The sequence below is a fragment of the Ailuropoda melanoleuca genome, chromosome 9, assembly GCF_002007445.2.
Source record: "Ailuropoda melanoleuca isolate Jingjing chromosome 9, ASM200744v2, whole genome shotgun sequence".
Lineage (NCBI taxonomy): Eukaryota > Metazoa > Chordata > Mammalia > Carnivora > Ursidae > Ailuropoda > Ailuropoda melanoleuca.
Genome location: NC_048226.1, coordinates 172,878 through 242,251, shown reverse-complemented (window position 1 = coordinate 242,251; position 69,374 = coordinate 172,878). Strand labels below are relative to the sequence as shown.

The following is a 69,374-nucleotide window of genomic DNA, read 5'->3' as shown; positions in this document are numbered from 1 at the left end:
TCTGTTCCACTGATCTATGTGTCTGTTTTTGTATCAGTACCATGCTGTCTTGATGATTACAGCTTTGTAATATAGCTTGAAATCAGGCAACGTGATGCCCCCAGCTTTGTTTTTCTTTTTCAACAGTCCTTTGGTTCCTCGGGGTTTTTTCTGGTTTCATATTTTAGGATTGTTTGTTCCAGCTCTGTGAAAAATGCCGATGGTATTTTGATAGGGATTGCAATGAAAGTGCAGATTGCTCTGGGCAGCATAGACATTTTAACAATTTTGTTCTTCTAATCCATGAGCATGGAATGTTTTCCCATTTCTTTGTGTTGTCTTCAGTGTCTTCCATCAGCGTTCTGTAGTTTTCAGGGTGCAGACCCTTTACCTCTCCGGTTAGGTTGGTTCAGACGTATCCTACTGGTTATGGTGCAGTGGTTAATGGGATTGTTTTCTTAACAGTTTGACAGTTTCTTAAGTGAAAACAAACTTACCCAATACCTTGCAATTGCACTCCTGGGTATCCACCCAGGAGAAATGAAAACGCACGTTCACACAAAGACTTGTGCACAGGTGTTCATAGCACTACGGTGTTTACAGAGGAGAAAACAGGAAAGAGTCCACGTGTCCGTCAAGTGCTGGGTGGCAGAACAAAACAGGAACTGCTGACGCTACATCATGGACGAGCCGTGGAAACATGACGCCAGAGAAAGAAGATACACAGTCCCACCGACACACACTATGGGGCTGGAGAGCAGACCGGTGGCTGCCTGGGGCTGAGGGCAGAGCACGGCCGGACTCTCCAACCACGGACACGAGGGGGCTTTCTGAGGCACGGAACTGCGGTGGTGACCGCACAACCCCAGAGACTGACTAAAACTCGTGGAACACTTACAACTGGCTGACTTTACGGTGCAATTACAGGAGTGAAAGCTCACCTCAATAAAGCTGCAAAGAAACGAAGATGTACTACCACAAATACTCCGCAGGGAAACCATAATATGAACAAGCATCTACCACAAATCAACAAGGACTGGAAGAGGGCTGTTGTTTTTAGAAAAATCACCTGGCTTCTAAGTTACACCATATTATTAGTTCAAGAGCTCCATTCCAGTGTGATGTGTGCATCGCAACACTTCCTCAGCCGGATGGTGGGGTCTCCAGAGCCCTGCGTGGCCGGGGCAAGCAATGTGCTCTAGATTCCTATCTGGGAACACACCACTGGTGGTACTGTAGCATTATCTTCTGGGCTACTCGGAACCTCTGCAGAGGCAATCCCTGAGCTCTGGGGGCCTCCGGAGTCATCCAGTTGCCCACTGCCTGCCTGTCCCTTTGCTCACGCGCTCTCTTGTATAGGAACAAGCCCCGAAGTCTTGCCACCCTGCCCCGACTGGCCAAAGCAAAGGGAAAGCAGAGAAAGGCTCCCTCCCAAGTCACTGTCCTCACTCCTAGGAATGGCTCACGGAGGACAGGCCCTTCCCAGCCCACAGGACTGAGGAGAGGCTGCTGCGAACTTGACACACTGCAGACGGCGGGTCCCAGCACAATCTCCCAAGGTGTTTTAAAACAACAATCTCTTGCAAAGAAGTAATAAATAGTTTAGCTCTATCACTTTTCTCATGAAATGTTTGTTTTAAAAAGGAAATTAACTTCAAGAATGCTCAGTTAACTGAGAAGATCTGAAAAAGCTCTTATAATCAATCTCTCACATAGCTACTTTTCAACCTCTCCCTACTAGTGATTAGCATTTACCCTAACGGAATCATGCTTTCTTACTCCTATGATAATTAACTGTTTACAGGAATAATGGGTATTAGAAAATCTGCTTTGAATTCCTTGCAGTTTAATAAAATACCATTCCTAAATTATGTTTACATTTCTCTATTAGCTGGTTTACAATATAGAATTTTTCATCTCAAGCACCCTTGGCTCAAAATCCAAGGAATCTCTGTCCCGCACTCTAAGACTTGAAATATCTGCACACTAGATACTTGTCGTAATCACTAAGCTCCACCTTGTCACCGAGAGCTGCCCTTTACTCGCGGGCGTCCTGCCCGTCTGGTGGCGCCAATGCCCATCCCGAGTGCCGGGGAGCATGGCTGCTGTGCCCACTGCCTTCCTCGTGCTCACTCTCTTCTTCAAGATTGGGGATGGTCTCTTCCCTTTCCTGTTGTTTGTGGCGGTGCACACCCTCCACGCACATTTTCAAGACAGGCCCAGTTTAAGTGTTGGTGTCCCCGCGCTCATGACGCGAGCAGAGTGGCCTTCGGATGGTTCAGCTGCTCTTTAGCTGTCAGCAGCATCACCTGCTGTTACTACCCAAGTAACTGCTGTGTAGCAACCAGATTCTTGTCCAAAGAGAGAGTAAATCCAACCCCTTGACGGCTCTCTGTACCTCGTTTCTTTCCACATGCACTCGACACACACGGAACCGATCCTGGCTATCTAGGGCGCTGTGTGTCAGGGAAGGCAAGCTGGGTGCAGACCGGTCCTCTTCCTTGGAACCAATCCAGTACTCATGTCTTCAACTGCAGCGCGCCCAGGGCCACATAGCCCCGCAGTGACCTCAGGGTCACGGGTCTGGGGAAGGCTTAGGTGCCCAAGGTAAAAAGGCAGCACAGATCTGCCTCTTTCTCCTCTCCCCGGCTCTGCGTCTTTGTAGACTTTGGGGGCTGGTCTAGGGCCCCAAGTCCTCCGTGAGCGATGTCAGCTGGTAGAGATATAGGTAAAGACAATCACCTGGGGAGTCAGTGTCTGGGCAGCTTTTTCCATACATAGCCCAGCCCACACACCCTGAAAACTGTGCTTCAGCGGCTGCAAAACAGGGTCTAGGCATGCATATTCTTTAAAAATCTTCAGCAGTAAGAATCGTAGACATGAAGTATTGCTTCCAAGGGGAAACACACTCAGCTTCTGGACGCGCTAGCTTCCCTACAAACCGTGGGACCATGACTCTTTCCAACATAAAGGCAGGCTTAGCGGCTACTGAGCATGACCAGTGGGAGGCAAATCCAGCTGGGGCTCCAATCAAGGGATTATGTTCAGGAAACACAGAAGCACCGTCTGTGTCCCCCACCACGAAGGGTGTCCCGGAGAGGCAGCTGGCTCTCTAGGGTCATCATGCGTTCCAGCAGAACAGCCTCTGCTGGCAAACGCTACACAGTCACTTACAGGTAGACTGAAGGCTGCAAGGAAGCCTGAGAGGTCGTGTTGCTCGTCCCACGTTAATCCAGCCTACTGAGATCATTCCTTCCTGTTACCCCAGATATTTATCAAGGCTGAGAGACAAGATTAGGCTGTCCTACAGTACTTAAAAAAACTGTTATTCCAGAAGTTGCGTATCTATCAAATGCTGGGACTCAGCCCCGTAACCATGATTAGCAGAGATTACCACGACACAGATCTCAGAGGGCACAGGACCTTACATTCAAGACTTCCATCAGGCACTGCACGCATCCAATCAGAATACGGCACACGGAGAAGCCCCGGACTGTCCGAATTCAGGTCCACAATCCCACATTGGCAATTCTAAGATCTAAAGCCTCCGAAAACTGTGAGTTTAACCCTTTAGTACCAAAATTTATGTGGCAGTAAAACCTGACCTGAACAGATGTATACCCCCTCCTGTTTAGTTGCTGAGATATTAACACTTGGAGGACTGCTCCCGCCCATTAATGGTATTACTTAACATATAGTCCACGTGCCCATATTACCCTCAAATGCAAACAATTCTGAACTGTAAAACTTCTATCCCTAGAGGTTTAGAAAGGGATTGTGAGCATTTATTATGGTCCCTAAAAGTAAAAATCTTACCAGGTCCCGCATCTATAGACTTTATCTGTTTGCCGTTTTCCAAGTCCCAGAGACGGATATGAGCATCGAGAGAACTGGACGCAGCGATGGGCAGGGTGTGGCTGATGTCCACGGACACCACGCCCAGTTGGTGTCCCTCCAGACTCCACTGTAGGTCCAGCCTCTCATCAGACCTTCAGGGGGGGACAGAGAAATGGGTTTCTTTACACACAGCACACTGTCCAGCACCTGAAATTCTGGGCCCCCGTGACCCACCCCCTGCTCCCATTACCAACGGTCTGTGAAATGCAGAATCGGAGGAACCCATGAGCAAAGAACACCAAAGGCAGCCAAGTCTTAACTGTGGGACTTTTTTTTTCCCCTTAAACTATAGGCCTTCACACTGAGTAAGAGGAAAACAAGTGAGGAAAACATCAGCTGCCTTTTTAAACCACCATACTGCTCCTGCTTTCTCACCCAGAAAACAGTTAACACTTACCTGACTGCAACTTGGGAGTCCAGAAGACAAACCCTAAACCCCAATTTCCAAGGCTGTTAGGGGAGAGGGCGCTCACCATTTCCAGACCTTCACCAGGTCATCCAGGGATCCTGTGACCACTGTCTCAGAGTTTTCTTTCTTGTTTGTCCCCCAGGCGACTGACCAAATGGCATCATCATGGGCTAGAATGGAAAGCACTTCACGTAAAAATCATCATGCAACGTCTACACTGCATGGGCTGAAATGAAGTGGAAATACTGCTCGGACAGTTCTGACGTCACACCGCTGGTAAATCAGCCACCTGGTTTACGTCTTGCCATGTGCTTTCCCTCCCGGTTTTAACAGAACTGCCAAGGCACACATAAACACTGAGGCACACACGAAACACTTGCCCCAAATCACAGGTGTACCAGGGAAGGAGGGGGTTCTGGAATGTCCTTCCCAGTTCAGCATGCTGCCTGTGTGCCTCAGTCTGGAATGTCTATTACCTGGTTAAAACTAGGGAAACCAGCGGGAAGTCCCCTGCCATGCCCCCACCCAAGACCTAAACTTGATAAGATTCATCTCTTAGGGATCCTTCGGGACCAGTAGGCAGTTCAACTGCAAACAGTACAGGCCTGAAAATAAATACCTCCGTATCTGAGTTGTCTCTTGTCACAAATGTCTATTATGCTTTTTTTTTTAAATTTTTTTTTTTAAAGATTTTATTTATTTATTCGACAGAGATAGAGACAGCCAACGAGAGAGGGAACACAAGCAGGGGGAGTGGGAGAGGAAGAAGCAGGCTCATAGCGGAAGAGCCTGATGTGGGGCTCGATCCCACAACACTGGGATCACACCCTGAGCTGAAGGCAGACGCTTAACCGCTGTGCCACCCAGGCACCCCAAATGTCTATTATGCTTAACGAGTCAGTTACTACATTAATTTTTTTGTAAGTATTATCTCAATCACAACAACCCTATGAAGTGGGTACTGTTCATATCCTCATACTACAGACAAGGAATCAGAGGCTTAGAGAAGCCAAGTAACTGACCCGAAGTCAAAGGCTAAGAAGCAGAACTGGGACTCAAAGCCAATCTGTCTGTGAACTAAAGTCCACCTTAAACCCGAAGTCTGCCAGCTGCACAGCTGGTGAGCCTCACTGTGGGGTCTGCAGACCTGGTGCAGGTCCACACACGTGGCAAGTGCACACGGAGGCTTTATTCACGCCGCGCAGCAATGGTCGAGGAACACCTTTCCAAGATGTGAGTACCAGGCGCTGAGCAGCTGTGACTCACATGCAGCACCGAGGCTTCAATGACGATGCCCACCTGAGCCAAGCCCGCCAGCGTGCCGCCTGGACAGCATCACCTACATGCCAGGTCGCTGACTGGCACACCCGACTAGATAGCTACCCATGTGAGCTAACTTAGAAGAAAGCTTTTGGCTTGAACTTCAGACTATCTAAACAGCAGCTACTTAGGGTGGGAGAGCATTTAGGAGGCATTCACACAAATTCTCCACGGCTTTGCCCCAGCTCTTCCAGGTGTCAAGAAATGAGGCCCATGTGGAGCCCCGTGTCCCCAGCAAGCTGCACCCCAGATGGGACTCTGACCTGCCCCCTGTGCCACCCCCCCAACTGCTGCGTCCTCTACTCTTGTACGGTCATGATCTCTGGGAGCCCCTGCACTTGTCTGAAGTCGGGGAGCCGCTGTAAAGACCCCAGGGCAAGTGCTGAGGCTCTACTGTTTCCCTCTTTCACCCCGGTTACTGGGAAGCTCAGAGCTGCATCTTTCTCAGGCGGGAAAGTTTCCCTCAGCCGGGAGTGTCCCAGTCTATTATGTGACTCCTGCTTTTTCTTCTCAGTTAGTTGTTTGGCGGCTTCTGTTGCAGTTTGCTTGTAAATATTTGTTTTCAGCTGCGTCTGCCGATTCTTCTGCCAGCTGAGTACAAGTGAGGGCTGCGTGTCGGGTCAGCACACCCAAAGCCCCAGGGATGACACAGCTCTCAGGTGAGTCTGCTGCAGTGGGCAGGCAGCTTACCTTGCTCTTGTTTGAAGAGAATACTGTACTAAAAAAGAACAGACGCCCCATTAAACCAGTGGTCAGGCTCCAGAGCTATCCCATCCCCTCCCTAAAACACCCCTGGCACCCACCTCGCCCCACCCCCCACTGTGTTAGTGACTCCCCTCCCGTCCCCCTGCCCATCCTGCAGGCTCCCTGTTTCCTGCTCATGTGAGACAGGCAGAGTCGACCGCACCAGGAAAAAATCAGTTCTTACACAAACTGTAGTCTCCTCTGCCCATCCCCAGGAGACTGATCAATTCCAGGCATTCCCTGCTCAGATCACAGGAGGCTGTGTATCCAGCTTACAAAACCACACAGCCTGCCTGACCTGGTACTGCTGTCCCTAATCTTACTACAAAGATTTCTCCTTTTCTGATTTTTGTTTCTTTCTTGTTTTTGAGTACAAATCCCCCCCCTTTTCCTTTTTAATTAAGTAAGCTCTACGTCCAACATGGGGCTTCACGACCCTGAGATCAAGAGTCTCGCACTCTAGCAACCGAGCCAGCCAGGCACCCCCGGCTACAAATTCTTTTCCTCAATCCCTGTGACAACCATGGAAAAGACTTACACAGCCAAAATAATCCTCCTCTTTGTGCTGTGGATCTCCCAGCGTCACCTAACCCTCTGGTGACTAGGTGCCCAGGGTCCCCCAGCACTTCAGGAGCAGAGCAGGAATCAGATGCTAGTCTCCTGACTACACACCCAGACCACATACTGGCCTTCAACCTGCCAAAGAGACCAACTGCTGTTCTTCCCGTCACCACAGGCCTTACCTGGTTGGTCATTTCCTTAACCGAGGATGAAGGCTACAGGCCAGATGGTTCTGTGGAAACATCAAGGCTTCTGTAAGGGGGTGTCAGCAAGACAGAGGGGGATACAGGAGGTTCCCCTTATCAAGAAAGTAAGGCAACCCTCTGCCGGAGCAGCGATCAGCCCCAGAGGCCCCCTTCACAAGCCCTACTGTGTGGTACAATCGTCTTTCTCCCTTGGAGCCCGGGGACTCAACTAACACCTATCCCGTGCCATGTCTTCCTTTCCCCAAGTCTCACTATAGAGAGGGACCAGTCTCCAACCCTTGCTGCTCTTCAGAGAGATAAAACCACAGGTCCTTGTAGATGCAAATATTATTTATTCAAAACTCAACAAGCAAGTATGTGGGAGCAAAGTGGTTCTAGTCTCCGAAGGGATCTCAGTCAAATATGCCCACGAGAGCCAACCAGGCATGCGAATGAGACACTCATCTCCCCAAAGTCTTCAAGGACTGAGCTCAGCTGAACACAAACTTCCTTTAAGAATAGATGTATTTTCTCAGGCTGTAAGGGTTCTTCATATTTCATGTGTGTGCTCTAACCCTCCAGCAGCCTTGTAAAGCTTGTAAACCCCTTCTTGGGACTTTGTAAACGCAAAGGACTAGAAAGGGAACCAAGTACAGTCAACGCTTCTTACTCGAGGCTCTTATATTCTATGAAGTCACCAGGAACACCAAATTAGTGAACACGGGCCCCACTGCTCCCAGGAGAAATACTGGGTTAGGGTCCCGATCAATACATCATTCTGTATGCCTAACGGAAGCTTACTGCACACACGTGTGTTCTCTGTAGGCACCTCACACCAGATGCACTGAGGAACAGACACTTTTGCACTGCACTTGGGGGACATTTTAACAGTGATACCGCCAACAAAAAGCACAAAAATGCAAAAATCATGACACTAAATAGACTGAAAAAAGGACCCTTGTTCACATGAGAGAGGTGACACGGAAGGTAGAGCGTCCCTTGTCCTGATGCAGCTGAGAATGTATCAGGGGACTCAAAGTTTTCACCACCGTGCACATGTCCGTGAAAGACCACAAAAGCGGTGAAAAAGTACTGATTTGGGGGCCACAAATAAAGTTTAGTGTGTAGGCAAACTTGCAAATACAGAATCTGAGAATAAGAAAGATCAACTGCACACCTAAATAAAACGTTATCAAAATACGAAAATTAAACGTGTGACAGCTGTTTAACTCCTTACATAACAAGGTCTAGCGGCAAGTCTGATCACGACTATTCTTTCAACGTTATCCTAAGATACGGACAGAGCTGTGATTTCGATTGCTGACAAACTCACACTGCGGATACTGTGGTTTGTTCCCTACAGCCATAACTGGAGGAGATGCTAAATTTCAGCTAAAGGTTAAAGAACCTAAAAATGAAGTTTTTCTTCTCATCCACATTCATGCCCCCTCAATTCTATCATACAGCAAGGGCCACCACAAGATTTAAATTTGTAAACCTCAAAAGGCCACCACGAAGATTTTCCAAGGATAACAGGAAAAACAAACAATTTCTAAGTAATCCTTGTCTGTGAAGATCTCAATCAAGCTGGTAGTGTTAACTCATTTGTGACCAGAGAACAGGGCAGGAAAGGCAGTGAGGAACTAGGCCAGGTTTGCTGCCCAGAGAAGCACAGGCCTGCCTCCCCTTCCTTTCGGGATCTCCTATTTAGCAGCAGAGGGTAGGAAGGCTTGCAGAAAGCCAACTCCCAGGGAGACAGCCCCCTCAAAACGAAGGCCTGCTTCTGTCAACGCGAACACACGCATCAGCTCACTGCACCCTCCCACCCCCGCTCTGCCGCAACCCTGTTACCACCTCCACCCTCCTGATAACCTCGGAGCTTAAGGAAGTCTCCCCGGGACCGCTGTGACGGTAAGCGGTGCGCCCAAGCTATAGCATCGGTCACCAAGCGAATTAGCTCTTAGAACAAGCAGTCTCAGAGCTAAGGGGCCCCCAGAGCCCTCCCCCACCTTCCCCAGCCGAAGTCATCCTCGCTCCTCACGGCTTCCAAACAGCACCGCACATGCTCTATTATTACTCGGGCAGGTCAGGAACCCACAGGACGACACGGTACGTGAAGTCAAGAGAACCCGGCCCGTGCTTGCACCTGTCCGGTGACGGGAAGCTCGCTACCCAGGGGGGCAGCACGGCCCGACCGCTGGAAAACTTCCATTTACGGTAACAGAGACCTCTCCCGCGGAGACAGCAGCCCCGACCGCGAGGCTGCACAGGACATTCTCTTCTCGGGAGACAAGACGAGCCCCTCCCGCCCTCCCTCAGGCCCCGCGCACCCACAGGCAGCCAGGGCGAAGGGACTCGCAGGAGCCCCCGTCGGACCCGCGGCCTGGAGCATCCCTGAGCAAACCTGCTAGCACGCCGCCCCCGGCGCCCCCAGAGGGCCATGCCCGCCGTCGGGGCGCGTCAACTCACCGCCGTCCTCCCGGCTGCACGGCCGCCGCACTTGTGACGCAGCCCGCAGCGCCGGCGTCGCGCGGCGATGAGCGACGACGGAGGGGGTGGGCGTCTCCACCGCCCCGGCCCCGCCCCAGGGCGCAGGCGCGCGCCGCAGCGCCCCCTGCGGCCGCGGCAGTTTCCCGCGCCTGCGCCTGGAGGCTCTCGGCTTCCGCTTCCTCCGGTGTGTGGTCTGAGCTTCAACGCCACCTGAGGGCTCCCGGGGTTCTGTTGCTAAGAAAACCTCGGTGAGATAGTTTTGTGTTCCAGACAGCGCGTCACAACCTGTGTGCGCGACAGGCTTCCATTCAGCGGGCGGTGACCAGCCTTTACTAGAACACGGCGAGCAGGACCCTTGCCGTCCTAGTCCTCGCGAAGCTACCCGGTCCTCCCGGCCGCCCTCCCCGCAGGAGTGTGCTCCCCGGGGTGGAGGGAGAGGAGGGGGCGCCGGTCCCCGGGGTGGAGGGAGAGGAGGGGGCGCCGGTCCCCGGGGTGGAGGGAGAGGAGGGGGCGCCGGTCCCTGCAGGAGTGTGCTCCCCGGGGTGGGGGGGGGCGCCGGTCCCCGCAGGAGTGTGCTCCCCGGGCTGGAGGGAGAGGAGGGGGCGCCGGTCCCCGTAGGAGTGTGATCCCCGGGCTGGAGGGAGAGGAGGGGGCCACTTTCACCGCAGGAGTGTGCTCCCCGGGGTGGAGGGAGAGGAGGGGGCACCGGTCCCCGCAGGAGTGTGCTCCCCGGGGTGGAGGGAGAGGAGGGGGCACCGGTCCCCTCAGGAGTGTGCTCCCCAGGGTGGAGGGAGAGGAGGGGGCCGCCCTCCCCGCAGGAGTGTGCTCCCCGGGGTGGAGGGAGACGGGGGGGCACTGGTCCCTGCAGGAGTGCCCCCCTCCCACAGTGGAGGGAGATGCAGGCCCTGGGGTGTCTGCGGCAGCCCCTGAATGGCCAGCTGTGTGTCAGCCAGCCCCCATACAGATTGCTGTCTCTCCTGATTAAAACTGGGGTGGGAGCCAGGAAGACTCCAGTAGAAGGGGATAATAGCAGGGGCGCCTGGGTGGCGCAGTCCTTAAGTCTGCCTTTGGCTCAGGGCGTGATCCCTGCCGGATCGAGTCCCACATTGGGCTCCTCCGCTGGGAGCCTGCTTCTTCCTCTCCCACTCCCCTGCTGTGTTCCCTCTCTCGCTGGCTGTCTCTCTGTCACATAAATAAATAAAATCTTCAAAAAAAAAAAAAGGTGATGATAGCAAAGTGGGGTCACCTTCAGTGCAAGGCGGGAAGTCTCCCACTTCTTTTCTCCGTGGCAACATGAAGTTCACCTTTGGGGGCTTTTTGAGGAGGCCGTGTTGCCCAGAAATTTGCTGAATACGCACATAAGTCTCCCAGGGCCCGTCGTCTGGTCCTTAGTAATTCCTTCAGTGACTCTTGGGCCATGGAAACTTCGTCCAGCCCCAGGGTGGGTACCCCCTGCATGCCACTAGTCTAAAAAGTTTGGGTCCAAGTGAGCAGGCTTCAAGACATCCTGAATTGCCAAAATTCTGATGTGGTTCCTCATAAAAATCAAGCTGTTCCTGTAACCGTTCTGGATTTATTTGACCACAGGACATTTGTTCCTAAGGCCAAGAAAGGATGTACAAAGTATACCTTCAGACTGGGAACAATTCCCATTACGTTGACCTACATGCTGAGTGGACCCTGTTCAGGCTCGTCCCACAGAAAATCGAACCTGCAGTCCTGGGACCTAGGTCCCTAAAGTGCAGGAAGGCCTTCACATCTGTCTGCAAGGCACTGGCTGTTAGCAGAGAAGTCATGAGTAATCTGCCTCTCTGTACAACCATTGCTTAGTTTTGGCCCATCTGCCCCTTCGTGTTTGTGGGCAAAATTTGTGGGTTTCTCTGGTTTTTGAAGATAGACTGATTATGGGGCGCCTGGGTGGCTCAGTGGTTTAGCATCTGCCTTCAGCCCAGGGCATGATCCCAGGGTCTGCTCATACTTCTGTGGTTTGTTGCTTACATTCATAATCACAGGAAGTGTTAAATTCTAGTTAGAGGATAAGGAAAAGAAAGGTGTAATCATCCACCAATTCTCACGGATCCCCTGAATACCTGCAACAGCAGAGCGGACTGGAGAGAGTTGCCGGGGTTACTGGCATTTAAATGTCTGCAGTGAGGTGTGGTCTCGCAGGTCAGGAGGGAACAAAAGGGTTTGAGAATAAAACCAAGTGAAAATCCAAGCTAATTTTGAAATAATTAGCTCAGGCACAGATCCCCGGAGGCCGAGGTTGGGAGGCCCATCCTGAAGGGCTGCAAGTGGGATGGAGCTGTTCCCAGAGTGGCCGGCTGCCTTTCTAACCAGCCTGGACCCAGAGGGAGTCCGCAGCAGGCACAGTGTCCGGAACCTTCCCGGAGACAGCTCTCCTCTCCCCTCAGAGTCACAGGTCTTAGCATCTCAGAAGGAGAAGGAGCTTTCCCGATCTATCCCACATCTATCTCCCTCTACACAGCCCCATTATGTGGTCATCCAGCCTCTGCTTGCACACCTCCAAAGACAGGGAGCTCACCACCTCATTGGGTGGAAGAGCAGCCTTCGCTGTAGTTCCAGGAAGCCTTAGTTGACTTCCTAGAAAACAGAGGGGTCCGTGGGTGTGGCGTAGGGTGCAGGGGAAGGTCCTACTTTCTGCTCAGAACAGGCAGAGGGCGGGGGAACTCCATGGGCTGTGTGTTTGCCCTGTGTGGGGCACTCCGTGGCCCTCCTCAGAACCAGATGTCAGGAACCCCGCCCTCGTTCCCGTGTTCCTCCCAGGTGCCCCCGCCCCGAGGCTGATCTCCCACCCCACCCCTCCCCAGGCTATGGTATCTCACTGGTGCCCCTGCTCTAGGGCCTCCGCCCTTCCCTCTCCCCCGAGGCTCCCACTCTTAGAGGGACCCGCACCTCCTTCCGTGCTCCTTGCCCCCGTGGACAGGCTCCCAGGCCCTACTTGTTTTGGGGTGGGCACACGGGTTAACGTGCGCTGTAGCGCCAGGGCTCCTGGGCCTGCTCTTGGCTGCTGCACTCCACAGCCTAACCTGGGCCTTGTTTCCTCACCCCTAAAATGGGGATAATGTGATGATAGTACCTTCCTTTTAGGGCTGATACGGGGAAATCAATGCTGTTGTTTTTCTGGGAAGTCCTAAACGCTCAGCCCACCTTTGGGGAAGGCCCTGAAAGCCCAGAGTCTCCTTCCTTCACTGGCTCCCTGAACACCTAAGGGCACGTGCATCTAAAGCCAGGGCAACCCTGGGCCTCACTGGGAAATGACCTACTCTGGGCGCTTCCTCTCAAGGAAGCTTCTAGAAAGTGATGGGAGATTCTCTCCTTTAAAGCAGTGACCCCACAGACCTATCATTGAAAATTTTTTATGATGCACCCTGATATGTGTACATTATTTATAGATTGTGTTCTATTCCGCTAATATATGTATTATATCATAAAAGAAATACAAAAAAAAGGATTTAAAAAGGATGAGATAAAAGTAAATATGATCTGAAGGTCTGATATTGTCTTCCTATACACCAGTGGACGGTCTTGCCCACGTTGGAGACCCCAGCGTCTCCACATTTTTGTTCTGGTTGTAAACATTCGGAGAGTTCCGGCGGACCGAGCCCCGCGCCGAGAGGCTCACGTGTGCAGAGTACCCGTGATGCTCAGCCTTCTGCCTTAATCCACAGGGACCCCCCCCCCCCCCCCGACTGAGGGGAGGAGCCCCACTCTGAGGGAGCAAAGTGACTTCTCCAGGGTCACCGGGCCAGCAGGTTGCACTGTGAGGTTGAAACCCAGGCTACTGGCTCTCCTGTTCCACTTCTAACCCCAGTGTGTTGGGAGAGGGGAAGGTGGGGAGCAGGAGGTCCCAGGAAGCAAAGGTGTGGCCGGGGTAGCACAGGACTGCTCTGGGGCTAGGGGTGGGGCCCCGTGGCTCCTTCTCCAGCTGGTCTGGGGAGGCTGAACTGGGAAGCTCCCCCCCCCCCCCCCCCCCCCCCGCCCCTGCTGACAGACCCCCTCTGGGGAACACGGGCTCAGGCACCCCACGCCTTTACTGCTGCTGACCAGGGGGTGGCAGTCACTGCCTGCCCTCAGCCACTTGGCCGTCCCTGCCCTCCGCAGATCCAGCAGAGTCCCGAGACTCCCTCCTCCGGAGTCATTACGGCACCCCAGGCAAGGGCCTCTCAGGCCTAACTCCCCTCACCTAGTGAACGGGGGGGTCAAAATACCAGCACCTGAACTGCTGGGCATTTCAGTGTGATTCCCAGCATCACCTGGAAGCTTGTTCAGAATGAAACATGCTCGGGCTCCACGGCAGAGCTGGGAGTGGGCCCCGCCCCATGATGGTGATGCGGCCTCGGGTGAGAGCCACTGCTCTCCTCCAAGCTAGGAGACGGAGGAGAGCCAGGCGCCAGCGAGGGTGGCGGCCCAGCCCCTGCGGTGGTGCAACAACCCCCACAAAGCTAGGAGCACGGAGGATGCCAACCCCACATGGTGTGAAGCCCTGGAGACCCAGCTGTGGGGCTCTACCCTGTGAGCCCTGCAGGTGCTAGCAGGGAGATCCCCCAAGGGAGTTAGGGGGCGGGGTGGGGGGGCAGCAGAGGCCCTCGCACTGTCCATGCACACCTGGCCGAAGGGCTGTAGCCTCTGGCGTGGCCTGGGCAATGCTCTTCTTGCACCTAACAGTGATTCAGGGTGGACCCCCCAGTGCCTCGTTGGATTCGATTCCCCAGCTCCCGGCCAGGGCGTGGCTGTCACCTCCCGCTGCCGGTGTCCCCCGGCCTGGTCTGTGGAGCCAGCTTGGGGGTTCACAAAGGGGTCCCACGGAACCCCTGCCTGCAAGGAGTTTGTAGTGGCTCTTGCCGGGACTCTGGACCCTCCTCCCCAGGGGTCAGCCTTCTGGTCAGAGAGGCCCGTCTGACTCCCCATATATCAGAAGCCGGGCAATTCCTTTATCCCACGTTGTGGGAGAGAAACATTGGCCCAGGGAGAGCACGAGGTGAATGCAGAGCGTGTAACAAGGCCGTGCAGAGTGGGGACCGGAGCCCAGGCCCTTAATGCCCGTGCAGCCGCCCCTCTGCCCGAGGGCAGAGCGCCCCTCCACCAGCCTGCAGTGCCTACACCCCTGGAAAGCAGGCAGGAGTGGACTCCCCTGCGCTGCAGACTGAGTCAAGGGCCCAGCTGAGCCGCAGTGCAGCTGGAGGAGACAGGCCGTTCCGGGGAAGTACAGGGCCTGCTAGACCCGCCCACACCATCGGGCATCGTTGGCATTTACCTGCTGACCTAGGAAGCAGCAAAGGCAGGCTACGAATAGCTGCTGAAGAAACCCTCTGTGGGAGGGTGAGAACAAGGAGGGAGGCTGGTCCCAACGGGGCAGGAACGGGGTGGGGAGGCCGTGAGCCAGCACAGGGGCAGGTCGAGGGGTCCACCTGGATGACGAGAGGCTCAAAGGAGGAGCAGGGTCCCCTCCCTGTGCTGGGAAGTGTTCAATAATAGGCTTTGAGGGAGAGAAGCCAAACCCGGCTGACAGCACTCCCTGATTTCTGGGGTGTCGACGCGGCTCCTGAGGGCAGGTTGGCGCACGGCACGGAGTCTGGTACAGTCAGTAGGCAGCGTCTGTGCCACTCCAGCACCCCCAGTGGTGCCGGCACATTCTGGGGCTGTCAGCCTCAGCCCAGCATGCATGGGGTGAGCACACCCTGCAGTGTCCATCTCGGAGGCTGCCCGGAAGCTGTGTCCTCTGGGGAGAGCTACAGATGGTGGCATCCAGGGTGTGTGTGTGTGTGTGTGTGTGTGTGTGTGTGTGTGTAAGGGACTGCGAAAGAGCTGGGAACACAGGGGCTCTGGTTTATAGAGTTGGGGGACCGGGACTGAGAACGGGTGAGGACAGATCCAGGGAACCCGCTCCCCTCCCCAGTGACCAGATCCTGTGGACGTCAGCTGCGCAGACCCCTAGGGTACAGGCAGAGTCGCCCCCCTTCCCAGCGTGTGTTCAGAGCCCACCATCCGGGTGTGGCCCCGCCGCTCTGGCCTCTGGGTTCTCCCTGCAGCCAGGCCTATCTCCCTGACACACTGCCCACAAATCCTGGTGTCACTGTGCCCTGCTGGGCCACGCAGGGATCCTGAGGCCCAGCTGCCTTGCGGCTCCTTCTGCACCTTCCCCGCGGGTCTGGACACAGGACTAGATGTGCCCAGCCACAAGCCTGACAAGGGCATCGGGCTCCATAACCTGGGCCCAGCGCCTGTCCCTGTGCTCGGAGACGTCTGTGATGACCAGGCTGACAGCAGGGTGGGGGCACCACTGCAGGAGGGGCTGAGGGTGCCTGTGGCGGGGAGGGACTGGCAGTGGGTTTCAGGGAGGCCTGCTGGCAGGTGGACCGGGCAGCCCCGGATGGGGACACACACTGACCCCTTGGCACCGTGCCTCTCTCCGGGGCCTGGGCCTGGGCCTGCTGGCTGGTGGGCCGCCCACTCTGGAGCCTCCCTGACCTGCCCTTCTGGCCAGAACTGGCCTCGGGAAGTCCGTCCCTACTTGTTCCTGGCCCCTCTCGCCTGCGTCTAAGCCAGAGCAGTGCCCAGAGGCAGCCCCGGATAGGGACGCGTGCTCTATGTCCGGCCGGGCCCTGACCGCGGCTCAGCCACTTCTGATAGACTCTCATGTTCTTATCTGTGAGACAGATGCGGCTCCCTGGGTTAAGATGAAATGAATAAGGTGCAGGTGCCACGTGGCACCGTGCGTGGCTCCAGAAGTCTCCATAAGCGACTGGAATCAGCAGTTCTTGTCTCAAGCTTTCATCTTGCTGAGAGGGAAACTAAGGTCCAAAGAGAGGGCTGGCTGACCCGAGACTCTGCAGGGGCGGCAGAGGGGGTATGCGCTGGCCCCCACGCCCTGGCCCTGTGCACAGTCCTCTGCCCCCCTTCCTGCCCCATGCAGGTCCCCAGGCCTTTGGGGAGTGGGCAGCTCTGACCGGCACCCCACGCTCTGCTCCTGCCTCAGTGGCTGCGTCAAGGGAGGAGTCTGGGCCCTGGGCTGGCTGGGGGGGGGGACAGGCTGGGGCGGGCGCAAGGGGGCACGAGGTCTTGTCCACGGAGTGAGAGGTGAGGAAACCCGAGTTCCAGCAGCGGCTCCTGCACCTTGCGGGGAGCGGGGAGCAGGGCACAGCCGTCCCCGGGACTCTGTGTCCTTGGTCACACATCCGTGGACCCTCCGTGGCGACCTGCAAGGGCTCGGAGCCCAGGCCGGGCAGGAGGAACTCTGGCCCCTCCTTGGGCCAGGCCTCTGGGGATGCGGCTGCTTCCCCGCACGGCCGCCTCGGTAGACCCCTTGTCAATTAATTTGGCAGCTCGGTGTCCGGGGCAAGTGGTCTTTGAGAGGCGTAATATATCGCGTCAGAGATGAGTTATGGGGCTCTCCGCAGGGCTGTGGTCATGCCTCCCCTCCCCAGGCCCTCCCCCAGAGGCTGGCTTTGTCATTAGCCCCTGTGTTTGCATGTCATTGCCCCCCGCCCCAGGGCAGTGGGTGGCCACAGGGGACTCATTGGAGGCCCATTATCAGTGCTGGTTGTGAGGGATGATGTGGGGTGATGGGGGCAGGCCCATCTGCACACACATCAGGCCCTTTGTCTCAGGCTGGTGGGGAAGATGAATGAGGCCTGTCTAGGCTGTGCCGCCTGGGGGTCGTCAGGGACTGGGGATGGACCTCCGGGACCGGGGACCCACCTCGGGCTGGGTGTTGGGTAGAAAGTAGATGGCGCTTACCTCTGTGGACAGAACCAGATCAAACAGGTTTGAGCGAGACAGCTGACTGGGGACGAAACAAGGAGGAAACCCCACAACGCGGTACAAGTCAGTTTCTGCTCGCCCGTGCGGGGCGTCCCCCCCCACCCTCCGAGGCTGATGAAGTCTGTGCAGCTGGGGGTTCCCTCTGTGTTCAGCCCAGGCTGGCGGAGCTCTCAGACCTTCTGGCCCAGACACCTCACTCTGTGGTAGGGAAACTGAGGCACGCCCAAGGTCGCTGCAGGAATCAGCAGCTGGCCCAGACGTGATGAACTCACAAACACCTCCACCCTATTGGGGTACGACTCCAAGACAAGGTTGTGGGAGCAGAGACAGCGGAAGGGGTTCCTGCCCACTCCTGCGCGGGGAGGGGCTGCGCCCGAGGGCGGGCTGCTCTGTGCATGCACGGGCCGTCTTGTTCCACAGATTTGGACAGAGCCAGCCGCACAACTGTGAGGGCCAGAGCCAGGGGGGCTACGGGGGAGGCCTGCGGCCGGGGAGCTGCTACATGTGGGTGGGGACCTCACCAGGCAGTTGCCGACCTTCCATGTTTCCCCATGGACGCAGAGCACAGTCCTGACCCCTTGGCCTGGCGCCTGAGGCCCGCTGTGGCCCACCTCCCACACCCACCCAGACACTGGAGACCATTCCTCGGGACTCACGGCACAGTGCTCTGGCGCTGACCCCTGGGGACTCACTGCCCTGATTCTGAAAGTCCCCCTTCCACGTGTCTCCTCCCACTGGATCACGTGCCCACACCTGGGTCCCCAGTCCCCACGCCAGGGGAGGCGCCCAGTGAACGAAGGAAGGAAGGAAGGAAACCACAAAAGGCTCGACACCGTGGAAAAGCATTTCGGGCATACTTGCCAAGGGCCTTCCCCTGGCCCTCTCCTGTGTCCTAGTCATCCCATTCCTGGGACAGTTTCTTAAGGAAGTGATCCAAAACACAGAAGGAAAAGCCTGTAGAGACACACACGTGCATGCCAGCGCCCCTCATACCGTGAGAAGTGGGCCAGTCCTAAGCATCCAGTAGAAGGATACACATGGCCCCTGGTGATGCAGCCGTCCACACAGGGGGTGCAACCCGGAGGGCGAGTGCGGAGGGAGGAGACAGGTGCCATGTTCCGGGGTGGCCCGATGTTGCGTGAGCGCCCTGGGTTTGAGGGGCCAGATCTCTACAGGCCGTGGTTCCGCAGCGGCCTGAGACGCTGCTCTGCTGGTTTATTCCTCTGCCAGTTTCCTTGGTTTTAAAATACTGCAGCTGTAAGATCGTGTTTTGTACCTGGTGGGACCGTTTCTCCTCCCTGTCCTTCCTTCTCGGAGCTGTCGTGCCTGTCCTGGTCTGCTGACTCTTCCGTATGAATCATAGAGCCACCCTGCCAGTCTCCTGCTGGCGTCTGGGTTGGGCTTGAAGTTACAGTTTGCTGAGAGAGAACCGCGAGCTTTGTAACACTGCGGCATCTCTGTATCGGTTTTGCAAATTGAGGAGAAAGCACCATTGGCGGCCTGGCTGCTGCCGATTCTCTTGGAGGGAGGGAAGAAGGCGGTGCATGACCGCACGTGTCTGACCGCGTCGAAGCGGTCTGGGGGCCTGGATGGGGACATTAACGATGCAAACAGTGGGTTTATTTTCTGTTCTCCATTTTCTACTTCTTCTGTAAAATATTTTAATTTTTAAAATACGTAGACGTATTTTTAAGGAGCGGGACATTGACAAAGCATGGGGGAGACCAGCCTGCGGAGGGAAGCTGGCTGTGTCCCACTGGGAGAGGCTGGGGGGCTGGTGACAGGGGCCTTGGGGAGGGGGTGAGGCCCCCGGCGGCAACGCTGTGCAGGGGAAGGCGGATGAAGGGGAGCTTCTCGTAGGCAGTGCCCCTGGCCCTCAGCGGCTTGGGCTCCGGGGGCACCCCTGGGTGCAGGCAGCATGCGCGTGTGAGGGGTCCAGTCCCGCCTGGGAATCTCCATCACGGAGCTGAGAAACCCATCTGGGCCCGAGTAACCTGGGGCCCTAGAGGGACGTGCTAGTCCGAGTCCCCCTCACAGGCGGGGGGCGGGTGGCTGTAATGACCACTGGGCCCAGGGTCCCTGAAGATGGGCAGCCCCACCGGCCATCCTTCATCTGTGCCCCTCAGAGTGACTGTGGTGGGACCCCCACCCCACCACACACTGTACACTCTGGCGAACTCCCTGAGGGCCGCTGGGGGGGAGGGACGAGAGGTCCAGGTGAGTGAACCACAGACACTGGGAGATAGGAAGTAGCTTGTGGGTTCCTGACTGCTTCCAACCCCTCCACAAATCACACTCGGGACTCGTGTGGGGATCTGAGCCCCCAGGTCAGGCTGGCCCCTTTCCAAAGGGGGCCCTGCAGATAACCCGCAGGACGGCAGCCGTTTTCAGCCTAACAACCCTGGTGTTCCCATCCCTCCCAACCTTGCAAACACCGGATCGAGGGACGGGCTAGTCCCCACACAGTCTGGAGGGGAGGCTCAGGCTGCGGCTGCCTGAGAGGGGAAGTGACCTGCCCAAAGCCACGTGGCAGAGCCACGCAGCCCACATCCCTCCGGGTGCCCCCAGGCTCCGGCCCCCGGCCCCACAGCATTCTGCAGTTCTGAGGTGGTTGGAACAATAAAGACATTTCCCAAGTGGACTTTGTTCTCCCATCACAACCCCCACCCCACTCCGAGGGTGAAGCCTCCGGAAAGTCGGAAAGTCGTGTCGCCCTTGGGGCGATGGATACATCAGGGCAGAGACAAGATGGATGGGTCATCGGTAATGAGCTAGTCCGAGTCCCCCTCACGGGCGGGGGGCGGGTGGCTGTAATGACCACTGGGCCCAGGGTCCCTGAAGATGGGCAGCCCCACCGGCCATCCTTCATCTGTGCCCCTCAGAGTGACTGTGGCGGGACCCCCACCCCACCACACACGGTACACTCGCCCGTCTCTGGGGCACCTGTGCCAGGGGGCAGACCCACCAGAGCCCCGTCAGGACCAAGCCGAAGGCAGAAGCAGTGGCAGTGGCATTTCCGGGAGGGGAGGAGGAGGGGAAGGGCCTCCTCGTCAGCGCGGCCCAGAGAACTCCAGTTCGGGTGGAGGCAGGAACCCCATCCTGAGCGCCTCCCTCCCCTTGTGAAGCCCAGGGCTTCCCCACAGAACCTCTTGCCCTCACGTGTTTGCTTCTTTCCGCCCTGGGGAAGGTGGGGCCCTCGGGCAGATCCAAAGCCTCAGACAAAGGCCCCTGACCACCGTGAGCCCGGCCCACCCCGGGGGAGGGGGGTAGATAAGGGGCCTGCTTAGCTGCCTCCCCCAGACTCGGACTCCAGAAAATGCATCGATCGGGAGGGGGCTCAGCGCTCCGCCTGCACCTCTCCTTCTCCTCCTCTGCCCTCCCACCCCCTCGTCAGGGCTCCCTCACTCCTGGGCCTGAGGAACAGGGCAGACAAAGGCTGGGGGAGGGACGGACAGTGCAGCCCCTGGGACGGCTGTGACACAGGCCAGCGTGTGTGTGCAACCAGCCCGAGAGCCGCCTGCAGAATCCTAGTGCCTCCTTGTGGCTCACTGGGCATCATTGCGGTCTGCTCTGTGCCGCGTCCTGGGCTGGGCGCCGGGCCCTGGGGCTGCTGTCTGCCGGCTGGCAGGGAGGAGAGGCGTGTGTGTAAATAGGATGAGCTCTCTCAGAGCAGTCGGACAAGGGCCGCGGGGGCAGAGGCGAGGGTCAGGGAAGCTTCCGGAGCTGGGGGGTTTGCCCTGCACACGGCAGGGAGAGCAGCACAAAGCGCACGCGTGGACGGACGGGCGAATGGGTTTGGGGGGAGGTGAGGTGAGGTGGGACGCAGGAGCCCAGATCGCGAAGGCCCCCGGGAACCAGGCCCGATTCTGACGCTGGGGCGCTGCAGAGGGGTGTTAGTTGGGAGTAGGGGTGCTCGTGGAGAATGAGGACGAGGCCCAGCGGGGCAGCAGCTTCTGGGACCCGGGGGCAGTCCTGTGAGGCAGGGAAGGCCCATCCACTCCCCGGAGCCAGGTCCTGTGTGCTGGATGGTGCCCCACAAGGTTGGCCTGCCTGGGCCCTAGTGGGCAGCAGGGGCAGCCAGAGCGCCGTGCCAGACCCCCAAGATGGAGGCCGTGCCCAGACAGCCAGCTGCCCCTGCTGCCCACCGTGTGACCACCAGCCTTGGCTGCCGCACCCGGTGAACCCAGCGCGGCCAGCGGAGCCGTGCCCTCCGTGATTCCCATCGTGACAACCACCAAGCAAACTGGGGACAGGGCCAAGGGAATGAAATGGTTCACTTCCAAACTCTGCTGCCGAAGAAGGCCCTGGCTGAGCATCAGCACGCCCACAGTGCCCGCTTCCGCGGCTCGTAGGCAAATCCCGCTCCCTCTTGGGGCATCGGGCTCAGGTCTGCACCGCGAGAGTCCGTCCTCCCAGCCCTGACTCGGCCACATCCTCAGCCGTGCGGAGAGCTTCTTGACTCTCTGAACCCGGTGAGGTGCTCCCGTATGCACAAGACAGGAGCTAACGCTGAGGCCCGATGACCCGGCCACGGTCAGCACGCCCATGACAGAGCCTGGTTTCCCGCTCCGTCATCTGACCCGTTCGCAGCGCGGGTATCTGCCTCGTTCGTGCTGGTGGGAAGGTGCTCATAATCGCCCCGTTTGCTTGTGCGTGTTTGTTTCCAGGTGGGGGTGGGGAGAGTCACACCTCCCCTTGGGGTCCCTCCCTGCTCCCCAGAACAGCCAGCCTGGCAGGCCTGCGCTCCCGGGGGCCACTCCACAAAGGCCCGTCAGCCAACTGCTGGTCCCCACATTGTGGCCTGTGAGTTCCTCCCGGGGGTCTGTGGAAGGGAAGGTGGGTGGTGACCAGGCCCAGGGCCCCCTGGGATGAGGCCGCATCCCGCATGGGTGCCTGGCCGTGGGCAGCTCTGGGAGGGGGCATGCTGCCCGGCGGCGAGCTCAGCCCGGAGATGCTGGCAGGCGGAGGGGGGCTGGGAATGCTCAGCTGAGGTAATAATACGGCCCATGAATCATATTTACAAACACTCCAGTGAGCAGGAGAGGGACGTTAATTAAATATTCACATCCTGCGAGGCCTCAGGGAGCCGGACGGATGGGGACATGATTGCACGCGGCAGGAAGCATGGTGCTGCCGGAATGCGGAGCTGCCATGGGGCTCCTTCAGCAGCCTGGCAGGTCTTATTATGGTGATTAATTTTGCGTTATCAGCACTAATGCAATCACCATCATAGGCCAGGAAAGCCCTCTTCATCACTCACAACCTGGGCTGGGATGGCCGCAGAGCAAGAGGGGGCACCGAGCTTGTCGCCGGGGGGAGGAGTGGGGAGAAGCCAGTCAGTGCCCCAGCTCTCCTGCTCGGAGGCCTTCCTGGGAGGGGCCGTATGGTCTGAGGACCAGCCGGGCGGAGGCCCCTCAGGTGGGGCTCCCAGGGCTCACCCAGCTGCCTCATTGATTGGGAGAAGAGAATAGAAGCTCCTGGACATCTGGGGAGGCCAGGGCAGCTGGAGGAGCCTGGGGGCTTCTGGAGACCCACATGCCCCACATCCGTCAATCTCGATTACGGAGGGCCACTGCAGCATTGTCCTGGCAACGCCGGGCTGGGGGATGAGGGAGAAGGAGGTGGGCGTTGCTCTTGGCTGAAAGGCCATGAATCCGGCGATGGTGATTGAGCACCCGTGACGGGCAGGCATTGTGCTGGGCCCACACGTGCCGCAGGAGGGGCAGCAAGAGACGATTGATCAGGGATGAATGGGCGTCTCTTTCTTTATGGACTTTCAAAGGCACCATTTGGCATCCTGAGCAGGGCGATCGATGAGAGGCAGCTGACCCCCCCTCCCCTGTGGCCACCTCCAGGCAGCAGGTGGATGGGCCCACGTGGGGGATGGCCAGAGGGCCTCTCCAGCGCCCGCTCTGCACCGTGAGCCGGGCTGGGGGCCCTTCCCGGAGCAGGGCTGTTGGCCATCAATTTACCCTCTTCTTTTGCACTGAAAGGGAAGCTGGAACAGTTGCCGTGTTTCCTGATAAATTATGACCAGCGGCTCCCCAGCCTTGCAGCCCAGAGCATCCCGGCACTTGTATAAATCAGACTAATGAGAGCTGAAGCTGTCATGTTTGAGAGCAGGCCTTCATTCGGCAAACCTTCACCGAGCGCTCGCTAGGTGCCTGGCCTGTGCTGACCGGAAAACAGACAGAACGTGGTCCTGGCCTGCAGAAGGTCCCTGGGCCATGAGACCGGCAGACACGCACACACCAGCACTCACGAAAGGGAGGGCTCCCTGCTGGACAGAGCCTGGACCCTGGAAGGAGCACCGCCACGTCCTGTGTGGCTTTGGGCCCGAGCCTCAGCCCCTCTGAGTTTTGGTTCCTTTACCCGAAAAGGAACCACAAGGACACCTACCTTGCAGGATGGGTGTAAGGATTAAAGGACCATGCAGTGCAGGGCCCGTGCCGGCACCGGGGTGGGGGGACAATAGATAGTTCCCTCTTTCTCCTCTGCTCCCGCTGCCTGTGGTGAGACCACCCTGGACCGTGGGAGGCAGAGGACGGATGCTGGACTGCACCGGGTGGACAGGGAAGGACATGCCAGCAGGGGATGAGGGGTCCGACTTTGAGAATGAGGGCTGGGGAAGAGCAGGGGTTGTAAGAGCAGGGGGTGTGGGGAGACACAGGGACACTGGGGCAGGAGGGAGACAGAAGATGGGCTCACAGAGGTTGCATGGTGCTGAGGAAAGGGCTGGAAATTTGCCGGCCATGCAGAGCTCAGAGAGAGGGCCGGTCCCTGCTCTTCCTGCACGGGGAGGGGCTGGGACACAGAATGCTCAGGGCTGGGCCTGGCCTACAGAGACAGAGCAGCTAGTCTGTCTAACGCAGGCTTTGGGGATGTGCCTCAGCAGGAGGGGCTGGCCCGGCAGCAAGCCCATGGCAGGGACAGGCAGGACCAGACAAGCCACCCGGGGAAGGGGCCAGTGTCCATTCATCCCCTCAGACACAGGCTCACGGGCAGGGGATTCAGGAACACACAGAGAGACGGCCACACAGACAGAACACCACAGATGCACTGGTTCAAACACACAGTGGACATGTGCACAGTCGACAGACGGGCAGGAAGCCCGTGCAGGAAGCACCGTCATGGGGCATGACCAGCCGGGCACTCAGACTACACGGGGCACAGGGGGACCAGCTCAGCCCAGCTTGTCCAGGACTTTCTCACTTTACCTCGGGACGTCCCGTGTCCTGGAAACCCACTCAGTCCCAGGCAAACGGGGACAGTTGGTGACCCTAAGTCAGAGACACATACAGACCCACACGGGCAGACACTGTGAGCCACACACGGAGCAGAGACACAGCCCACCTCGCACAAACACACACCCAGACACGCACGCACACACCCACAAACACGAAAGGCCACAACTTAAACCATTGAAACAAGGGCCAACAGACTCTAGAAAGAACGAAAGCAGCCACTGAGTCAGTGGGCTACTGGGATGTGGCCACTGCTCTGATGCCATGGAGGTGCTTCGGGGGCTGGGGGAGGAGGGGCGAGCGGACATGGCCAGCTCCACGCGGGATGTCCGCCCAGCTCCAGCCCAGCTCTGTGGGCTAACGTGCTGCATGGCCGACCCGAGCGGGGCGCTCTGCACACCGCTCACCCTGGGATGCTGACGACGCCTCCATCCTCCTGGCACGCGGGGACCAAGGGAGCCGCCACGTGGGAGGCACCGGGCACACAGGGCCGAACGGCTGATACACCCGGCCCCAAGGGATTCAGAGAAGGAAAGCCAGACCCGTGCTTAAACGTCCACACCAGGTGCACGGCATGATGTCCTGAGTGCATGGCTGCACTCACCTGGGCGTCACCCCGAACAGGACACGACACAGGGACGTCTGCCTGACTCCGGCACTGCCCTTCCCAGTAGACACGCCTGCGCATCGTCTCGTGCGATCCCCCAGAGCCACATGAGGCCAACAAGCATCACGGCACCTCCAGTTCCCAGACGCGGAAGCCAGGCTCAGAGAGGCTGAGCGTCGGGCCCAAAGTCACACAGCGAGGTCTCTGGCCTTGGTCCTGAGGTCTGCAGAGCCCAAGTTCCTTCCCCAACACTCCCTTACTTCCTACCATCTCAACTACTTAGTGGGAGGCAGTGGTGAGCAGTATGTAAGTCTTGGAAGGTCCGACCTTGGAGCCCTACAATCACATTGACCAACGGCCACAGCGCGGTGCAGCGGGGGCAGGGGAGACGAGCCAGTGCGGGAGTGGGGTCCTGCTTGCACCGCCTCTGCTGGTCTCCAGGAAGGACTGGCCTCCCTTCTGCGTCCTGGAGAGTTGGCTGGTCCGCAGAGTCAGCGGCAGCCGGCCTGCCTTTCCCAAGGTTCCTCAGAACTGATGTGTCTCGGGGCACCTGGATGCCTCGGTCAGGTAGCCTGCGACTCTCGGTCTCGGGGTTGTGAGTTCGAGCCCCATGTTGGGTATAGAGATTGCTTAAACATAAAATCTTAAAAAAAAAAAAAAAGTAATTGGACATGGATTTCACAACAGGGACTCCGAGTCAGCCCGATGCTTTTGGACCATGGCCCCTTTCAAGAGTTTGAGCAAGAAAGCTTTCCAGGGGGGACCCCGACAGCCACCTGCAGGTCCCAGCTTCCAAGTCCCTCCTAGGCCTTAAATGAACTAGACCGCCTACGCCGAGGACTAGAGCTGTTATCAGCTCACCCAAACAGGGCTCTGATCTTGCTGTCAGGGACCATCTGCAGGGCCCCGTCCTGGGCGGCCAGGTCATTCTAGGACTTTGTCTGGACCCCCCCACCCCCCGCCCCCACTGCCACGGCTCTAGTCTTGTTATTTGTTACACACGTTTTTTGATGGGAAAGGGAGTTGGTGTAAACGCCTACAGTAGGCCAGCGGGTCCCAAATTTGGCTGCATGTTATCATAGCCTGGACGTCCAAGCCACAGCCTAGAGTAATGACGTGGGCATCTCGGGGGGCAGTGCCCAGACATCGGATTCACCTGCATCCTCAGATCCCAGCGTGCGGCCCCCCTCGAGAACAAGGGCTTCTCACACTCCAACAGGTACAGATGCCCTGGGGGTCTTGTCAGAATGCACATTCTGACTCGTCAGCTCAGGCTAGAGACTGGGAGTCTGCATTTCCAGTAAGCTCCCAGGGGACCCTGTCAGTCAGGGGGTCCCTTCCAGCCCAGCCCCCATTCAGACCTTCTTCCCTTCCTCCCAAGGATTGACTGTGGTTCTCCAGGGCTCAACAAGATGGCGTTCCTGCCGCCAGCCCACCAGCCAGGCCCACGGGGTCCTTCCACGCTCCTGCAGCACCTCTGTGAGCCAGGCTGTGCCGGGCTGGCTGCCCGGGGGCAGGGGGCAGACACACAGGCAAGGGGACAGAACCTTCGCTGCTGGGCTGCCAGGACAGTCTCACCATCTGGGGGCTCAGACGACAGAAATGCACCAACTCACAGTTCTGGAGGCAAGAACTCCAAACTCAGAGGTCACAGGGCTGGCTCCTGCTGAGGGCTGGGAGGAAAGGCTCTTCCCGGGCTTCTCCCCGTGGCGTACAGTGTCCGTGGCACGTGGATGGCCGTCTTCTCCCCATGTGTCTTCATGTCGTCTTGCCTCTGTGTGTGCGTGTGTGTCCCCAAATTTCCGTCTTTAAAAGAACACCAGTCACATTGGGTCAGGTTCCACCCTAACAGCCCCCTATCGGACTTCAGCACATGGATTTAGGGACACAATGAAACCCGTAAAAGGTGGTCATACGGGGAGTCAGCCCCAAGTCACTCCATCATTTGGGTTTTCACAAGGAGCCAGGAATCTGGATTTTTCCACGCTTGGCAGAGTCTTCCGTTTTAGAGATACGCCGGCCTGCCTGCCGTGCCTGACCTTGGGTGGCCCACCCTCCTGTCCCACAGCAGCAGCAGCAGGGTCCCCCACTCCCCGTGACGCCCCCAGGCTGGCTCCCAGCTTCAGACAGGACGCCCCCCCTTCACTTACCCTTGCCTTTCAAGCCGCCACGTCTGTGCTCCTGCTTTCCTTCTGTCTGGCCTGTCTACCCGGCAAACTCCAGGCCTTCAGGCTTCAGCTCAAGCATGGTCCCTCCTCTGAAGCCCCCCACCTGCCCCTGGCACAGTCCTTCCTTCCTGCTCCTGAATCTCGGGGAGCGCCCCTCTGTCACGGGGCCTGCTTCCCACGGTCAGGGTCGGCTTGCTTCTGTCTTCCCTCCCTCTTTATTCCGTGGCACCGTGAGATTTTGGTACTCCGTGGCACTGTGGGATTTTGGTGCTCCGTGGCACCGTGGGATTTTGGTGCTCCGTGGCACCGTGGGATTTGGGAGCCAGCCTCATTCCTCCGCTCTTAGGAGCCTCAGATTCTGCACTGAGACAATCATGGATTCAAATCCTGGCTTCTTGACCTCGAGCAAGTCACCTAACCTCTCATCCCCACTTTCCAAGTCTATAAAGCGGGTATAATAACAAACCCCAAGGAGCTGGTGTGAGAATTAGGTGCTTCATAAATATTCATGAATGAGAGCAGCAGCCACTGCAAGAGGAAGCCGGAGCTCCATGTGGGCTGCCCGACGGGCCAGGAGTGAGCTGAGGGCAGGTGCTCACGGGCGACGACCAGACAGCCCTTGGTGCTCCCATGTACAAATCCCGTTCACGTGTACAGCAGGCCCGGTGGTGCTTTCGTTTCGTCTGGGGGCAGAGAGATAGCCCTGGCCCGGGAGGCTGAGGTTCACGGTGCTCGTGACTCCCTCCGCAGTGCACGGCCCCTCGGCCCCTTGGTGGCGACCCGGGGCAGCTGGGCAGGGCTCGGGGCCCCACCCTGCTCCACTGCTTGGCCAGGGTTCAGGAACCCCCTCGGGCCACTAAGCCAGCTGAGGGGGGTAAGGGACCACCTCTGGGGCTGGCCCTCCTGGGCTCCCCCCAGGTCTGTGTCCGCGGGCTGAGTGACCCTGGACACGTTCTGCCCTGTGCTTTCGCTCCCTCCTCCAGGACCCAGTGCCACTCCCAGGACAGTGGTAAGGCACGAACGGAATACTCGCTCCCACGCCTGGTCCTTAGTAAAAGCTCAGGAAATGGACTTGCATTCATTCTACTGTGGGACTCCATGGTCCCCAGGACCCCTTCAGCCCTGGTGATGCCTACCCCCTGACTCCCAGTCCAGTGCTCCTTCCACTCCATTAACCTAGAAGAAACTCACCCAGCAGGGCACGTGGGCCCCACCCCCAGGCTTCCTGAGGCATCAGCTTTCCTTTGTCCTGTTCTGCTGACTCCCAGATTGTCCCAGCACAGGGGCCCCAGCCCCCACCACACAGAGCTGTCCTGAAGACCCCCACTGGGACCCTCTCCAGAGTCCCCAGCTTGTGGGGACTGAACTCTGACCCCCATTCTTCCAGCGTCAATTCGGCCTGCCTTAGGGCTTGGGGCGGGCCAGCCAGGGGCCCCTGGGAAGCTGAGGCTCTGGCCTGCCTCCAGGCAAAAGCAGCAAAGCTCAGCACAAATGCGGGGGACAGGGACCCTGTCAGTGGCCTGGGAGGAGCTGGGCAACATGGGGTCTGCAAAGGCAGGAACTGCCAGCCCGAGAACAAAGGGGTCTTGGAGAGAAGGCCCGGGCCCCAGCTCCTGCTTCTGAGAAATCTGCCTTGGGGAGGAAACACCAGGCAACTGCAGCCAGCTGATGACAGCCCACCAGGCCTGGACTGTGGGATCCCTGCATCCCAAGGTGCGGTGTCCGTGTCCACAGAGGGCCCTCGCAGATTTGCCCCACTGGAGCCCAGAGGCCCTTTCCCCCTGGCCCGCTGCGAAACCCTGTTCACCCTTCAGAGCCCTGCTAAGTGTAATGTCTCCTCTCGGGGAGGTTCAGCTGTCCTCCCCAGGGCTCCTGAAGTGCCTCCCTCCCCCCTTCACTGCACTTACTGCATGGTCCCAAACTTTATCTTCCCCACCAGCCATGCGTCCCAGGGCCGTGTCTGCTCACCTCTGAACTCCATGCCTGGCCCACAGTATCTCTCCAAGGACACCAGGCCAGCGACAGGGATCCTCTATCCCACAGTCTTTCTGCTCCAGAGATTTCGAAGATCAATGTTTCCAACCAAAACAGAAAGGGGATCCTGACGGTAAGCACATGCGTGTGAGCGTGCCGCAGCACACAGGGCACCTGGAGAATGTTCTGGAACCCACAGACGTGACACGGACACGTGCAGCTGTGATCTCCCAAGACGTCTCCTCTGTCTACCCGCCGTGCCACCTGAGCCTCCTTGGGCCAAGCGGTAAGGGCCTGGGGAGTGGTCCCCCTCCAGCCGCCCATGCAGGGCACGGCCAACCGCTGAGACCACGTGTCAGCGGAATTCCATTCGGCCCCCCAAGCCCCTGTCATTGGCTTCCCGTGCCCACCAGAGCTCCACTCTGAAGCCTGAGGTGCCCCCCAAATCCGAACATTGTGACCCAGGTGACCCCACAGCTTTGTCCCATGCCAGGCTGTCTCTCTACCCCCTGAGGCCCTACTCTGGCCAGCTGGCTCCCTCATCGTGCACGAAGCCTTCCAGGATGCTCTCTCCTGTTGTTGCCCTGAATCTCACAGTCTGCCCAGGTCCGTCTCTCCGTCCCCATGAACCTCAGAGCTGTCGTATCCAAGGTGGAGCTCAGCAGCCTTCCCTGAAAATGCCTACCACTGTCAGGGTGAGTGGCCACAGCCTCGGCCTCCGTGTGGCCTCTAGCTGGAACCCCAGCAGCATGGCTCCCCTTCTGTCCCGCAGCTGGCCCCGCGGCACCCGGCCAAAGCAGGCTCTGCAGGAGGCTGCACAGGGCCCGGACAGGCCGCACACCAATGTGCCTCAGCGTCCCTCCTCCTGCTCAGTGCCAGTGTCTTCACCTCTGCCTGCCTCCCTGCCGCCCTGGGATACGCGCTCTTAACCTCCGGGGTGCAGGCCTGGAGCCCCACCCCCGGTCCGGTCTGCCCCCACTGGCAGCTGTCCTCTGCGTCCCCCTGCATGGGCTCACCAGTCCATCCTACCTGCCCACCCGCATGCTGCGTGCTGGGGTCCCCGAACCGCAGGAGGGGAGTGCACCCCACGCCAGAGCTGGAGCGCCTGGGGCCCTGTGCAGCCCCACCCACCTCTCCTGTGCCCGGAGGGATTCTGCCAAGGCTCTGCCAAGGACCCCACCTTGTACCCCTCCTCAGCCTCCACGGAGGCCTGTCTCCTAGTGGCCAGGGAAAGGACCCGACTCAGGAGCCCCCAGCTTTGGTTCCCCAGGCCCCTGCCCCCGCCCGCTCAGGGCCCTGCATTCTGGGTTCCACCCTCTCCCCTTTGCCAGCTGGACCCATGTTCCACTTCTCCTGCATCTGCCTTCAGAGACAGTAAACCCCGAATCTCTTCCCCCCAAATGCCAACAGACAAACCCCCGGCTAGTCCTTTGGACGCCATGTCACCTCCTACCTTCCACTCTCTCCCCCCCCCACCGCCATGCTTTTTGAAAGAAGAGTCTACTTTCTCTGCTTCCTTTCTCACTCTTTCCATTCTGAACTCGACCCACTGTAGCCCGCTTCTAGACCCCACCACCGGGAAACAGCTCTGGCTGCAGTCCCCAAGACTGTCTTGCTTCTCTAGGGGACATTTGGTGGCCCTTGCCTCCAGGAGCCTCTTGGAGCAGTTGGGTCTGTTGGCCCGTCCCTCCTTTTGTGAAACATGGTGCCCCCGGCTGCTAGGAGGATGTCACGCTCTGGTTTCTCTCCCACTTCCTTTGGCTCTTCCCTGCTCTGTCTGATACGCCGCCATGGCCTTCTGCTCTTCCTGAGCTGTGTCCTGTCCCCGGCGATCTCCTGCACACTCATGTCTTCACCTGCCCCCTGCACACGGATGACGCCCATCTTGGCACAGACCTCTCTCCTGAACTCCAGGACCACACTGGCCCCCGGGTCCTGGACGCCCCAGACAACGCAGACCCAGCACATCCCAAACAGACCTCGCCTCCTGCCCCTGTGCTCCCCGTAGCAGCAAATGAGACAAAGTGCACAACCCAGACAGCGGGAGTCACCCCGGGCCCTCATCCCCACTTCCCCTCCCTGCAGGGGCAGCGGTCATGTGATAATGTTGGGCCACCTGGACGAACAAGGAGAATCACCTGGAAAGCACAACAAACACAGCTTCCTGGGCCCTACCCCTGACTTACTGAATCCAAAACTCCAGGGCTGGCACCTAGGAATCTGAATTTCTGGAAGTCTCCCCCATGTTGCTGTGATGCCTGGTGTTCAGCAACCCCAGTTCTTCCCACACTGCTTGCCTGTACTGGGCGTCAGCTTCCTCCTGGCTCCTCCTGCCTCCCCACTTCAGACTCTGTACTCCAGCCATGCGGAGCGACGCGTGGTCCCCCAAATACACGCACTGTTTCACAGTTCCTGTCTTTCCACACGTGGTTCTTTCTGATCACATCCCCCCACCCCCAATGGGCTCTCAGTGTCAACCCAGGCCAGGCCAACTGGCTGCCTCTCGGGCACGATCAGCCCACGCAGTGATCACGGACGTGGTAGGTTCCCCGCTGGTTAAACAGTGGTGGACAGGAGAATAAAACAGAAGAAAGGCGGATGGCGGGGGGTTCAGAGGATGACAGCGACTCCACCCACCTGTTTGGAGGCCCGGGCCACGAGCTAGATCTCTACCCAGCAGGGGCCTTGCCATGGATCCCGGGGCTAGGTCCACAGAAGCGCCGCGATGATGGTGTTCTTGCTGCCCTCTTCACTCTGGGTTCCCCCCCTGTAAGTAGCCAGGCCAGTGGCGGGAGCTTGCCCTCCCCTCCGTGTGCCCCCAGATGAGGTCTGGGGCTTCTAAGAAGTCCTGGCCACCTCCAAGCTTCATGAGTGGGCACAGTGGGCTTGCAAGGACCCCAGGACCGCCTCACACGCAGATATGGAACTGACCCCGCCCTCCCCATTCCTGGCCCCTGCTCCCATGCTTGGCATGTGAGGACAGTGCCCCGCTGCCTTCCTGTCAGGGCAGCCCCGCTGGAGGGTGGACCCCTTTCACCTGGCCCTCTTGCCTTGTTCCTCTGGTTCCCTCACCATGATTCCCCCCTTCCTCCTCTCCTTGCCCCCTCTGCCCACCCACTGCCTCTGCTGCAAGACCTGCCAGGCACACGGACACCTTATCCACAGCCCTCTGTTCCCACGGGCTGTCCCTATGGTCCTGACTCTCCACTCTGTTGACCTCCAGCCTCTTCCCAGCCCTGGTCTTAAGATGGCAGAAGCCTTACTGGGGAGCAGTGTTGGCTGAGGGGGGAGGCTTGCAGAGCTGGCTGGCATCCCTGTTTTGCCCCCTCACTGGAGAGATATCCGACCCTCTGTGAAGTGAGTTTGAGTCCGTAGCAGGCCTGTCCCCTGTCTCCCACACGGAATTTGTGGAACCCCCTGCAAAATGAAAATGCAAGACACGTTGTTGAAAAATGATTAAGAATTTCAAGATGGCAAGAGCAGAGCGTGGAACCAAGCACTAGGCCCCTCTGCGTGCGTGGGCCTGTGGGACGGCTCAGGTCTCACACTGATAAGGCCAGCCACGCCCACATCTCTTTCCAGCTGGACATGGTCTCTCCCCCTCTCTTATCCTCAGCTGCTTTCTAAGACAGCTCCTCAGGGCCCCAGGGCGGGAGCCCAGCCCCAGCCCCCTCCAGACGCCCAGAGCCCTGTTCAGCAGGCTGTCAGCATGGATTCCTGCAGCCCTGTGGGGGTCTTCCCCCCCACATGTCCTCATGTCCTGGGACCGCCAAGCACTCATTTCCTTCTCAAACCGATGCTCACTTACTGAGCCCCACCTGGCCGGGCTTGAGCAAGAGAGGACACGTTGACGAATACTCAGCCATTGCTCTGAGGAGCTCAGTTCATAGCAGGGTTAATATTTGAGCAAGAGCAAAACCAAACACGGATCTGCAGGGTCGGAGAAAAATAATCATACCTGATTAGGAAACTGAGTATCATGAAGGAGACGGCATAAAGATGGATTTTGATGAACGGGTGAGATTTTAGGAACCCGGACAGGAAAGGGGCATTCCAGGGAGAGAGCGCAGCATGGGCAGAGGCTGAAGGTGGGAAATGCATGGCTGGTTCTAGAATCCTGAGTTGTGCAGTTTGGCTAAGGCAGAGGGATGATGGCACAGTGGACAGGGACTGGAAGGTAAGCTTGGGGTCAGCTGTGGAGGCTCACAGGGCAGCGGTGAAGTGTGTGTATCCTCTTGCTGGAGACACCGAAGGGGGCTTTAAGCATGGTGCGCGCTTGGGAGCAATGGGAGAAAGAAGGAGACTGCCTTTGCAGAGTGCGGAGCCACACTTCTCCGCAGGACGGGCTGCTCCCACCCGGGGTTCCAGCCCTGGCACGCAGTCCTGAGGCTCTGAGGCCTCCGCGGGCCTGCTGCCCCGCGCACGCCGAGGGCCCACCATCCCACGAGCCCCTGGGTTCCGCAGCAGAGCCCAGGCGGGGGTCGTGGGGCTGGGGCTTTCCCGCCAGTCGCTCGCACTGGCCCTGAGCCAGCGTGTGTGTGTGGGGGGGGTGCGGAATAGGGTCCTGCACTGGGCTGGGGGTAAACCGGCTGCGCACGCCCAGAGGGCACGACCCGTAGTGGGGAGAGCGCGGCTGCCAACGCGGACGGCTCCACCACCCACTGTATTTTAACTTTCTATTACAGTTCTTCTCAAACATACGCCAAAGTAGAGAGAATGGTGCAGTGCTCCCCACGTCCCCACCGCCCCAGCGTCAGTGTCCGCCCTGCAGCCCACAGCGAGCCCGCCGCGCCGCCGCCGTCCGCGCCCGCCCGTCCGCCCGCAGCCTCGCCGCAGCCCGCCGCCTCGCCATGCCCAACTTCGCCGGCACCTGGAAGATGCGCAGCAGCGAGAATTTCGACGAGCTCCTCAAGGCGCTGGGTAAGCAGGAGGAGCGGCCCCGAGGTGCCCCGGGCGCGCAGGGGTGGGCTCCGGGACCAGCGCAGGCGGGAGGGAGTCCCCGGGGCGGGGGCGAGGGCGAGGGGAGCGATCCGAGGCCACCCGGGCAGGAGCGGCGAGCGGAGCCCGGGAGCTGCGCGCCCCGCGAACAAACGTTTGCTGGAGGCTTGGCGCCTTCCCCGACGGTTCGGCCTCGTCTCGTGCCCGATCAGCGCGAGGGGAGATTCTTGCCGGAGTCCAAGAAGGATGAGGGACTTTAAATTTGGAGACTCAGTGGGAGATGAAGCCCTGCCACGAATTCACCGTGCTGCGCAGGGAAAGCCGCCTACCCTCCCTGAGCCTCAGTTTCTCCTCTCGAAACTCGAGGCGAGGGTGGGGGGGGAGCGGGTCTGTTTTGAGGTCCCCACCTATAGGCAGAGGGTTTGGGCAGTGGCGGCGGGCGCTGCGGCCGAGCCCGTGGCGCAGCCCTCCTTCCCCGCGCAGGTGTGAACGCCATGCTGCGGAAAGTGGCGGTGGCGGCTGCGTCCAAGCCGCACGTGGAGATCCGCCAGGACGGGGATCAGTTCTACATCAAGACGTCCACCACGGTGCGCACCACCGAGATCAACTTCAAGGTCGGAGAAGGCTTCGAGGAAGAGACCGTGGACGGACGCAAGTGCAGGGTGAGGCCCCAGAGGCGGGCGGCGTTCCGGGGTCCCCTCCTCCCAGCCCCGATCGCCGCGGCCGGACGCGCCCCTGCCTCCCTTTGCAGCCGGTGGCGCGCTTTCCTTGCAAGGCCGTGCACTGGCGGTTTGCAGAGGGGATTCGCGCGAGCGGGTTTCCGCGGCCTCGGGAGAGGGTCCTCCCCAGCCCGCCCCCACCCTACCCCAAGCCGCCGCTTCCGCGTTCACAGCTGCGCGTGGAGCGGCGGGGGACCTGGGCGGCGGCGGCGTCCGCAGCAGGCGCGGGTGCGGGTGCGGGCGCGGGGCTGCGGGGGCTGGGCCGCCGCCACGTCTCCTGTCGCAGGTGGAGCGGCAGCGCTCGCTCCCCACTCCCCTTCCCCGCTCCTCGGGCCCCAGGGGACGCCCCGGATCCAGTTTCAGCAGTCTTGCGGGCCAGCACCCCTCCCTCCCGCCCTCAGCCTGGTTTCTTGAAGGTAAGGCGGAGTCCTTCCCAAAGCGAGGCCAGTTCTGGCCGGTAAATTGACTGAGGGCCCTCTTTGTCCCCAAGGGCAAGAGTTTTGTGTTTGTAGGCATATTGGCCCCGGGGACGGACCCGTGGACTGAAGTCAGCGGCTGTACATTCCTTTTTTCCAGGGGCAAAAAAATGCATTTGGTCGGAGAGAATGAAGGGTCCGTCAGTGTGTATTTTGAAGGCAGATGGAAAAATTGTCGCGGCTGCTCTCACTTTTTTAAAAGGCGACAAAATGTCTCCCTCCCTTTCCCTGGCGTTCAAAACAAAGAAATACTAATAACGCTCCAGAAAGCGAGGAATTGAGTCTCCCCTCTCCTGAGGGGTACCTGTCTGATCTGCAGAGTTGGGCGCCCTGGACACAGAGACCCGGCCGCAGGGGTTGACCCACATGGCAGTGTTCGGCCCACAGAATTGGCACGGCCAGAAAATGACGTCCAGGCTTGGAGTTGGCAGGCTCTGAGCCCCTTTTCACTGCACTGTTTGTAAAAAGAACAGAGTGTGTTGGTGTAGTAAGAGTGACCGGGCCATCCACAGGGCTCAGCTGGGGACATGCAGCAGTGGTCACTGCTAGAGACCGTGGCTCTGATAAAAAAAAACCAAAGATTCACGCAACAGCCTGGCAGATATCCGTTAGAAAGCAAGTATGTGCACACCCCGCATCGGCCCCCCAGCCCGAAGTCGAGCGCTGTGCTTTGTGCCACCCCCCACGTGCAGTAGCATGAAGACCATTGATCTCTTTTGTGTTTGAATGTTTTCGGAGGGGCGTAACCTGGAAGGTGGTGGTGTTTTTGTCCTCAGAGCCAGAGATACTTGCGTTTATCAGAGCAGTCTGTGCACATGGAAAGGAAGGGGTTATCCCAAAATCCATGCAGGGGAGAGGGCTCCTATCGCTGGCTACAGCGTGCTTGAAAATGTGGCATCTTAGCGGTTCTAGCGTTGTATGCTTCTGACAGGAAGCTTCTTGTCCTTAATATCCCAGTTGCTTGAAGGGATAGTCCATTTCGACACAAACGAATCACTGCGTGCTCTGAATTTTCTCCCTGGAGATGTGAAGCATGCCTAAAGCCCCGCTGGTTCGGAGAGAGCATGTGTGTGTGTGTGTGTGTGTGTGTGTGTGCATGTGTGTGGGGGATACGAGGTTTATTTATTCCCCATAAACCCGTGACCGGCCCTCCAAGTCTGTACTCCATAGTCTTCTGTGCCCTGCTGACAGGGACCATGTGTTGCTTCTCTGCACGGCAGGGACTGTCCGGTGCACCCTGTCGTCTCTGCTCCCGCTGCCAAGACTGTAATTACTGTCACTAATGGTTTTCCTGCCTGCAGAGTTTGGCCACGTGGGAGAATGAGAACAAGATCCATTGCACACAAACTCTCCTCGAGGGGGACGGCCCCAAAACCTACTGGACCCGTGAGCTGGCCAACGACGAGCTCATCTTGGTGAGGTCCTGGGCCCCTGAGTCCAGCCCACAGTCCCTGGAGGGTGCCGTCCTCCCTCACCCGGAGAGCGGGACCCTGTTGGCCCTGCATTAAAATTGGAGCAGATAGCTTGAGGGGACAGTGGAGGTCACAGGCAGTCATTGTTCCATGGTCGGGAGGAGCGTGCCTCAGGGGCAAAGCAGGGCTTTGACAGGCTGCAGCGTCCCCACTGTGTGTCCCTGTGGTGACTCCGTGGCTCGCTCTAGCTGGCCTCCCTTCCCGCTGGGCCAGAGTGCATGGGCTCTGGGAGGCCCCAGGGGTTTTCACTCTGCAGAGGGATTTTTTTCCCCTTCTCGTTGCCCATTTTGCTGCCAGGGAAAGAGTTCAGGAATTTTAGCATGTCAGCACTGAGAGCCTCAGAGAGCATTTTTACCCCTAGACTTACCAACTGCAGGGGCCTTCAGGAGCCAGACAAGGCCTGCAGTTGCAGGAAGGGTCTGCATGTCCCGTGTTGTGGGGCTGGGGCCTTGGAACAGGGAGGGGTCTCTGTGTCCTGCAGTGTGGTGCTGGGGCCTTAGAACAGGGAAGGGTGGGCTCTCCCTTCAAGGTGCTCAGATTAAAACATTTTCAACAATCCTGGCCACACAAACTTTACCTGGTGAGGCCAATTTAGAAACCCCCACGGTTTAATCACACACCACCCCGTCCTTTATTTTAGGTGCTGGGGGCAAAGGAAGTCTGGGAGGACAAGGAAGGCTTAGTCACTCTTCCTATGTATTTCGAATAGACTGGGCTTTCCTTGCCACAACCCTGCCTTCAGCAGACACACACATGTGCAGACACACACATGCACACGTGTGTGCGTGCACATGCAGACACACGCACACGTGCACACATGCAGATGCATGCACACGCACGTACACGCACCCTCACGCGCACACGCACACAGAGGCAAGGAAAGGGAAAAGCTCTATGGGTAACCCCGAAATGATATCCTTTGTTCTCCATGAGGCGTATTGTTACCATCCCCCCTCTAAGACCACCCGCCTGCCCCACCTTAGCGACGACGTCACCCTGCAGTGTTGGGAGGGAGGCCGCAGAGTGGGGCGTGGGCCCGCCACGCTGCGATCGGGCTGTGGAATGAGGGCTGCCACTAAAGTCTGATCCCCGGGTGGGTTGCTCTCAGCCCTGAAATTGCATGTTGATCCCGTGAGCAGACCCTGAAGGGAGTGGTCTCTGTTACCTAACTGAGGCTGCTTGATCTCTGTCTCTCCTCTTGCCCTTCCCCGCCCTGATTTCCAGTCCCGTCTGCTTCCGTAGAGAAGGGACTGGCTTCCTTTGCAACCTGGTGAATGCCGTTTCCCGGCAAGGAGTCCTTGATGGGGTTGGAGGAGCACTTTGAGGCTGAGACATGGATTTAGGAGAAAAAGGAACAAAAAGGTTCCCTGGTACCCGAGTCAGCAAAGCTCTCAGTTCTGAGCGTGGCTGAGGGTCGAGTGGGCTTGGTTTGCTCCGTGAGAAAGTGTGATTTTATTAACCTTGTAATCCCCGAGCAGCCAGAGCCCGTTCTGCGGCAAGGACTCCACGACTTCCAACCCGCCCCCACCCCCAGCTCCCCCCAGCTCCCCCGTGCATCCTTCCCTGGCTCATCCGACAGGACAGGCCTCAAAGGGAGCATTAATTCTTGGCATTGGAGACCTGATATGTGGGCTTTTGTTTCAAGGATTGTTATCGTTAATAAATCCAAAACGCAGGAGATGCTGTCTCCTTATAACAAGAGGCAAATTATCCTAGTTAAGTTGAAATAAGCTCCCCCAGTGCCAACAGTAAATTGTCCCCCGGGGGCTGTAAGTTGCCTTCTGTGGAAATGGAGGGTCCTCCCTCAAGCCACTCTGGAACATTCTAGAGTTTCTTTCAGGAACCTCTCAGCATGGCTGCCGGCTGAGAAGGACACTTCAGATGTGGTTGGAAATGTGATTTCTTGTCGGCCTGGGGGACCTGGGGGAGATGTCACGGTACGAGGGCAGTTACAGCAATGGAGAGTCCAACCCCACACGCTCCCTGTCGGCAGAGCTGAGAGGTCGGCACACCTAGAGGCGGATTTCGGTGGGAAGCCCTGCCCCCTGCCTCCTTCTCCGCAGAGAGGAGGTGCTCCGAGCACGCACACGTGAGCCGGTGTGACCAGGAGCCCCCACCTGGAAAAGAAGCTGGGGATGGGTGTTTGCTTCCGGAGGGTCACTCATGACTGGCGTTTCCCTGAGACACACGTTGGGATAATGTCCTAGCACGTGCTCCCCAAGAGCTTCCCACGGCCAGCTGACGGGCTGGGCGAGAAGCGGAAGGTCCAGGTCCATCCAGGCTCCCAGCCTCTCCGGGGCCTCGAGTGCCCTTGAGAATCTGAGAGCGAGGGACGCCGCTGCAGAGAAGTGGATCTGCACGCGTGCCCGCATCGGGACTGCAGACTGCAGGGTTCTCGACCTTCGGTTTTGTGTGTCCCCGTTCCGACTGCCCGGGGGAGCCCCGGAGAGCGGCCCGGGCATAAGGGCCGGTCTGGGAAGAGTGAAGGTGGTTTCCTTGTAGGCGAGCCCACCTCAGGGGCCACAAGAGAAGCCTCCGCGTGGGGAGTGGCTTGTGGCCACCGCACAGCACACACACAAACACACACAGACCCACCGCACAGCACACAGACAGACAGACAGACAGACAGACAAAGGGCCATAGTGTTTGAACCGGGAAGAGCCTTCGGCATCACACTGCTCCCTTCCAGCCCTGCCTGAAGCCCCCTCCCCTCCGCTCTGCTCCAGCCAGAGAGGAAGGGCCATGCCCCCTCCCCCGCTGTCTGCGGCACAGCTGGGACTGGAGGCCCGTGCTGTCCCTTTGCAGCTCAGACCCGTTTTCCAGCCTGCAGGTGACTTGGGGGCGGGCAGCCGCGCTCTGCAGCGCCGTCCAGCCTGGCTGGCCAGCGTACAACCCCTGGGCTCCAGCCGCCTAGGCCCTTTGCTCTCCTGAAGTCATTTGAAGAGACAGCACCACCTCCAAAATATCCAATGGGACATCTCCCCTTCAGTTTCATTCATGGGCTCCAGAAACAAAGGAAAGCTGCATATAATTCCGCACCCCAGTTGCCTCTCTGCCCGTGTGGAGCTTAAGGGAGAAAAAAACGAAAAGAAAAAAAAGACCTTAGCAGTTCGCGTGAGCACATGGCACAGGAAGTTGAATGTCTGTTACAAAGGGTTTTTAACAGGGCAGTAAGCGGCCTTATTAGCGATGTGCCTTAAACGTATTTGCACAAGCATCTGCTGATTGTGTCTCCTTCTCCACAGACGTTCGGCGCCGATGACGTGGTCTGCACGAGAATTTATGTTCGGGAGTGAAGGCGGCGGCTTGCCCCTACTTTGGGGGTGGGATGCATGTTCCCCTGAGAAATGGCGTAGGTCTGAGCTGCCAGTGGACCCCCCTTACCCCATATCGACGTTAGGTGACCCCCTTTCCCCGTGACGGTGTTGTAGGGTTCCCCCAAGGCCTCTGTACCCGAGTCCCTGGCGCTCCGTAGTTCGGCCTCTGCATGGTTTCGCCCGTCATTAAACTGGTGGCCACACCGCACGGCTGTTCTTTCTTTGAGCTGCGTCTTCAGTTGCGGCCTGGGGTCGTCATGTATCTGCCGTCTTGTCTTTCGCAGTGTGCTGGGCCGTGTGGTGCCTTCAGCCCGCTGCTGGGGCCCCGGGCGCGGAGCACGCAGCAGGGGAGGCAGGCCGGGCTCGCTCCAGCTGGATGGAGACTGCAGATCCAGGTGTCTGGACCTCACGGGATCAGTCTGTGTCGTGGTGGCTCCTGGCAGGAAAGGGGGGGGGCATGTTCAGAGGGTTGATTGAGGGGAGCCCAGAATAAAGGGACTATTTACACAAGCACTTACCGGGACAGGATGAAGGGAATCAGTGAAGGATGAGGTGGCCCTCAGCCTAGCAACAGAGGAACCATTGCTCCCCTACGCCTGCAGACAGAAGGGACAGAGGGGTCACCAGACCAGAAGAGCTCTAGCCTGGGAGGGAGGCCACCATGCAGGAGCTGCGGCAGGACATGGAGGAAGGTAGCCACTGTCCACACCATGGCCCCAGTGTACATGGGGGGTGGGGTGGGGGTGGGCATGGAGGTGGGGTTTGGTTTGGAACTGCGGGGTTAAGTATACTGACCTCCCAGCTTCGATCTCTGATCTCCCTGGGCTGCCCACTGTCCAAACCCAGGTGGAGCGTAGGGGGCAGTGAGTCACCCCCTTGGACGTAGCCAGGGGCAGAGTGGATCTGAACATGTAAGTGGACAATACTGCACAGCTGCCCGGTCTTACATTTTAACATCAGGAGATTTCACATGAAAATCTGGATTTCAGTTTCCTCAGGAGAAAAATTGGGAAAATCCCACAGGGTTAACAGCGGACAGCGCCCCCCCTTCTGAAGTGGACCCCACCGCCGTCCCTGCCCTCATTTACACTGTTTCCTGGCTTCGTGGGCACCTCTCCTTGCTCCCCTAGCACATGGGCTCTTGGCAAAGCCAGGCCGGGGTTAGCTGCCCAGCATGTATGGGCACGGGTGAGGCCAGGAGCAGGCGACCCTCCAAGAGCTCGCAGTCTCATGGGGCAGACATCTCAGGCCACTACCTGAGAGTAAATGAGGACACACGTACCTAGATCTTCACACCTCTGAAGGCCAGGGCCGCACTTTGCTCTTGAGGGCCCTCGGCCCCTCCCAAATACTCTGCTATACGTATCCATGGAACAGTGGGGAGGGGGTCTCTGCTGAATCTGGAATCCAGCCTGCTTGTTGGGCTCTATGGACTGCCTGTCGTCCTGCCCCCCGCGAAGCGTCAACAGCTGTTAACAACCCTGTTTCTCAGTCCCAAAGCCACGGGGCACTGACCTATCAGAGCGGCTGGGTTATGGGTCAGAGGAGAAGAAAGTCTGACACTAGGCTATACACACTGCCCAGGACCCCGAGTGACCTCTGCTGGTCTCCAGAACTTCTCCAAACCCTTCATGAAAACAGCCCCAGTGCCACCAGGACAGTGGGTACAGACACCGGGCCCTTCCCTCCATTTTGTTCTTTGCTAGAAACCGCTAAGTGCACACTCAATACCCTACCCTGCAGCTTCATACAGCAGAGAGCGAGTGCTGGATGCATTGCTTGATGGCTCCCTGGAGGAGGCGGTCGCAAGGGCCTGTAAGGATGGGGAGCACCTGAACTGGTTTGCAGTGGGGAGGGGGCAACGTGGAGGGCCAGCCTGCGTGCAGGTATGCTAGACCTGAGGCAAGTGAAGGGACCCGCTGGCCACCAAGAGAAGGTGTGAAGGGCAGGTCGTGGCACAGGGGCGAGCGCTGGCGCGCCCGGACTGCACCCACGGGTGCCGGGTGTCCTCACTGGATGGACTGAGCAGGGCCCCAGACATCTTGGCGGACACCCTTCCTGGCTCCTGCTGCTGCCGGGTCTTCTGCAGACCCTGCCCCCCACAGGGCAGGCGCAGGCTCCTGGTCGAAGGGAGGATGCGAGAGGACCTTGCCCTTTCCCGACTCCGGCAATTCACCCATCTCCATCACGTTCATTAGGACGGGTCAGATGGGGGCACACATGTTGTCTCTTTTTGGCGGGGGGAGAGCCAGGGGGAGAATCTCCCACGGACTCCACGCCCAGCGTAGAGCCAGAGACGGGGCTCGATCTCCCCACCCCGACATCATGACCCGAGTGTAAATCAAGGGTGGGAGAGGCACCGGGCGCCTCTCCTTCTCATCAGCCTGGAGACTTCCAGCTCTCGCCCTCATGTCAGACACAGGCCAGCGCGGTACATTGGGATGACAGCATGGGGTAACAGCATCACAGCTGGTTCACCGAGAACATCGGCTGTAGCTTGTTTCTCTTAAATCCTGGTCCATTGTCGTTTTCCAGAACGAGTCACGTTTCCCATTTGTCTGGAACACCGTGAAGGGACGCGAGGGCTCCCTGGAACCCAGTCTGGGGATGCTGGCTACAGTCTGCGGCGTGCACACATAATTTACGCACATAGTAGGAGATCACGGCCATCAGCGTGATCTTGCTAGAACACCGCCCGGCTGTCCGCGCGGTCTAGCTCAGGGAGGTCAAACTCTGCCCGGCATTCAAGGCCTCACAGGGCACAACAAGAGATGAGGGCCACCTCCTGGGCACACCTCCAGGCCGCAAGTGCCAGAAACCTAGACACGGCCAGCTCAGTGCGCTGCGACGCGGCCGAACCTCGAAGACAAGTATTTTACGCCAGACCCCATTCATATTGTAACATCCTTCTCGTCACCATGGCCGCCAGCACGGAGTAAACAGCAAGGACGTGACCGGAGTCCATGTGGGGCAACAAGCGTGCAAAGGCAGCCCGCACACCACCAACCTAAGCCCACCCACGCCTTTCAGAGACGTCAGCCCACGAGGAGTGCGCTCCAGGGATCGTCCCTTCTTGGTGCCTTTACCGAAACCTCCCGTTGGTGCTGGCAAAGTCCTCAATCCTGTCGAAAACATCCCTCACATCTAATGTCTAGGAAACACTGGGCCCTGAGATGAAGGAATGCAGTATGTCATTGGGTGAAAACTAGTCTTCATGAAGTCTCCAAAGAGTCCGTTCCGTGCAGCCCAGAGTGCAGCTGAAACCCCCTTTGACTGCACACTCTGAAATTGGACAGACCCCGTGCTTACCCCAAGCCATCAGAGCCCCTCTGTTTTTAAGCATCCCCAGTGTGGACAACTAACACCCAGGGAATGAGTCCCCCAGGTCAGTGTTGCAGATGCTTGTCAAGATCGGGGGTTTCCTCTCTACAGTGCTCCCCCCCCTTTTTTTAATGCATAGAATATTTCATGGGGCGCCTGGGTGGCACAGCAGTTAAATGTCTGCCTTCGGCTCAGGGCGTGATCCCGGCGTCCTGGGATCGAGCCCCACATCAGGCTCCTCCGCTGGGAGCCTGCTTCTTCCTCTCCCACTCCCCCTGCTTGTGTTCCCTCTCGCGGGCTGTCTCTCTCTGTCAAATTAATAAATAAAATCTTAAAAAAAAAAAAAGAAAATTTCAAGCATGCACCACAGTAGACAGAATAGTGTAATCGTTCCGCGTGCACCCACCACCCAGCTTCCACAACCTTTGATGCCAACCTTGTTTCATTACTTGGAAGCAAATCCTAGACATTTTATGATTTCACCTATAAATATTTCAGTGTATGTCTCTAAAGTTGTCAGTTACCTTAAAAATAACCACGATGATCATACCTTCAAGATTAAAAGTAATTCCTAATAACATCAAATATCCTGTCAATATTCAAATTTTCCTGATTGTCTCGTAACTTCCTTTGCCTGACTGTTCAAGTCAAGCTTGAAAATGACTATACTTTGTGATGGTTGATCTTTCTTTTAAGTCTCTTTTGGTCTGTAAGTTCCCCTCGACCTCATTTTATTTCTTAGGTGTATTTGTCGAAGAGACTGGTCGTTTGTCCTGTGAGGTTTCTCACCGTCTGGATTTTGCTGATTACATTTCCACAGTGCTGTTCGCTGTATTTCTTGTACATTGGTAGTTATGTCTACAAGTTCGGTCAGATCCAGGTTTGATTTTCCTGGCAAGCACACGGCAGAGGTGGTCTGCTGCATTTCCCTAGAGGACTCGTAACGTCTGGTTCCTCTCTTTCTGTGACGCTAGCAGCCGCTGGTGATCGCTGCCTCCAGCCGTGGTTTCACTCGAGGTTAAAACACAGGACATTCTCATTTTCTCGTGTCTTCATTAACGAGCTGGAATACTTCCAGAAGACGTTACCCCCCCCCACGTGGCCATCCTGAGCTGCAGCTGAAGTAGGAAAAGCGGAATGAGTGTTTGATTCTTCCCTGTACTTACTAGTTTTCAAAGTAATAAGTTGGTTCTCCTGGCATTCTTCAAAGGCAACCAAGGCATTTTGGGGTTTTTTTTAATCTTTTCCTGTTTAGAGTGTCACTGTGCATTTGTAGATTGAAACATATTTGCCTTTCACTTCATTGCCGTTGCTGTCCTTACGGGAGCCAAAGGGGGCCTATCTTTGGGCAGGGGGAGCCTCTCGGAATTCACTCTGAAGCCTTTTTTAGGACCCCAGTTGTTTTTGACAACTTCCTCGCAATTGGGTTGACAAGATGCCCCGAGTTCGGTCGGCACATTTCCTGCTTCAGCCCTGGAACCGGCCGTTTGTCCAAGGAGCACGACCCCGGGGCCAGGAGAGGGGTCTGCTTCTGATCCGAGGATAGAAGCCAGAGATTTAGGACCCAAGAGGCAGGCCACACACAAAAGAACTACTCTGGGCGCGCCTGGGTGGCTCAGGTCAGGATCCCAGGGTCCTGGGATCGAGTCCCACGCCAGGCTCCCAGTCTGCTTCTCCCTCTGCCTGCCGCTCCCCCTGCTTGTGCTGTCTCTCTATCTCTGTTGCTATCTCTGTCTCTCTTAAATAAAATCTTCAACGCGCGCACACACACACACACACACACACACACACACACACGAGCTACTCTGTCCTCTTCCCTTTGTCTTGCCCAAGACGACGCTAACAACATTCAGATGTTACCAGCACTGTGGGCGGCTGGTTCTCTTCCCCTTTACGCAGAAACCTGAGCAGTTTCGGTGGCAGGGGACGGGGTGGAGGCAGCGGGCTTGGAAACCTTTGTGGGCCGCTCAGCACCACGCCCGAGGGCAGCTGCTTCAAGAGGACGTGACTTGATGGACAGGGGTCACTTCCAATCAAGCTCTCTTTCCTCACGGGAGGCAGGCTTAGCGGTCCACTGCTTAGTAAGAATAGTGAGCACAGTTCCCGGGCAAAGAGCAAATTCTCACAAGGGTTCTGCAAACGTGACGTGTTCTATCTCTGACAGCTGGGGAATTTATCTTTCTGGGAAAGCTACCTACAGCACTTGGAGAAATTTACTTAATAAAGAAAAATAGATGACAGCCACAATTTTATAACTCTGCTGGTTCCACAAGAAAGGAAGACTCATCAATTACGGTGAATGAAGGGGAGGGCCTTGGGTGTCCTGAAGTGGGATTTGACCAGGTCCTCAGAGCGGTTGTGCTCCGGGGAAGTGGGATTTCGGGATGCCAGGATAAAGCAACATTCGCTTCAGAAACAGTGTGTAGGAAATATTTATGGAGTCATGAACTCTTGCCAAGAATGTAATGAAAAGTGAAAACTCTGAGAAAGTTCGAGAAAAAAATCCAGTTCTCAGAAACGCATGAAATAGTTAACATTGGATTTTCTTCTTTTCTTTTCTCTCCTATGAGGAATAGGTTCAGAAAAATATTAAGTCTTTTCACCACCTTTTAAAGAAATAAACATGTGGCATGATTCGATACCATGAGCACGTTGGGGAACAGAGCTGGAGACCCTGACTCTGCCCCTGACCTGCCCCGAGATCCTGACCTGTCTGCACCCCGCCCTGGGCCTCTCACTGCCCCTCTGCGCAAAGCAGGGGACAGAGGCTGGACTGGCTGCCGGCCTCGAGAAGGAGAGCCCACGGCGTCCACCCACGGTGGGGGATGGTCACGTCGACCAGGATAATCATGGAATTCTCTCCGGCCGTGTAACAGAATGAGGTAATCATACTGCACTGGTGTGGGAAGCGATGTGAAGTTTAACAAAAAACGAGTGACGATGATCTTGTTTCGTGGGAAAAAATAAAATCTATATGGTCTGCTCTTTCCAGGAAAAGCACAAAACCCCGGATGACACACAGCAAACTGTTAACAGCAGTTCCCTCTGAGGACTGGCCGCGTTGACTCATTATTTCTGTATTGTTGAAGTCATTTAGGGTGGGCATGTATTGCTTTCGAAATTTAAAACACATTTTCATTTAAAAAGTGAGAGAGTCTGCTCCCCTAGGTTTGGGCTGGAGCCCATGAGTCTGAATTTTGGCGAATTTTTTTGTTCCCCAAGTGATTTCCGACCGACCGCCTGAGCCAGTGGTCCCAGAGCTGTGCACGAGGCTCAGAGCGGTGAAGTCCGAGGGCATCACGGCGGGTGGATGGCAGAGCCAGTATCACACCCCCAGGCGGTCTCATTATTCCGGAGCCAGGGCATGTCCCGCAGCGTCAGCCATCAGGGACAAGCAATAGTCTCCTTACGAGGATCATCAAGGAATGCGTTTGTGGTTTAATGTATCAAATAGCTTCTCATGGAGAAGGAGGCGGGGAGAAGGCATGCCCGGAAGTGACCAGGGGCTCGCTGTGCTCCAGGTCCCGCCCAAAGCTCTGTTCACAGCCTAACTTTTAACCCTGCAGGAAGCCAGCCACGAAGGTACTGTTTTCACCCCCATTCTACAGTTGATCAAACTGCGGCTCAGAGAGATTAAATAACTTAGCCCCAAACAAATCAGAGTTCGTAGTGGGATGGAGCCCAGGTCTCCCACCTGAAGAGAAGCAGGCAAAGAGCAGGGAAGTGGGGAGAAGGGACAGAGAAGTGGGCGTGCTCCCCGAGTCTCCATGGGGCTTCTGTTTCTCAGGGCTGTCATCGCCCTGCATCGCCCTGCATCGCGGGGTCCTGGGGGCCTTCCCGCCCAGCCCAGCATGGCCGGGCCGCCAGCCAGCCTCCCGCCCTCCCTCCCAGAGTGCATTTCCTTTGCCTGCATTGATAGGTATCCAGTTTCACCAAAGGCCCCCAACCCCTGGATCTGGTTTTAATCAGGAGCTCCTGCGGAGCCCTGGAGCAATGGCCGGGCAGGCCTCCGTGAGGCGCTGATGGAGCCCAGCCACCTTCTCTTCCCCAGAGGTCTCCTGGAGAAGGGAGCTTGTTCCTAGCACTCTGGCCCTGGGTGGTGGCCCTCTGGATGCCCCATGCAAGGCCCCTTCCCTTGGGCAATGTCGCCAGAGGCTGGGTGAGGTGAGACGGAAGACACTCGGATCAGGCCAACAGCCTCTCCTTACCGAAGTGGAGGGCTCACATTCCTCTGTGACCGTCCCACTATCGTACAACTGCAGATCTCACCTGCCTCTTCTCCTCCCCGCCTGGAAGGGCGGTGTGGCCGCACCTGCTGTTCTCATGGAGCCTGTCTCAGGCCGGACGAGATAGGCAAGGAATCACAACTGAAAAACCGTGTGACCACGTCTAAGGCAGAGGCCATAATTCTGTGGGCACATGAGGAGCTTATGATTTATCCCAGCCAGTTCTTGGAGGAGCAGGCATTTGAACTAGGATACGAAGGGTGAGGAGGGGCTCTCCAGGCAGTACTGAAGCATCGGGAAAAGGAAAGTGTGGTTGACTTTGCAAATGCCAGCAGTACTCCACATGGCCACCTCTGTATGGATTAGATAAAGGGACCCCCTTCAGGGCAGACACAGAAGGTATCCCATCCCGTTTGTGCAGTGCACAAACTGTGCAACTGTACTAGTGGCCCTGGGGCCATGGCAGCTAAATTTTGTCTGCCTTTCTCATTTTCCTCTCCCCTTCTGGTTATGGAATCCCCCCACCCTTTTTTAATGAACTGATTCTACGTGGTTACAGTGAGGCGAACTCCTAACCCCAACATGGGGTCAGGATTTGATTCAGTCGTAGCCAGTCAGAATACCCTGTCTTCATGGCTGCAGCGATTGGTTCTGGGAAGGGCATGTGATTCATGCTAGGCCAGTCAGACCCCTCTTTGGGACTACAGTCCCTGAGTCCAGGGAAGAGATGCCCTCTTCTGGCTGCATTTGCTGGGTCTGAGTGCTAGTTACGACTCGAGCTTTTGAGCCATGGGTGTTACTTTTGGACAGAGCTTGAGAATGAAGCCAACATGGAAAAATACACAGCTGAGAAATCAAGAGAAAGAGAATTCTGGTATTGTTTGATATTCTTTAAACTCGCTCCTGGAACATTCCAGTTACAAGAACCCGTAATTTCCCTTTTTGTTTAATCTAGTTTGAGTTTTTATGCCTACAATCAAAAGAACTAACCATTAGGGAAAGAATTGCTGGGATTCACGCCAGTGGACGCAGAGCCTTCCATACTTTGAAAAACCAAACCAAGAGAGCTCTGGCTGGGCCTCGATGGTTTTTAAATCAAGAGCTGGGGATGAGGGGCGCCTGGGTGGCACAGCGGTTAAGCGTCTGCCTTCGGCTCAGGGCGTGATCCCAGCGTTATGGGATCGAGCCCCACATCAGGCTCCTCCGCTATGAGCCTGCTTCTTCCTCTCCCACTCCCCCTGCTTGTGTTCCCTCTCTCGCTGGCTGTCTCTATCTCTGTCAAATAAATAAATAAAATCTTAAAAAAAAAAAAAAAAAGAGCTGGGGATGAGAACGGGGGCACAGGGACCGATGGACTCCACTCGAAGCCTTTCCCAGGTGGCATGTCCCCGTGTGCCCAGTGCCGCCCGGGAGCCACGTGGGGCCAGGCAGCTGGGGCGTGGGGGCCGAGCCTCCGCGGAGGGGCTGGCGTCTGAGCTCGGGCGGCAGCAGCGGGAGGGCCCGCAGGGGACGGCTGCCTAGTGAGTTGGCAGGAAGAATGTGTTCGGTGAGCTCCTAGGGAATCTGACGGGACTCATTTCACGTCATGCAACCCACTCTCACGTCCCCGGGCCTTTGTCTGTGCTGATCCCTCAGCCTGGGACGCCCTCCCCACTTTGTCCAACTGGCAAACTTCTAGTCTGCCTTTGAAATTCGGCTCAAGGCCTGCCCCTTTGGTAAAGCTTCTGGGGACGGTTGTAACACACGGCAGCAGGCTTCCCGCCTCTCCTCCCGGCGAAAGGGTACCTCTGTCCCCACGACTTGCATCTGGTTGGTCTTACGACTCTGACTCTGACCAGTGTGTCTTCTGAGGCTTGGTCATAAAAAGCCATGCGGCATCCATCTCGGTCACTTGGGGCACTCATTCTCGAGGCCCTGAGACGTCGTGTAGGATGTCCGAGACCACGACACTGGAGGCCCCCGGAGCCCCTCAGGTTGGCAGCTGAGCCCACTCCTCAGCCAGCCCGGTGCAGACAGCCAGCAGGTCCCCAGGCGTCACAGAGCAGGAGGGATGCAGCCCCACAGTGCCCGGTCCAGGCTGCTGACCCCCAGCTCTGGAACAAGAGCGAACTGGAACCCGTCCTTGACTCTTCCTGCAAACGTCCGTGCCTCTTCCTCTGGTTTTCTGTTTTCCCCAGAGTTCCTTGTGCATCCCTGAGGCAGAGCCCTGGCCACGTGGGCTGTAATTATCGGCTAGATGAGGAGGTCCTGGGGAGAGAGGGGCCTGGGGGGTACGTGTCTCCATCTCCATATTTCCATGCCCGGGAACAGCACGCACGAGGCATTCGCAGAGGGAGAGGGAGAGACAATGGCCAGGGAAGCCCTCTGCAGGCCCAGCTGTCACAGTAGCCAGGTGACCACTGAAGTCCCTATGAGCACAGGTGACCCTCTAGGCTGGAGGTCACGGTGAGGTCCACGGCAAGGGTGATGGAAAATGAAGCCACGGAGGTAAATGCCAGCGTCAGGCTCCTTCGGTCTGCAGCAGCCACGGGCAGCATCAGCCCCACGGGCTGGAGAGGGGCTGAGCCCCAGTGTGGGCGGAGTGGCCTCTGCCGTATGGTGAGGACAGATGTGGCCAGGAGCCCAGCCTGGGACACTTCCTGGGTGTCTCCCCTTAGAAATGGAGGCACGATGAGCACCATTCAGCCGTGGATCTGGTTGCTGAGATCCTGGGGGCTGTTACTGGGTGACGGAGCAGAGCCCGGGCTAAAAACGAAGCCGACAGCCCTGGCTTGGGGGAGCCTGTCAGTGTCCCCTCTCGGAAAGCCCACTCAGAATTTAGCGGGGAAAGCAGTCCCTAAGCGTGAACAGCAGGGACGGTTGTCCCAACGGCACAGCTGCCCTGAGTCAGGCGGGGGGCGGGCTGGGCACATCTGCCCCAGGATCTCAGGAGAGAGGGGCCGCCTGGGCTTTCCCGCAGAGCCGGGCACTCTCGTTCGGGCCTCAAGTAGCCTGTGGGGCCTCAGCAGGACGAGGAAGAGGGGGTCACACTGGAGGCCCCCACCTGCCAGGGGCTTTATGACTGTTGACACACTGATTAGGTGGCTACGAGCACCCGGCCTCGGAGCCCACGAAGCCCAGGTGTAGACGGTTTCAGCAAGGGGTGCGGCAGTCGGATGTGGGGTCCGCTAAGGGGCAGACACCCCTGGGCCAAGGCCCCTGTGACCCCTCGGTGGCCCCACGGCTCCCGTGCACACAGCCAGAGACCTGGTTGACCCCGTTTCTGCAGGTCAGGGGGCCGCAGGCCCTTGGACACTCCCGCTTTAGCTGAGATGTCCTGGAGGCCCACAAGGGCAGCAAGGGCTCATTGTCAGAGACGAGGAGGCCCCTGGACCTCCACCGCCCGCTGTGCGCAGCGTTGAGTACAGAGCGCGTCTGCGGGGTCATGGGCCCTGGGGCTCTGGCACTGGGTCCCTCCTGCAGGGCGGCGGGCGCTCCGGCGGGTGGCTCCGGGGTGAGCTGAGCACCCCCCCCACTGTCTCCTAAGTGGCTGCAGATGTGTGTGAGATCAGCCAGCAGGCCAGCTGCTGATGGCAGGAAATGTGCCCCCGCCAGCTCGCGCGCCACCCCCTCCGCCCTTACTCGGGACTGGCAGGGGAAGGGGCGGTTTGAAGAGGACACTCGTGATAAATGCAGACTGAAGAAATGCTGCGCTGTCCCTCGGGGGCATCACGGGAGAACCGGGGGGCGGGGGGAGATTTTGCTGGCAGGATGTTTTCCGGTGGAAAAACAGAACAGCCGTGCCCTCTCCGAGGCACCGAGTGTGAGTGTCAGGCAGGCATCTTGCTTCCAAGAGGTGGTGATGCTCATGGTGCAAACTGTAAAATCTCCAGGGGCACCTAACAGAAACCCGGTCTCCCTCGGGGTCCCCGGCTCCGAGAGGCAAACATGCGCCACGTTTTCTCTGGTCCCCGGGAGATTCTCAGCACTTGATGGAGACACACTTACCATGCATGACACTATCCTGCCAGCCCACAGATCCACTCCTTGGCCCCCCTGGCTCTTCCTTGCACCCCAAAAGGCCAACCCTTTTGGGCTCCTGTTTCCCAAGGTCCTGGGTCAGCCTGTTTTGGGCTTTGGGCTGGGCTCAGTGCGGGGCAGGAGGGGCTGGGGGGAGCTAGGGTAGGAGGGGGAAAGCCCTCACTTCCCCCTTTCTCTCCTCCTTGGCTGGCTTCTCCAGCAGCCTGGATGGGGACCGGGTCTGCCAGGGTACCAGACATCCCGGGACTGCAGCCCCTCCGCTCTGCTAACAGCCTCGGATGTGTCCTCCCCTTCAGGGTCCAGCAGCTTCCTGGGGTCGCTCCCGCCTGGGCTGCCTTGGCCTCCCTGCATTTGGCTCCTCGACTCTGTGATCACTTCGTCTAACCCGTGTCCTGAATTAAATTCTCTCAATCCGAAAAACCTTAACTATCAAATTAGTAAGGAAGGTGTGGGCTTCTCGCCCGGCCAAGCCTCTCTTGCATATTTCTTCTTCTCAGGTTCGTTGACGGCTTGGGGGTTATAGACCGCAGGGTCCGGGGCAGGGTTCCTGGTCACGGCTGACGGCAGGACGGGAGTCAAGAGCACGTCAGGGGCGAGGGTCGGGAATGGCATGGACAAGCCACCGATGAGTGCCGTGCCAGGGATGCCATGCTGGGAGCCGGCGTCACTGTGCGTGGGGGGCAGTCCCCCTGGAGTCCTTCACCGAAGGCAATATGCTGCATGTCCCTGGTCCACGATCCCTCCAGGCCCAGGGAGCCAGGGCCTTCCACCCGCTTTCCGATCTGCTTTTCTAATCAGACTGATTCCCTATTTCTTAGAGCTCCCGGGTAGCTGAAGACTTTCACAGATTCACACAAGTATCTCTGTTTTTTCACCCAAATTACGACATGTTGAACACGGTTCTTCATCTCCCTCCTTTGTTTACTGATAAGCCCCACAGGGCGTTGCTATTTTTTTCGTATCAGCATAGAGAGCCCCCTCTTTCTATAAACAGCTACATAGGATTCCTTTTATTGGACCAGGGCTCATCGACGAACATGGAGGCTTTCTCTGGTTTCTGCCGTTAAGCGTAACTTCTGGGTGGATGTCCTTGTACCACCGCTGTCCGTGTGGAGGTCCATCTGCAGGGTGAACATGTAGACGGGGAAATGCTGAAACCACCCCTATGGTTTTGAAGCCTCCGCCCGCTCGCCCTGCGGAGAAGCCTCCCCAGTTCCCTACCCCCGTGCCAGTGGCCCTGAGCCCGAGCCCGCCCTGCGTGCACGTCTGTGAGACCCCGCGTGCCAGCGTCCCGAGGGCAGGGAGCCGGTCTCTGTTGCTCACTCGTGGGTCATCTGCGGTTCATGCATGGGGAGGTCCCGCGGGCGGCTCTGCCTCAGACAGGCTGGGTTCTGTGAACTCGGAGCCCCCTCCCGCTCTTACACCTGGGATCGAGGGCTTGCAAGCCTGGCGGAGCCTCAGAATCCTTGGGAGAGCTTTAAAGATGACCGACCTTGGACTCCATGCAGGGACGCGGCGGCTGTGGGCCAAGCGTTGAGCTTGCGGTGGACCGCGAGCCACCAACCAGACCCCCTCCGGGACGAACGACTCTCCCCCAGTCAGCCCTCCGTCGGGAGCCCCTTGGCTGCAGAGAGCCGCCCTGCCCAAGGTCATGTCCCCTCCCTGGGGTGACTGCATCCAGTCACTGGTCCTCATGGCGGTGTGAAGGCCTGGCCCCCTGACCCCGACTCAGGACAGCTCAGAAGGGTCATCCAGCTTTGGAGGGCACAGGGGGTCAGCGCGGGCCTCTGCCCAGCTGCATCTTCTCCCTCTGCCCAATCCCGCGTCCCTCCTCTCTCTTCCATGGGTATGGATCCCGACGTAACTGCACTCTGAACCCCGTCTCAGAGCCGGCTCCCCCAAGAGCCCAACCTGCGACAGGCGCTGGAATCTGTATTTCACACCCCCCCGGGGATGGGACCTGCGGCTTCTGTGCATGGGGACAGTTACTTCGGATCCATGACATCTTCATGGTTTCATTTTCTCGGAGCCGTAGACCCCTTTTCAGAATGACATTCGTAGATATAGGATTACAAAAGAAATCAATTGTATCGAATTATGGTTCTCAACATGTGATCCAAATTGTGGTGTTTCTTAATGAGCCCATCGGTGGAGATCCCACGGTGCGTCTAACAGCCACCGCCACTCAGGTAGCAAGGAGTGTGAGCCGTGTCTCAGGACGCCTGCAGGACTGTACCGTGACGGGGAAACATTGTGATCTCTGCCGGGACAGCATCCCGGGGCCGGCCACCACCATTGGGGTTTACTGCCTGCGTTCGCAGGGGAAGGAAATGCTCGGTTCACCTAGAGGTTCGGGGAAATAAGGACGTCCGTGTTTGCTGTGACCCCAGCCCACACGCCCCTGGCAGTCTATCCGCAAAGGCCTGCTCCAGGGGGTGACCTGCTTCAGTGATCTAGTGGGTCCCCTGGCCTCATGGGTCCCTTGGTCTCATGGGTGTTCTTGCTGTGAATTTCCGGGTGGGCTCTCCCACCAGCCTGAGGGCAGACGTTAAACCAAGCGTAGCTGGGCTGTCCAGAGCCCTCTCTGATCCCGCACTTGGGTGGGAGCGGGCAGAGCGAGCGGGGCCTCGGGCACCGCTGAGCCACACAACAGAGCCCATGCTTTCCACCTGTAGCAGGTTTCCAGTTACACCAAAACAAGGCACCAAATTGTTTTCCAGATGGTTGGATGGGACTGCCCATTCCTCCTGCCTCATCTGCTTTTGGCTCTGCTGTGTCATGAAAGGCCGCTGTTTCCCGCCCTGGTGGGACGGTCCTCGGTCTAGGCCCACAGCAAACCAGCCTGCTCAAAAAGGCAGAATCCATTCAGGGCGCGTGACCTCCTCGCGCCTCTGAGCAGGAGTGGTGGCTGCCCTGCCCTGAGCCTGTGGCGGGGAAGCGGGAGTAACCATGCGGGGAGGAGGGCTGTGCTGAGTGTCTCAGACGTGGGGCCGGAAGAGGGAGAACCTTAGGGCAGGGAGAGGCGCGAAAGCAGTCTGGGCCTCTGGCTCCAGGTAGCAATGGAAACGACCTCCCTAAAATGCATGTCCCTTCCACCCAGGGGCTCTGAGAGTGGTCATGAACAGGACACTCCTCCCTCCAGCCCCATCACCTACTAGCCAGCAACACCAGTTTCTGTAGTCTCGCTTCTAAAACAGGAAGATAATACCCACGTGGCCGGTCTCACTGGGTTCTTTTGAGGACTGAGTGAGAACAAGTGAACACTGAGCTCTGGTGAAATGAATTCACGACAGCAGGGAGGAGATGCAGAAAAGCAGGGCTGCTGTGTACAGATGTGCATGTTGCTCACTGCTCAAAGGAGTCTGGCCTCCCTACCCTGCTGGCCAGGTGTCCAACATCTACTCCACTTGCCGAGCCATTCGACCTGGCACAGGACAGGGGAAGACATGCCTCTTTACAGCGCATGCCATGTCCCTGCCCGCCCCTGCCGACAGGCCACATTCAGCTGGAGGAAGGGGAACGGACCTCCCGCCTGCTCCCTAATGGGCTTTCACAGAGCTCTTAGACCATAATTATTTAATGGAGACATAACTGCAGCAATCTTAGCTTGTTCCTTTGTTATCCGTAGAGATAACTTTTTTTAAAAAGTCGATGGGTTGTTGTTTTTTTCCTTTTTAACAGCTTCCTACTCTGTAAATGCAGCTGCAGCCCAGGGGGCAGAGTGTCGGCCACTGGAGAGACGTGGCCATGGTCGTGGCCTAGCTGTGGGATGCCCACAAGTCTGAGGTCTTTCTCCGGACTTGTGGAGTCGCCAATATAGTGCTGTTTTGAGTATGAAACCTGGTGTTGGAGGTTTGCAGAACTCGTGCGGCTTTTCCCTGACGCCAGACACAGAGAGCACTCAGTCCTCCTTGGTTACGGGACACAGTGCTTGGGCGGGAACCGCGAGCTCTCAGCCAGGGGTGATGCCTGGGAGTCTATGCTTTCTGCACCCACATGGAGACCTTCAGACTCAAACCCCTGGAAATTCACCCCAGTTTTGAGAGGGGCAGAGGCAGGAGTGGAGAAGGGCCTGGACACTGTGCAGCTGGGACTCCAGGAAGGGAGGCCCCTTCTCCCAGCTTGGCCCCCAGGGCTAGAGGCCAGGCCAGGCCTTGAGGGGCCACCACCCTGCTGGGCCCTTTCCCGTCACATGGGACACACCGCTCAGCCAACCCCGCGCCTCGGGCCCTCCTTTCCAAGCGGTCCCGATGCAGGGCATGGCGTGGGAGAGTACCAGTCTTAGGGCCAAGAGAGGTCAGGGTTTGCTGTCTTCCGTGTCACTTCAGCAGCCCACATCCCAACCCGTCAGCTGGGAAACAGGGTACCAGCTGTGCCCCCCCTCCCACGGCGGGCACAGGACTGCGTGGGTTGATGCATAAAAACACGCATCCCCGAGCTGGCACACCACGTGCTCAGGCCTGGGGCGGGCGTGAGTAATGAGCTCCTGGGTTTGGAGACCCCAGAAGGACACCTGGTCACCTCTCCTTGTCGGGGAAGAGGCCACTGTTTCTCTGTGGGCAAGTGCCTGTCCTGTGGGGGCCTTGCCTCTTCCTCTGTGCGATGTTGGGGCCTGTGTGGGCGGCGTGGGTTGGGCTAAGCTGTCCCTGGGCCTTTTCCACCACGGGGCTCATTTTGTTCGTGCCTGCACATCTCTGTCCCCTCAGCGAGTGTCTCTTGAGCCCCTGGTATTGCCAGGCCCTGAGCTGGGCCCGGGGACGCCACAGGGAAGGAGGATGTGGTCTGTTCCCACAAGGACCCACCATCCTCCCTTTCGCAGAGCCACTGGCCAGGCCTCCCTGGGCACAACAAATTAGGAACTCCACTCCGTGCCAGGCCCAGTCCCGGAGGCCGAGGCTGCCTGCACCCCCTGGAGAGGGCACACGGCTGGGGCGCGGCGGACGCCATGATCAGGGCCCTGGAGGACGGACTCACACCCCACCTGGATGGCTGAGGAGGGCTGCACGGAGCCGAGCGCTGACGATGGTGGTTTTCCCGTGGAGGCCATTGCAGGTGGAGGAACAGCGGGCGCACGGGGCTGGCGGCCGACCGCAGGGGAGGGTCGGGAGGGTGGCGGACAGAGGCAGGCCGAGAGCCCGAGTGGCCTGTGCGGAGGCATTTGGACTGTCCTGCAGACGGAAGGAGCAGAGACGTTGAAGAAGGAACGTCCGGTGACCACGTCTGCGCTCGGGACGGTCACTCTGGCTGACGTGTGGAGGAGGGTCGCGGAGACCGCGGAGCTGGACCAGGCGAAGGGCTGGCACGGCGGGCGCCACAGACCGGGGAGGCAGGCGTACAGGAGGGGGACGGGCAGGAGGGTGGACGCGGTGCAGGGAGGCCGGGAGGTCGGCCGGACCGCGGTGGGGGCCGCTGGGCAGATGGTGGGCGTGTTTGAAACATGGTGCCTGGGGGCACAGGGTCTCGGGAGGAGGGGCCAGCAGGCAGCGCCCCAGCCTGGTGGGGAGCAGAGGCGCTGGCTCTGGGCGCCGACCGCTGACAGGTGGGTGGGAACGCTCAGGTGCCCAGACGTTTGCGTGACAAGGACGGAGGGCGGAGGCAGAACTCCGAAGAGCATCCCGCTTCCAACCCCCGCTTCCGTCCAGTGGGGGGAGCGGGACAGGCTCACTGCGAAGCGTGCGGCTGGTCTGGTGACACTCCCGGTGGGCAAAGACATCGCGTATTCCTTTCACAGGCATTTAGGGAGGCCTTGCTCTGTGCCCAACATGAGGCGAGGTCATTCTTTTATTGTTTCCCAGTTTTACTGAGGTGTAATTTTCACATCATAATGAAATTTATCATTTTCAAGAATACAATTCAGTGATGTTTAGCAAATTTATTGAGTTATGTCGCCGTCACCATATTCCCGTTTTAGAGCGTTTTCCGGCCCCAGTAAGATGGCTCACCCCTTGTCCCGCCTGCTGCCCTCGGCACCCCAGACTGTTCTGTGCCCGCAGGTCTGGCTGGGTCTTGTTTGCACTTGGCTTCTCACCGGGTTGTTGCTTTTGCCGACGGTCCGGGCTACCCCTGCTCTGAACACCCGCAGCAACCGCGGGCCCTTCAGCAGCCTGACGCCAACCCCCGACGCCCACGTGCTACCACCTCCACACCAGCCAGCACCCCCGAATCCACACGTCTGCCCCGGGGTCCGTCACCAACCGGTCTTCCGGGAACTAGCCAGGGCTTTGCTGCCAGAGACTCATCCACGTGCCTGGTAGTCCCTGCTCAGTCCCACGGCCGCGTGTCCACACGCACAGCCCCAGCTTCTCTCCTGCTCCCTGACGTGAGCCGCCTGTCCTCACTGCAGCCCAAGGCCAGGCCACCCTCCTATCCCGCCCCTCCTGTGACCATCCCCCTCATCCTGAATTACCCATTTCCCTTCTCTGCTGGGCCGCTCTCACAGACGGGTCAGCACCTTCCCCTGACCCCACATCAGCCCATCTGTCTCATCCCTCTCCCAGCAGAACATCCCTACAGCTTGTCTACATTGACGGCCCCGCTCTTCCCTGGACCCACGGCAGCATGTTGAACAGGCGTATGACAAGGACCACAACCAGGAAGTATCGGTGAGAAGGGCAGTCATGCCCTCGCCCCGCTCCCAGCCAAGCTGCTTCCCTCCCCAGAGGCGACTGAAAGCACCCCAGTCCCCGCCAGGCGTGCTGTTATCTCTGCCCAGACTCTGAAGGGCCCTAGAACCTGCCAGAGCCGAAGGGCTCGTGTGGGCAGCCGGGCCTCCTTCTCCAGCACCTGCTGCTGCCTCCTTCTCCTGCTAGCGTTCCCAGCTGTCCGGTGCCAGGGCTGTTTGCAGTCTTATCTCCGCGGCTCCGCACACGTTCTATGCGCCGACGACCACGTCTTCCCGACTCCAGCCAGGGTTGCTCCTGCGGGTTGCTGAAGAGGCGTCTGGACCCGCAGAAATACCAGTCACAGTAACCCGCTGAGCGCTTCCTTCAGCCTTCCTGGCACAGCCTTCCACGCATTGGCCCGGACAGCGGAGCCCCACGTCCGCGTGGAGAGGCTTGTCCGCTCCCTGTGGGGCCACATCGGGCCCTGACCTCTTCGTACCTCCATGCGGAGCCCGGGCTTGCCTCCGTCCTCTGTCACCTGGGAGCGCACAGCCCCCTCCCCGAAACTGCAGTCCTCTCTCCCTGTGGCAGCCAGTGAGCTTGGGAAACACCACTGCTCTGTGCGAGACCAAGACCCGAGTCTTCCTGCTTTGCTTAGAATAAAATCCCACCACCTCACCACAGCCGCCCCCTGCTTCTCCTTGGAATTCCCCTCCCTCGATCTTCAGGACCTGCCTCCTGTAGGGACTCAGCTCACTTCCTCCAGGAAGCCCTCTGGGACCGCCACACCGCTCTGCTCCCTTCCTGAAATCCCTCGTGTGCAAGTTTATGCCCCCTGAGATGCAGCCCCTTGAGGACAAGCTCCCTGAGTTCGCTTCATACTTTTTAATCCCCCGGCACCTAGAACAGGGCCCGGCACGCAGAGGGAGCTCAACTGATGTTTGCGGATTGACTCCTGAAAAGAAGGAGCAAGCTTATCCATGGAGGATGGGTTCGTAAGGGCCGGGAACCCTTCCCAGCATAGTCAGAACCGGCTGTGGTCTCTTTAAGCTAAAAAAAGAAGTTCTTGAATGCAGCACTCCCCATCAATCCGCCTGCTGACGGAAGATCTGACGGGTCAGCGAGCTGGTCCTGAGAGTCCCTTCCCTGCTGTCCTACCGCAGGCGATAAACACTCGTCTCCTCTCCCCCCTCCCCGCCTCGAGCCTCCCTCTGTCCCTGTATTTCCCTGTGATGTCAGGGGGACAAGCTGGCATCACATCGGACCCAGCGGGGGTGGGAAGGGCTTGTGTGCTAACTTATCTCCCTTCAGGGAGACATAAAATTTGCCCATAAATAAAACATTTTATTGTCTAGCTTGAATGTCAAATTTCATCGGTCGACAGCATGTGTTTCATTACACCAGACGCCGACGTGGGCTTAACAATGAAGTTCTGGCACGCGGCCCTGGCTTGCAGAGTCCTCGAGACTCCGTGCGGCCCTGGAGGGGTGCCCTGGCCCTCACCTTCCAAGATGAGCCCGGCAACCAGCTTTCCTTCACGGGGACTCCGTGCTGACGAAACAGGTGGCGTCATCGGCTCTAATCGGCCTTCTGCGCCTTCTGTCGGCTTCCAGTCTGCTGCGGGCCGGAAAACCAAGTCCCCAGAGTAAGTACCACTCTGGCCCAGCGCGAGTGCGTGCGGGGAGAGCCCTGTGTGAGGTCCGCAGACACCGGAGAGCTGCGCTCTGCCCACCAGCCCACCTGCCCTTTTCCTCCCTCCAGCGCTCCTGCCTGTTCCGGAACAAGACGCCTCAAAGGTACAAATCAGCATAGGAGCTGCCTTGTTAGAATGAGGACCACAGGGGAAGGGGGGAAGAATGAAGGGGAGCAATCGGAGGGGGAGACAAACCATGAGAGCCTCTGGACTCTGGGAAACAGACTGAGGGCTTCAGAGGGGAGGGGGTGGGGGATGGGCTAGCCCCACGATGGGTTTGAAGGAGGACACGTACTGCACGGAGCACTGGGAGTTATACGCAAACAGTGACTTATGGGACACTACATCCAAAAAAAATGCAAGTCTAATTCAATAGGTCCGGGGTGGGGCTTTGTTCTTTTTTTTCTTCGAAGATTTTATTTGTTTTGATGAGAGAGAGAGAGCTTGAGCGCATGAGCAGAAGGGAGGGGCAGAGGGAGAGGGACAAGCGGACTCGATCCCAGGACCCTGAGATCATGACCTGAGCCAAAGGCGACAACGCTTCGGCCACCGAATGAGCCCCTCAGCGCCCCCCAGCCCCCGCCCCGGGGTTTGTCCTAATAAGCTCTCAGGTGATGCTGTCTTGCTGGACCTGGGACCACGCTCTGCATGGCTCTGGAACTCCCTGTCCAACAGGAGAGCCCGGCTACTTGCGGCTATTTAAATTAAAATGAATTAAAATTAAATGAAATTAAAAATTCAGCTCCTTAGTCACACCAGCCACGTTTCAAGGGCCCCACAGCCACGTGTGGCCAGGGTCTAAGGCCCCCAGGGAACACGGACCCAGAACACATCCGTTGGCCACTCCACATGGTGAAGGTGTTGGAAATCTGAGCCCCATGTGTGATGTTCCGGTCCCCGCCCCGGCTCCCCGCAGGGCGGGCGAGGGCAGCAAATGCAGAAGCAGGACAGTGTTCTGTCATGATGGAGACCTGGGTCTCACGGAGCACTGTTCCTCTTCCAGGAGGCCTGGCGCCCCGCAGGAGGTTAGGACAGTGGGAAATGTGGGAGAGCAGGCTGGTGATTCAGGGTGGGGAGGTGACCTGGCCCCCCAAGCCATTCCTCTCACCCTTCTCATTGGCTAGGGGTTCTGGAGAGTGGAGGGGAGCTGACAGGCACTTTGTCTGCTGCTTCCCCTTCCCCTCCTGTCTTTGTTCCCCCAGAAGGAGGCGGGGGAGAAGGGAAGTTTCCAGAGAACAGAGTTGATTCCGCACACATTGGAGCAATAAAGCGTCGAGACCCGGCTCCCTCCCCTCCGAGGTTCCTTCCAGCACAAAATGCTCCAGCAGGAGAAGGAGGGAGGGTGGAGAGATTTTCCAAGAATGCCTTTCATGTGGACCCAGAGCCCTCATTTTCGTCATTTTCCCGGCAATTCTGTGAACCAGGCCCCCGGGACAATTTCCCAAAGTGCAGTTGGGGGACATGCGGCCAGCTGTCGCTGTCATGGGGAGAGGCCCAGAACCCGGGGCCCAGGACGCGCCTGCTTCACCCCCTCAGAGCTCAGGGCCCCACAGGCTGGAAGGGGCTGGAGAGCGGGGCCCCTCACAGTCTGGCTGGGGCCCCGATGCCTCCGGCTGAGCGGTGAGGGACTAACTGGACCTCCTTTCTTGGACGAGAACTCTGCGGTTGCTGGAACAACAGCCCAATGTCTGTAAATTCACGTGCAGGGTCCAAACAGGAGGGTCGACCCCTCCGCTGACCAGAAAGTGTGCAGCTGGCAATTTAGGCAGACAGGGCGCTGGCCAGAAGAGCCAGATTCAGAGCCTGCCGCTGGCCTATCGCATGGGGCTTTGAGCGAGTCTCTCCTCTCTGGGCCTCTGCTGGCTCCTCTATCACAGGACGATGATGCCTGACTTTCCGGGTTGTTCAGTCGCTGGCGCCCGGTGAACGCCAGCCCCCTGTCCAGACTCGTAAGGGGCTGACAGTGTGAGAGCGAGACAGACACTGAGCAGAGAGGCATGGACACGTATGACACGACCATGGTGACAGACGGGACAGGCTTCAGAACACCCACCTCCCCAGGATGCGCAGATGGAGCCCAGAGGCTGAGCAGGCAAACGCAGGAGGAGGGAAGACCGCGAGACTGCGGGAACAGCGAACAGCGTGTGCGAGGGCCCTGTGTCAGGAGAGCACTTGCGTTGGTCCGCGGGGACGGGGGCAGGGCTGGCATGGCCTGAGGGCAGAGGCAGGGGCACAGGGAAGGCAGGGAGGTGAGGGCAGCGCGGGCGAGATGTGCAGGCCACCCCAAGTACAAACACCCCTGCGTCCAGGAGCTCACACCCACGGAGACAGCACGGTGACTGCGGAGGTTCCCCTCCCGTCTTCTGGGTGGGTCATATGTGCCCTCGCTTCTGGGGCCGCGCCCTGGAAGAAAGGAAGGTGGCGTCAAACTCATCCAGTTGGAATTTCTAAAGCCGCTGACCTCACGCACGCAGAGCCTGTCTGCGGGGAACAGAGGGCGGGTCAGACCCGGCTCCCAGGGAGGTCCAGGGATGCTGATGGGGGAACGGATCCACACTGACCGGAAATGCCCCTTCTCTGCAAATGATCTGCTCTCGCCAAGCTGACCACTGGCCTCTTGCAAGAGAAGCGGAACGTCCATGAACGTCACGCCCACTTTCCTTCTGACTGCACTAACGGCTTGCATCAGGCGACCACAGTGCCTTGCTGCCTTCATTCCTTCCAGAGGGGGATGTACTGCAGGCAGGACGGGGCGAGGGAGTGGGTACTGATGTTCCGGCTGCTCCGGGGACTCCCCGACCTCACCCACGTGGAATGGCTCAACCCAGGAGGCGGGAACCCTTGCTTGTATTCGCAGCTGTCCTTTACCCCGGGTGCGGTGACTGGCTTCCCTGGCGTAGCCCAGGGCAGGGGGCGACGGTGGTGCCCGTGGCGGCAGCAGCCACAGGAGGATGGAGCACCTCGGTCCCGGGAGCTGTTGTAACAGGAACGGCCCTTAGCCTAACTGAACGACATTTCCCTGACAGGCCCCTGCCAGCAGGTGAGAGAAACGGGATCCCAGTCACTTTGGGATTTCGCCTGCACGTTTTGTCTGGGCCTAGGCTCTGGGGAAGTGTATGGAGAACCAAGGGGTTGGGGTGGGTGCGCCCTCCGTGAGCTCGTCGTCCACCACGGCGGCCGGGCCTGCAGCACCGTGGGGAGCAGGTCCTGAAGGAGGCTGCTGGGGTTCCGATCCCGGCCGTCCTGTTCCCGGCCTGGGACTTTGCATGACGTCACTTCACCTCTCACGGCCCCAGATTCCTCGTCTGTAAGACCGGATAACGGCCCTACCTGCCTCACTGGGGCGTTGAGAGGACTCCTCTGCATAGGGGCTGTGACGATGTTGCCCCCACCCCTTCCCAACAGCCTGGCCCCCTCAGTTCCCAGGACACCGGGTCCTATGTAGGTCACCTGCAAACACAACGTCAACGTGGTGGACCCAGAGAGCGTGGGGAGGGCTCTCTCCGAGCCGGGTCAGTCTGGACACACCCCACAGCGGCTCCTTTGGCGCCCATGCCTCCCTGACCTCGGACTCCTTTCAATGGGCCCCCAGCTCCCAGACTCTTCATTCCCATTGCCCCCCGGCCCCCAGCCATCATCTATTTCTCCTCCGGGAAGCTGAGAACCACACCCTTGCTCGTCCCCAGGGACTTGGCAGTTGTGACTCAAAAGCAAAAAAACAAAACAAAACCCTTTGTTCTCAGGGCTCTGCTGTGTTGTCTCTCCCATCGGGTGTCAGGGGACAGATCCCTTCCCAGGTGGAATGGAGGGAGGGTCAAGGGGCAGAAGGAAATGCATGCGATGGGGCAAACAGTGGAGACGTCAGATGTTTTCTCTGCACACTGTGTGTCAGCTTACGGAGGATTCAGCCCAGAGCTCGTGCCTGGTCCAGGGAAGAGTGGTATTCGGGCTGCTCCCTGCCCGCCCCGAAGAGCGCCGCCGAGCCCGCTGGGTCAAAGGCGGGAGCGCCCGAGAACTCCCGCAGTGAGTGTGTGTCAGGAAGCATGTTCTGGATTTCGCCAGCTGGTCCAGGCAACCACTGCCCCCAGGTGCACCTGGCACGATGGGCACCCCGCCAGATGCGGATGCTGGCGTTGAACGTGCTTCCCGCCAGCCAACCCAATCAAGCCACTTCAGATCACACAATGGGCTTGCCCCTGGCAGAAAGACCAACTTCTGTCTGTCCCCCTGGAACTGTTTCCATGGAGATCTCCTGCTCTCCTTTGCGTTCCAGCCCTGCTGTTCTCCTTATTGGGCCTGGAACACACCTTACCTGCAACCACCCCAGGGCCTTTGCACTCACCAGTCCTTCTCTTCAGGCAGCCCTTCCCCCAGATTTCTGCAGGGCTGGCCCCTCCACCTCCTGCAGGTCTTCCATCATCTTTGTCGCCCTAACAGTGAGGCCTTCCCTGACCCTCAGTTTTGAACTGCTATCCCAGCCCTCCTCACTCCCCTCTCCCTTCCCTGGCTCATTTTCTTCCAGGACACTTAGCATCGCAGGTCCTACTTTTTCTCTCTCCCACTCCACACGAGCAAGGACTTTGTCTTGGTCACTGCTTTACAAAGGAGGGACAGGTTGAAAAGGCCCTCACAGAGGTCTCTGTCTTCTGCGCGTTGTCTTCTGCGCATTGTAAACCCAAAGCAATAAGGCCCAGAGAGCACAAGTGACTTGCCCAAGACCACACAGCTATGAAGAGAAGGGGGATCTGTCCGGGTTAATTTGAAGTGAACGTGTGCCCTGAGTATGTCCTGCTGTTTCCACCTTCCCCCCACCTTCCTCACACGCTGTCTGTACCTACACTCCCCTCCTTCCCATCTCCAGCTGCAGAATGCTCCATCCTTCCAGCCACAGCCGGGGCTTTCCCCGGGAGGACCCCCGGCCTGGTCACCCTCACTGGGAGTGATGACCTCCTCCACATACTTGGCCATCTCTGCCTCATGGGGGCACGTGGCAAAGTCAGCCTCTCACTGTGGTCCTTGTGTGAGAGGCCCTGTGCTCCCGGGGCCGGGGCAGGGCCTCCCATCCGTGTGCTCCAGCCCCTGGGAAGGGAGTGGAAGTGTGACCGCTCTCAGCCCTCCTGTGCCCCCCTGTACCCCCCAAATACCCATTTCTACCTGAGGCCTGGAGGGGAGAAGGAAGGGCTTGCTGGCAGAGAGCTGACCCAGGACAGAAAAGTCAGGACAGGGGCCTGACTAGCGCCAAGCTCTCTGGATTTTCTTTCTTTAAGGGCAGGATTTGTAGGTGGTAAATCTTTGAAGTCCCCACAGACCTGCCTCTGCGTCTGCAAGAGGTGTTCGCACCTCCGCACGGACGGAATACTGTCTACACCCGCTTCAAGTTCATTTCTGTTTTGTGAGCAAGCTGTGAACTCGTCCCTCCTGGATGGACCCCCCCTTCTGCCCCTCAGCCCCCACCCCCAGTGGGGGGGTCAGGCCCAAGTCAAAACCCTGCGCCCCAGAGCCAGGAGGCCGGCAGGTGCCGCAGAGGGCAGACCCCAGCGGGGCGGGGTCAGGAGGGGCCTCAGCCCTCGCATCCTTGAGCCATCTCATCTTGAGTGCCTGCTGGCCGCGCAGATAGGAGAGGCAAACCTGCTGGGCCTTCCAGCTTGGATTTCACGTAATGAGCCTGTGGAATCCGGGAAGTGATTACAGGCCCACTGGGGAGGGACCACCTACAGGTTCTGGAAGCTTTCTGGGCTCTGAGTACAGGCTCACCAGGAAGCGGCACTTAGATGCGAAAACAGCCCACTTCCAAGTGCAGGGCTTGGAAGCCCTGAGATGGGGGTGGGGGTGGCCCTGGGGTGAGGGGGTCAGGTCCTCTCCCAGACGCAGGGACTGAGGAGCCCCAGCACGGCCCTAGCCGCCCCCCCCCCCCCCCCCNACCTGCTTTAAAATCAGAGGGCCGTGGAGGCTGGGCTTCAGGGCAAGCTGCCTCTTGCAGGAGAGACCGCGGAGGCAGAGGGAGGAGAGATGGGGGCCCGGAGAGTTGGGCCCGTCCCCCTGTCCTGCGGCTGTCTTCTGGCCCGCCCTGCCATTCCTGTTCAGATTAGAGCGAAGAACTAAGCCAGCCTAGAATCCCACCCACTCATTCCTTGTCTGAAGGGCTGAGCCACTGGAAGCCCTGCCCCTTGATGGGTGCTGGGGTCGGGTTGGGGAGACCAGTAAGTGCCCCAAATGCCACTCACCGTCCTGGGGACTCCACCACATCCTCCCAGTCCCTAGACTACCCCTAGCAGGAGGTAGGAACTGTTGCCTGTTTTTCAGATGGGACAACCACGTCTCAGAGAGGTTAAGTCACTAGCCCAAGGTAACACAGCTGGAGAGCTGTGGAGCTGCGATTTGTACCGAGGTCAGTCTGGCTCCAAGGCTTTGCGCTTCCAGCGTGCGGGGCTCAGGGAAGGCGATCTGCCACAGGCGAGGCGGGAGCTGTCAGACACGCTGGGGAACAACTTTGGGAACTGCAGTAAGGCACAGCGACTAGGACGTCTTTGCGGCCAAAGGTTCTTAGTCACAGAAGCATGGCTACCCTGAGGCGGTCACTACTCTCTCTGGGCAGGGCCTGAAATGTCTGCTCATTCCCGCTCGACTATAAACACAAGATTCTCCAGACAAGAAGGCCCAGCCTGTAAAACAGAAAGCCTCACCGAGATGGGGCTCCAGGGAAAGTCCGAGGGCATGTCCCCCGGTTTGTCAGGGGAGGCAAAGGAGTTTGGGCAGCCGGCAACGAGCGGCCAGCCCCGGGCATGCAGAGGGCACCGGCCAGCGGGAGGCTCAAGGCAGCAGGCAGGGATGGGGCCAGACGCCTGCCAGGGTCCCGCTGAGCCCTGGGCCAGGGCCAGAAGCCAGTCCTGCAAAGGAAAGCATTACACAACCACCTCATTAACTACATCAGTCGAGAGGGTCAAACTAATTCATTCCAGCTCTGCGAAGCTCTGGTTGGAGGGGGTGGGAGAGGGCAGGCCCCCAAGTTCCGGGACCCTGTGTCCATGTTGGTTTAATTAGCTCCATGGTTCCTGCCTCCCTCAGGGACAGCCTTGCATGCCAGCGCCCGGGCAGCTGCCCGGTGCCCTTAGAGGAACCAGGAAACGAGGAGGGCAGCTGGGGCAGCGGGCCAGGGTGGAGGCCGGTGTGGACCGCTTGCCAGGAGCCGCCAGGGTCAGGAGCCCAGGGGGCGGCGAACAGGGACATGAATACAAAGACCAGTGCTGGAGGCTCCCAAGCACTGGGAGTGTCTGTCCACGGGAAAAGGATGCCAGCGGGCTCGCTGAGTGTCAGGTGCCTCAGAGCGTAGAGAGCGTGAGGATGTCATCGGGCGAGCGTGGGGCAGGGTGGAGGCGCCCCACGGGACTGGGCTGTGGCAAGTGTTGGGACGGGAGGCCTCCCAGAGAAGTCACAGAGCCCGAGAAGTCCAGCACGGGTCACCAGAGAGCACTGGTCAGCGGCATTAGTATCAGCTGAGAACCCCCTAGAAATGCAGATCGCCAGGCCTCACCCCAGGCGGACAGGAGGAGCCGGCAATCCGTAGCCGTACGCACATCCCCGGTGCCTGTGGTGTGAGATCAAGTCTGAGAGCCGCCAGGCTGCAGAACCGAGCTTCCTCGGATCAGCTTGCTGGCCATGCAGGGTCCCAGGCTCCAGGCCTAGGGAATCGGACCGCAGTTTCACAAGACCTCGGGGGCCCACAGGCGCCTTTGGGTTTGACAAGGGCCCCACCTGAGCTCCCGCCCTGCGATTCTTCGGTCTGGATGTGGGACAGAGAGAAACAGATGGCGATGGGGACGTGGCCCACACAGTGCCAGGACACAGGCGAGAGCTGTCCTCCGGCCTTCATGAACCCAGTCTACTCCCTGAGAACATCACCGGAAAAAAAGAGAAAGGAATAATGGCTCCTGAGCCCGCAAAGATGCTCATCGGCGACATTGTGCAGAAAGCAGACCGCAGAGGCAACAAGACAAACGGCCCAACGGGTGCCGTTCATATCCCGCAGCAGACAGCTGCGGCCGCGGCGGAGCGGGCGGGCATGATTTAAGGAGAAGCAGCTGAGGGCCCCTGCAAGCTAGTGCACAGCTCGCTGAGACGGTCCTGGGGGGACAAAGCTGCAGAGGCGGGGGGCTGCCCCTGTGACCTGTCGTTGCAGCTGCCCAGGGTGACCCGGGCTCTCGTTCCTTCGGGGAAACCAGCAGAGGGGCTCTGTTGAATTACAGGAGAGGAGCTGCCCCGGATGGCTCGGAATGGCTTTCCGCATGACACCAGAAGGAATCCCTTCCTTCCCCATCTCCCCACAGGCTGCTCCCTGCTTGGGATTCTACCAGAGGAGCCCTTCCTCTCCCTTAGCAAGAGCCCTTCACTAGTATTTACCGGCGAGGCCGGTATGTGCCGGGTCGGGGCTCAGTGCTGTGTGCGCACTTCCTCATTCGATTGTCTCGACAACCCCAGTAGGGAGTAGCACAGCCCTGCATCTCTGCCAGTGTTTCCGTATTTACTAAACACGAGTAGGTATTTACTACTCTACGAGGGAAAAATTAGGACTAGAAGAAGTCAGGTGGCTTTCCAAGAGTCCGCGGGAGTAACGGCAGTGGGAAGAAGGGCCGGGGGTCCCAGCGCCCCGATCTCCAGACGGCTCTATGCCCTCGGTGCTCGGCGTGCGGTCCTCAGGGACCCAGGGTTTCAGCATCACTGACAGCTCGGCGTGCGGCAATGTCTGGCTGTGCCCTGAGGTACAACTCAGACTCTGCATGTGAACAAGACCCCAGGATCGGCTGCAAGTCCCCCTCGCACGAGCGATGCCGCTGACCTCAGTGAGGGACCCTCCGACGGGCAGGAGTTCCAGTCCTCTCTGGGGAGCCACCAGCTGCTGGAGGGACACGAGGGAGGAGAGAGAAGGACGCCCGGGTGCCTTTGCGACTGCCATCAGCACACCCGGCTGGCCTGGAACGCAGCCAACCCCGGGAGAGGCCCTGTCTGCCTCTTCTCTTGCAGACTCTGGAGCGCGGGGGTCCCACGGACGCCCGAGGGCAGGAGCAGCAAGAGGGAACTCCTGCGTTTCTCTCTCCCTGGGCCTCCACAGCTGCCCTGGGTAAGGGTGACCGCAGTGCCCCCTCCCTCGCAGGTGTGTTCTTGGGACCTGTGGGGTGGGGAACGGTCTGCCGCTCGCTCGGAGCAGGACACGAGCTTGACGTTTGGGATCC

General features: G+C 58.4%; 2 protein-coding genes across 3 annotated transcripts in view; one reads left to right on the top strand and one right to left on the bottom strand.

The window, feature by feature from the left end:
- WDR61 (WD repeat domain 61) overlaps positions 1-9,674 on the bottom strand; it is a 17,075-nt gene extending 7,401 nt beyond the window's left edge. The window contains exons 1-5 of one of the 2 annotated variants that reach the window (XM_034667753.1): positions 9,565-9,674; positions 7,093-7,142; positions 6,296-6,323; positions 4,350-4,455; positions 3,796-3,968 (exon numbers count right to left, since the gene is read on the bottom strand). In XM_034667753.1, the coding sequence (XP_034523644.1) occupies positions 3,796-3,968; positions 4,350-4,455; positions 6,296-6,323; positions 7,093-7,104 (319 nt within the window). In that variant the 5' untranslated portion in view covers positions 7,105-7,142; positions 9,565-9,674. Of the gene's footprint in view, positions 1-3,795; positions 3,969-4,349; positions 4,456-6,295; positions 6,324-7,092; positions 7,143-9,499 lie in introns of both variants that reach the window. The other variant, XM_034667754.1, reaches the window with a different exon arrangement.
- A 24,446-nt stretch (positions 9,675-34,120) lies between these two features.
- On the top strand, positions 34,121-40,488 carry CRABP1 (cellular retinoic acid binding protein 1). The gene is made up of 4 exons (XM_034668854.1): positions 34,121-34,283; positions 34,785-34,963; positions 36,798-36,911; positions 40,214-40,488. The coding sequence occupies exons 1-4, from the start codon at positions 34,214-34,216 to the stop codon at positions 40,262-40,264; spliced, it is 414 nt and encodes a 137-aa protein (XP_034524745.1). The 5' UTR covers positions 34,121-34,213; the 3' UTR covers positions 40,265-40,488.
- Positions 40,489-69,374: the final 28,886 nt, after the last annotated feature.

Coding starts and splice junctions, on each gene's coding strand:
- CRABP1 (XM_034668854.1), top strand. CDS start 34,214: ATGCCCAACTTCGCCGGCACCTGGAAGATGCGCAGCAGCGAGAATTTC. Junction 34,964..36,797: donor TGGACGGACGCAAGTGCAGG/GTGAGGCCCCAG, acceptor TCCTGCCTGCAG/AGTTTGGCCACGTGGGAGAA. Junction 36,912..40,213: donor CCAACGACGAGCTCATCTTG/GTGAGGTCCTGG, acceptor CCTTCTCCACAG/ACGTTCGGCGCCGATGACGT.